General features: G+C 48.0%; 1 protein-coding gene across 1 annotated transcript; it reads left to right on the top strand.

Moving 5' to 3' along the window:
* The first annotated feature begins 39,402 nt into the window (after nt 1-39,402).
* On the top strand, nt 39,403-59,258 carry LOC138370922 (uncharacterized). Its single transcript, XM_069335585.1, has 3 exons — nt 39,403-39,537; nt 54,535-55,247; nt 58,817-59,258. Exons 1-3 carry the CDS (start codon nt 39,403-39,405, stop codon nt 59,256-59,258), a joined length of 1,290 nt encoding a protein of 429 aa, XP_069191686.1.
* The last annotated feature ends 12,831 nt before the right edge of the window (nt 59,259-72,089 follow it).

Here is a 72,089-nt window from a genome sequence, read left to right on the forward strand (position 1 = left end):
CACCAACCCGGACCACCACGAGACTATGGTCCGAGAAAGCAACCGGGACAGTGTGGAAAGCAAACACAGAACACCCCCCGCCAGTAACATACACGCGATCAATCCGCGAACGCGCCCCATGCGCAGCAAAAGTAAAGGACAACTCGCCCCCATAGAGCACAGCAGCATCCTTGAAACCGCAAGAACGCACCACCTCCAGCAGCGCACCCGAGACATTCTGCGGGCGGGCGCTACTACAGTCCCGCGCACTCGTCACACAGTTAAAATCACCACCAAAAACCATACTCCGCGTATCATGACGCAAGAAAGGGAGAAGCCCCACCCGAAAAAACTCCTCCCGTTCCCGACGGCGAGCCACCCCCGAGGGGGCGTACACCGTCAGGAACGGAAGAACGACCCCCAAAAACTCAACCCTCACAAACAAAACCCGCCCATCTTCATCCATCTCCGTGTGAAGCACGGAGAAGGAAGCCCTCCTAGAAAACAACATAAGCGTCCCCCCGAAGGACGTCCTCGGCGGGTTGAGCACAACATGAAAATGCGCACTTAAACACTGCAGCACAGACACCTCACGAACATTATGCTCCTGGATCAGAGCCACATCCACACGCTGCTCCTGCAGAACATCCAACAGGCCCAACTGGACCCCAAGATCATTCAAACCACGAACATTCAAAGACGCACAGACAACAGAGGGCGCCATCGGGAGAACCTCAGGACACCCCCAACCCAACGCGTCCCCCAGGGGACACAACCGCACCCGCAGCGGGAGCCACATCCACACCACCAGGCTCAACCCCCTGCCGCACCCTGGAAGACGACCGGCCAGGAACCGCCTTCAAAATCACAGGAGATACACCATGCGAAGAGGGCGCCCCAGGCGTCGAGGACACCATCCACAGTTTTTCCACTTCCTCCGCTGCCCCGAGCCCGACACCACGCTCAATGCCCCGCTCATCCCCAGATCCCGCTTCCGAAGGGGGAGGAGGAACCACTGGAGAAGCGGAGGGAGGAGCACCAGCCAAAGGCACACCACCCGAAGCCTCGATCCTCTTCCCAGGGGGGCCCCTGCTGCGCGACCGATCCCTCGGAGCGCGCTTTCGTCGAGGAACAGAAGAGCCCAATGCAACCACAGGAGGCACAGCACAAGCGACAGCATGCGGCTGCGCCACGGCACCAGCATCAGGAACACCGCTAGGCTGGCCGTCAGGAGACACAGTATCAACACCGCCCCTGGCCTCGGGAAGCACACTGGCCACTGCACACGGGTCGCCCTCCGGCACTACACCACACACGTCGGATTTCAAGGAGACACTCGGGTCGCGATGTACCTCCGCCGCCACCAGCATAGGCGCACCCGAAGCAGGAGCCGCGAGAGCAGCAGAGTCAACAGACAGAGTAGAGGACCCAGCAGCAGACGGAGAGGTAGGGACAGCTGGGGACGACGCCTCCAGAGGCACACCCACAGAGCCCGGGCCCACTGGGGGCGCCCCAGCCTCCGGCAGAAGTGGAAAATCATCCGCATGGAAAACCGATGGGTCCTCCGGGCGAGGGGCACGGCAAGCTGCAGCGAAATGGCCTACCTCACCACACCGGAAACAGGAGCGAGTCTGCCCCTGGTAGAACACACGCACATAAAACCCACACACAGCCACCCGAGAGGGAATAGCCCCAGAGAGCCGCATGCGCAAAGTACGGGCACCCATACGGAGCCCCTTCAGGCGCCCACTAAGCAGACAGGTATGACGCTGCCCCACCACCTCACCATACCGACGGAACGCGGCGGACAGCTCCTCCTCAGGAAACTGCACCGGTGCACCATGAACGCTCACATACGTCAGGGGGCCCCACGGATCGGAGACCTCCACCGTCACAGCAGAACCTGGAAGTACATGCGTCCGTGTACCCCATCGACGCACAAACAGCTGATACACCTGCGCCGAGGAGAATGTCACCGCCACCCGGGTAGGGGAAAGTTTCTCAACACCGTAGAGATCTTGGTACTCAACACGCATGACGTCCATAAGGGCAACCTCCACCAAGGGCCAGTCAATGGGGGCCGAGAAATCAAGCCGGGCGGTGTCGACCCGGCGAACACGGCCACCACTAGTCGACGCCATGACACCCGCCAGGCCCCGGCCAATGGCCGCACCACACCGTCAACAAGACGACCACCACGCAGCAGGTACAGGTCAACACTGACAGCCCGGGCCGAACGTCAGCGCCCTCCGGTAGCAGAGCGGCGAGTCACCTTGTATTTCAAAATGGTATCAAGATTACACAATAACGAATGTACAAGCCTTCTCCAGAGATCTCGTTGATACAATTACTGCATACAATGACACATGGGTGTGTTGGGGAACAAGCCATAAGCCTAGCAGAAGTGGACAACACCTACCACCACCCAAGTGGGTCCTTGACCCCGTATTTGTTAAAGAATATGAACGAGTAAAGCAGCTTGGAGATACATACAAAAGAACCAAAGCACAAGGTGACTTGCATGCATTTTTTGTCTAGTTGCAAATAGAGAGGTGAGAAACATGAGCAACGTTATACGTAATAAACATTGGGAAGAGTTCCTACAAAGTATAAATGAGCAAACAACACTTGTTGAAGTTTGGGAAAAGATGCGAAAAATCTCTAGAAGCAGCCCAACCAAACCACTGCACCATAGCTCACTAGAACAAGCAAACATTCTCCCTGATCAATGGGCACTAACATCAAGCTACAACTCACTCCCAATTAACATACAGCACAAAACTTAATGACACGCCCCAACAGACAACGAACCATCAATCTTGCCTGTACAGCTATTGCCGTGTCGGACCTTAATGATGTAACTGAATGGGAATTAAATCATGCACTAAAGATGGGCAAATCAACTGCTCCTGGAGAGGACGGTATTACTTACAGTCTACTGAGATTAGTCTCACAAGTACCAGGTAATCCACTTTTAGTGTTGTACAGCATGAGTTTAAGTGAAGGAGTATTACCTGATGCTTGGACAAAGAGTGTCATTGTTCCTATCCCCAAACCACACTCAGATAATTATAGACTAATATCTCTAACATCGTGTGTCTGTAAAGTGCTTGAACGCATTATTCTTAACCGACTCATGTATCGTATACAGGGGCACCTGTCACCCCAACTGTTTAGATTTATGCCTGGGCTCAGTACACAACACTGTTTTGCTGAATACTTCGCTTAAATTGAAACTTCCCCTCAAGCAGTCTTCATCGACCTAGCTGCAGCTTTTGATACATCAAACAGGGAAATCATACTAGAACTGCTTGCTGAGCTAGGAATACAAGGAAAATTATTGAAATGGATAAAGGGATATTTTTCTAATCGAACAGCATATGTTTTGTTTAATGGTGTTAAAAGCACAGAGAGCAAACACTTTGAACCGGGAACTCCACAAGGAGGGGTCCTCAGTCCCTTGTTGTTCAACGTTCTGATGCATAAACTTATTAAAGATCTCCCAACTAATAATGAAGACACTGTCATTTGTTATGGTGATGATATATGTTTACAGGCTGCCTCTGAACCTAGAATGCAAGTTCTGCTCGATGCTTTTGCTACTAGAGCTGAGGAATGTGGCCTCCTTATCTCTGTACAGAAAACTCGTGCCCCCATTCCGTGTGGTATTCCACCAGCCAATTATCATATAGATGGACAAGTACTTGAGAACTGTGAGTCTTACAGATACCTTGGTGTCCCCATTAACGACCCTGGGTACCTTTCTTCTCTCAAGAGGAGTGTGACGGTAACGCGTTGGTGTTCGGCTGTTCAAAGCTAGGGGTATGGCCTCGTCACATAGTATAAAAAAAAATAGAAAATCTGGAACTTCGTCTGTGGTAAGGTAAGGAGAAGACACACAAAACACAAGTAAACTTTAACAATGGAATTTTAATTACGTTAAATAAACAAAACATGAATAAAATGGACAAACAAATTCGTATAATAAAATCAATCAAAATAATAAGAATAATTAAATGACACAATGAAAAGTTACGTTAAGACAAGTGAGCAAAATAACAAGAAGTGCAATAGACAAGTAAATGAAAGGTGCTGGAATATTGGCTTTAAGCTATCACCTCTCTTAGTACATGTACGCCAAAGCTTACGTCTAGCAGGGAGAAGTGTTAACTGTGAAAGCACGGAATATTCTGAGGACTGAGGTCGTGGCGGCCCCAGACATCAAGTAGTATGGGGGGGGTGGAGTGCAGTTGCAGCCCGACCGGCGACCAATCAGAGGAGCCGGCAGTAAGACGGGTAGTTTGGCGGTTTGAGTCTGAGCAGGTGTCCCTGGCTGCATACGTTTTGCGCTCTGGCAAACCTTGCTGGTGTTGTTGTCGTTGTTGGACATTTCTTCCATAGTAGTTTTATATAGTTGTATCGACGTAATTGTGGAGGGAAGAGCAGGCTCAATCTCTTGAAGGAGATTATCGTCACAACTCTCCCCCGAAGCCTGCGGTTCTGGAAGAAGTACGTCGTTATGTGATGGAGTAATGGATGGAGTCGCTTCTACTTCATAAACTCTGGAGAGAGCATCGGCTATGGTGTTGTCAGACTCTTGGTATAGCGTGTCTCCAGGTTGAATTTCTGCAGTTAGCAAGCCCATAGTAGAAGACGTTGAGATGAGAAGTGGGCGTGCTGCAGGAGGTGTAGGGTGGTGTGGTCCGTGTTGATGGTGGACCGAGCACTTTGCAGGTGTGGAGTGAAGTGCTGGAGCTTCAGGATGATGAAGAGTAGCTCCTTGCCAATTGTTCCGTAGTTCCTTGTAGCAGTAGTCGCTGACAGGTGTGTTCTCCTCGCCTCGTTGCTGCATCACGACACCACCAACGTCGGTACCACTGGCGTCGACATGGAGGATGAAGGGCTTATCTGACGAGGTGAGAGTGGAATTAGAATAGGGCAAAGGAGCACGATTATTATCCTGAAAGCATTTGGGAAATTCATTAAGGATTTCGGAATTAGAAAGCGCTGACTCCTTGTCAGTGCTTTCGGGAGGAGAAGCTGGGAAGGTCTCACTGTGGATGTAGGGTTCTGTGAAGGTAGAACAGTTAATCAGGACAGTGGGAGGAGTACCATTATATTGCTTCAGGAGGTTGACGTGGCACAGCTGGGTCTTCCGCCGCCTATCTGGAGTCTCTATTACGTAGTTGTTATTATTCCTGCACTCTTTGACGCAGTAGGGTCCTGAAAACCTGTTTTGTAAAGGTGAACCTGGGATAGGGAAGTATGCAAGGACGAAGTCTCCCGGCTTAAATTTTCGTACTTTGCTGGTCTGGTCATAATGAGTCTTCATTCTCTCCTGGGCTTTCAATCGATTATCATGGGCAAAACGGTGGACTCTCTCTAGAATGTGTTGAAGGTTTTGAAGAAACTGGGGCACATTCTGATGCTCACTGAAGGTGGCATCTCGGAGAGTCTTTGAAAGCCTTAAGGGGAGTACGGCACTTACGGCCGTAGAGCATCTCATAAGGAGATACTCCTAGGGACTTATTGGGGAGACTTCTGTAAATACACATTATAAGGTCAATCTGCTTATCCCAATCCTTAGAGGTCTCACTACAAAACTTTTTCAAGAGTGCTTTGATTGTCTGATGACTACGTTCAAGAGAACCCTGTGAAGCAGGATGATAGGGGCTGGACAATACCTGTTTGATGTTGAACTCCTCCAGTGTCCTTTTGAAGAGATCACTGGTGAAGTTGGTACCACAGTCGCTCTGAATCTCCCTGGGAAATCCGTATTGAGTGAAGATCTTCAATAGATGTTTTACAACCGTAGCAGCCGTGATGTTCTTCACTGGAACTGCTATGGGAAATCTGGTGGTAGGACACAGGATGGTTAGGATGTAGGCGTTACCTGAACTGGTCCGAGGTAAAGGACCGACACAGTCTATTATGAGTCTGTGGAAAGGTTCCGCAGGCACCTGTAGGGGAATCAGTGGCGCTCTGGGAATGGAGATGTTCGGTTTGCCTGCCATCTGACATGTATGACACTGTTTTACGTACTGTTTGACGTTATTTACCATACCTGGCCAGTAGTAGTCTTGACGAATTCCATGGTAAGTCTTGTTGAAGCCGTAGTGGGAGAGTGCTCCGTGGACCAGGTGTAGAATAGTGGGCCGCAGGCTGGTGGGAATCACAAGTTGTTCGATGTTGGCCCAATCGTCCTCCTCCTTCAGTTTACTGGGTCTATATCTGCGGTAGAGCAAGTCGTTCTCTAGGAAGAACCCAGGAATACTGTCCGGTTGAGTCTCAGCCTGGAAAAACAATGGTGTTAAAGTAAGATCTTCCCTCTGCAACTTACGGAACTCCAACTTGGTCAGATGCGGGGGTAGTTTCTGAGGGTCTTGAGGGACAGCGGTAGCAGTAGAGTCAGCTGGCTGTGGACGTGCGGCTTGTGCACGGGTGGTCACGAGAACCGGAGGAGAAACTTCATCACTCTCTTGAACCTCTGCTGGAACATACTCTAGAATAGGGTTACTTGGCACAGAGTTACACACCTGGGGTTTGTCCATGACGATCAGGTTGGTCGGTTGCAGGTCTTCTGCCAAGTCGTTGCCTAGGAGAAGTTGCACTCCAGGCATGGGAAAAGGCTTTTCCCTGACGGCGACTTGGACTTCTCCGTTCACGTAGGGACAATCCAGGGGGACTCTGGCGAGAGGGTATGGAGTGGTAGCAGTGAGGTCAGTGATGAAGACAGTTTCTCCGGTATAGACGATGTTGGGCACAGCCGACTTCAAGATGATCGATTGAAGAGCCGCTGTGTCCCTCAAGATCTTCAATTTGAAACGTCCCTCCGGATTTGAACCGTTGGCAGAGACAGTTCCAGTATACAGGTGGTTACTGAAAAGAGAAAGATCATTAACATTAACACGAACATTCATCACAGGCTTACCGGACTTAGGAGGAGTTGGTTTGGGTTTTTGTTGGTCAGTGGTTCCCTTGTATTGAGACTTACCACACTTGTCTATGGTATGTCCATAGAGTCTACAATACTTGCAGTACAGTTGTGAACCAGCTTGATCGGGGCTCACTTTCTCGTAACTGTACCACGACTTCTTACTGGAGGATGGTTCGGGTGTCAGCCGGTGGATGAGGCTGTAAGTGTCAGCCGACTTAGCACACTTCAGGTAGTCGGTTTCTTCTTTATCTGCTAAGTAGAGGCGGACAGGAGGCGGCACACGTCTCAAGAATTCTTCAACAAGCATCAGGTTGACGAATTCTGTAAAAGTAAAGACATGTGCTGCTTCCAGCCATTTCATGAAATACCTTCGTTTCGTGTTAGCAAACTCTAGGAAGGTAGTGGTACTTGCCTTCAGGTGGTCACGGAATTTCCTTCTATAACTTTCAGTAGAGAGGAGGTAGGCGTCCAACACTGCTTGTTTCAGAGTGTGGTAGTCATTCTCAGACGCCAAAGTACTGAGTGTGACTGCAGCTTTACCTGTAAGATGGACTCTGAGAAGTGTGGCCCATTGGTCGACAGGCCAACTGAGTTGATTAGCAAGGGTTTCAAAGGTGGTAAAGAACACATCAACTTCTGCTTCTACAAAGGATGGCATTAACTTACTTGCATGTGATATATTAAAACTGACGGGAAGATTGGCAGTAGCTTGCTGGCGTTGAGTGAAGTGTGAAGTTTCCAAGGCGATTTCTCGTTGACGACACTCTAGAGCCAGAGTCGCTTGTTGCTTGTCATGTTCGCGTTGCATCTCCAACTCGCGTTGTTTGGTTTCAAGCTGTACGCGTTCCCGCTCCTGGAGTGTTTCAAGCTGTACTCGTTCACGTTCACGGAGTAATGCGACCTCACGTTCGTGTTCTTCTCTCCTCAAGGCAGCTTCGCGTTCTTGTTCGTCTCTCCTCAAGGCAGCTTCGCGTTCTTGTTCGTCCCTTCTTATGGCAGCTGCTTCCCTTTGCTGCTCACGCTCAATCTTGGCCAGTTCCAATTTGAGTTTCATCGTTGCCAAATCAGTTTTTTCTGCAATATAGTAAGTTTCATGAGTTTCAGAGTCTATCTTACCTTGCTCTAAATAGTAATCCAGCAACAGGTTGTGTAGGTCATTTTTGTTGGCTTGGTAGGGAACTTCTAGTTGATACTCATGTGCAAGAGTTTGTAATTCAGTCTTCTTGGCACGACTTAAAGTCCCTATTTCACCTGCTGGATTTGCACGGAAAGCTTGGAGACGAAACATGGTGAAATTAGCAAATAAAGGTACACGAACATTCAATAGTGAATGTCAGAAACAGGACAACGTGGCAACTGATACCTATCCTGTGAGATCTTTAACAATTAAAGTTAAGTAAAAGATGTTAAATGATTAAATTAAATCAAGGGCGCAGGAAATCTTGTACCCGGTACTCATGTAAGAGGATAAGGGCAAGAAAATCCAACTAACAAATGAAACAGAGTTTCGAAAACAAATGAAACAGTATATTGCCTCAAAAGTAAAATTGGTAGTCCAAGGATGTAGGCATACCTTGCCAAGTCTCTATAGGACATAAAGCAAGTTTTTCCTACTGAATTTAATATGATACTTACAGAATTAGCGAACTTTTGTGCTCTGAAAAGTAAGCTAATTCCCTACCGTTGTATGTATCATCATCTCTGACTGACGTGTAGGGGTGCTAGGTGTCAACTGGTGACGAGAACTGCTGCTGAGGTCCCAATTCAGCAACTAAAGTTCGAGCTAGAGGAACTATGGCCCTCTTTGTCCTCCTACAGTCAGATTGCAGAAGATTGGGTACTCTTGACCCGGGGCAGACCACAGTACCAGGGTACCAATATGATGATCTGTCAAAATGAGAAATATCCAAGGGACAAAGATGGTAAACACGAGTAATAACACGGAGGGAGAGATGACCAATTAAGAGTATGACTGCGGCCTACAGTCACCACGTAATCCAAAGTTGTCTCACCTTCACCATATATTACTCTCGTAATGCACAATACACCGCACCTTATAAAAAATTAAATTGAATATGAAAAATAGTAAAAGCTACGTTAACAAAGTTAAATACGCTTACCATAAATTACCACTTGGCACCAGTACCTGAGTGAAGCTCGTAGGACAGGCCCCCCATATAATATGTGACGGTAACGCGTTGGTGTTCGGCTGTTCAAAGCTAGGGGTATGGCCTCGTCACATAGTATAAAAAAAAATAGAAAATCTGGAACTTCGTCTGTGGTAAGGTAAGGAGAAGACACACAAAACACAAGTAAACTTTAACAATGGAATTTTAATTACGTTAAATAAACAAAACATGAATAAAATGGACAAACAAATTCGTATAATAAAATCAATCAAAATAATAAGAATGATTAAATGACACAATGAAAAGTTACGTTAAGACAAGTGAGCAAAATAACAAGAAGTGCAATAGACAAGTAAATGAAAGGTGCTGGAATATTGGCTTTAAGCTATCACCTCTCTTAGTACACGTACGCCAAAGCTTACGTCTAGCAGGGAGAAGTGTTAACTGTGAAAGCACGGAATATTCTGAGGACTGAGGTCGTGGCGGCCCCAGACATCAAGTAGTATGGGGGGGTGGAGTGCAGTTGCAGCCCGACCGGTGACCAATCAGAGGAGCCGGCAGTAAGACGGGTAGTTTGGCGGTTTGAGTCTGAGCAGGTGTCCCTGGCTGCATACGTTTTGCGCTCTGGCAAACCTTGCTGGTGTTGTTGTCGTTGTTGGACATTTCTTCCATAGTAGTTTTATATAGTTGTATCGACGTAATTGTGGAGGGAAGAGCAGGCTCAATCTCTTGAAGGAGATTATCGTCACAGGAGACTGTGGGAGAGATTAAAGCCCATGTGGGTCCTTGTTGGTGTCAATCATGGAATCAACGTGAGACTTGCTAGAATGTTTTATGTATCATTTATACGCTCTGTGATTGATTACAATGCTCTACATCTCAGGCTGTATACTGACAAAGAGCTGAAATCTTTTGAAACCTTGCAAAATGAAGCTATGCATCTCATCCTTGGGGCTTCAAAGCCCACGAGAATAGTTAATATGAGAGCAGAGTTAAAATTACCTACCATAAGTGAAAGAATTTTGTCCATTAGCACAGTTTTCGGCGTGAAAGCGTTGAGTAGATCTCGGCAATACAAGAAGTTTCAAGCAAAACTTTCTAATATGCTACACTCACCTGAGGTCCATAAAAGAAGAGCGAAATCTGATTATGCATTTTGGTTCTACAAGGTAGCCAATTCCATCAAAATCTTAAATATTTACCCAACTCAATTAATGATTAATCAACCAATCACTCCATGGGATAACTATGATCTATCAGTTGATTTTGTAAATGCGCCCAAGAAAGATAGTGTACACTCTACATTATTAAAACAGTTAACACTGAAAAGCATCACTGAAAGTACTCGGAGTATGGGTAACGATGTGTATCAGTGCTATACCGACGGCTCTGTAGAAGAAGGTGGACGATGTACCGGATGTGCATGTAATATATTTGAACAATCTTCTCTCGTACATACAGCAATGAAGCGCGTCAATGACTGGGCAAGTACAACTCAAACCGAACTTGCAGGCATATACCTTGCCACTGAATATTTAAAAGACAAAGGCAGATGACTTATATATTGTGACTCGCAGAGTGCACTCCTGGCACTAAATGCACATAGTAGTGACACCCAGAAAATTGTCCGTGATATTCAGATGAATGTTTTAGCTGCTAAAGAAAACTGATTTGAAATTAAATTCCTATGGATACCATCACATGTTGGCCTCTCAAGGCATGACACTGTTGATATGCTTGCAAAGACAGCTTGTAGAAAACCAGTAGTAGAAATTGATATGGGTGTTTCACTAGCAGTGACAAAGAGAATACTTAAACAAATATCTAATGAAGATCTCACCGACCTAACAAATTCACAAAGACCTGAAAGTTGCAGTATTAAATATTATGATAGATATCGTGAGGAAACATTCACATATGGGACTAATAGAGCAAGAACTCGGCAATGTGATGTCATAGTTGCGAGAATACGCCTGGGATATAGACGTATCTGGCAGCTTTCTCAAAACCCAAATGTCGAGTACACAATGTGTCAACTTTGTGAAAGAGAAAACATGCACTCACTTGAACATTATATTGTAGAATGTCCCATATTGTCTGACTTTCGCCCTCCTGGGCTGAGGTACGCTGAACTCTGTAACTACTATATGAGTACTGGAACACCTGATGATATATTGGACTTGTATCCTAGATTAACCATGTAATGTAACTATATAACCTGAGCTTGTAAAAGAACCTTAATCACCTTCAGTGGTTAAGTTCTTAATTGCACACTAGTTTCTCTTGTCAGCTATCTCACCCTGTCAGAGTAAAAGAGACAAATATATGTGTACGTATGTGTATACATGTATGTATGTATATATGAGTGTGTGTATGTATGTAAGTGTATAAAGTATAAAGCTGATCAGAATTACATTTCACCATTATAAATTCACATTATTGCATTCATAAATCTGTGTATCTATGTATTTACGTATGTAGCTTAGACTAACATTTTAAAAGCACTACGATCACCTTCTGTGGATGTTCAATAAATCTCTGAACTGTATGTTTGACAAATCTTTCACCTTGTCCATGGAGGACAGAAGAAAATGTATATATGCTAGTTAGCATTGTAAATGTGTGGCCACGTCTGTGTTAGAAAATAATAATAATAAAAAAAGTTTGTTGCTGAAACCCCTGCCAGTATGTTGCTGGAGATCTCTGCCAGTGTGTTGCTAGAGACCTCTGCCAGTGTGTTGCTGGAGACTCCTGCCAGTGTGTTGCTGGAGACTCCTGCCAGTGTGTTGCTGGAGACCTCTGCCAGTGTGTTGCTGGAGACTCCTGCCAGTGTGTTGCTGGAGACTCCTGCCAGTGTGTTGCTGGAGACTCCTGCCAGTGTGTTGCTGGAGACCCCTGCTAGTGTGTTGCTGGAGACCCCTGCCAGTGTGTTGCTGGAGACCCCTGCCAGTGTGTTGCTGGAGACCTCTGCCAGTGTGTTGCTGGAGACCTCTGCCAGTGTGTTGCTGGAGACCCCTGCTAGTGTGTTGCTGGAGACCCCTGAGAGTGTGTTGCTGGAGACCTCTGCCAGTGTGTTGCTGGAGACCCCTGAGAGTGTGTTGCTGGAGACCTCTGCCAGTGTGTTGCTGGAGACCAATGAGAGTGTGTTGCTGGAGACCTCTGCCAGTGTGTTGCTGGAGACCCCTGCTATTGTGTTGCTGGAGACCCCTGCCAGTGTGTTGCTGGACACCCCTGCCAGTGTGTTGCTGGAGACCTCTGCCAGTGTGTTGCTGGTGACCTCTGCCAGTGTGTTGCTGGAGACCCCTGCTAGTGTGTTGCTGGAGACCCCTGAGAGTGTGTTGCTGGAGACCTCTGCCAGTGTGTTGCTGGAGACCCCTGAGAGTGTGTTGCTGGAGACCTCTGCCAGTGTGTTGCTGGAGACCTCTACCAGTGTGTTGCTGGAGACCCCTGCTAGTGTGTTGCTGGAGACCCCTGCCAGTGTGTTGCTGGAGACCCCTGCTAGTGTGTTGCTGGAGACCCCTGCCAGTGTGTTGCTGCAGACCCCTGCTAGTGTATTGCTGGAGACCCCTGAGAGTGTGTTGCTGGAGACCTCTGCCAGTGTGTTGCTGGAGACCCCTGCTAGTGTGTTGCTGGAGACCCCTGCCAGTGTGTTGCTGGAGACCTCTGCCAGTGTGTTGCTGGAGACCCCTGCCAGTGTGTTGCTGGAGACCTCTGCCAGTGTGTTGCTGGAGACCTCTGCCAGTGTGTTGCTGGAGACCTCTGCCAGTGTGTTGCTGGAGACCTCTGCCATTGTGTTGCTGGAGACCTCTGCCAGTGTGTTGCTGGAGACCCCTGCCAGTGTGTTGCTGGAGACCTCTGCCAGTGTGTTGCTGGAGACCTCTGCCATTGTGTTGCTGGAGACCCCTGCTAGTGTGTTGCTGGAGACCTCTGCCAGTGTGTTGCTGGAGACCCCTGCTAGTGTGTTGCTGGAGACCCCTGCCAGTGTGTTGCTGGAGACCCCTGAGAGTGTGTTGCTGGAGACCTCTGCCAGTGTGTTGCTGGAGACCTCTGCCAGTGTGTTGCTGGAGACCCCTGCTAGTGTGTTGCTGGAGACCCCTGCCAGTGTGTTGCTGGAGACCCCAGCTAGTGTGTTGCTGGAGACCCCTGCCAGTGTGTTGCAGCAGAACCCTGAGAGTGTGTTGCTGGAGACCTCTGCCAGTGTGTTGCTGGAGACCCCTGCTAGTGTGTTGCTGGAGACCCCTGCCAGTGTGTTGCTGGAGACCTCTGCCAGTGTGTTGCTGGAGACCTCTGCCAGTGTGTTGCTGGAGACCTCTGCCATTGTGTTGCTGGAGACCTCTGCCAGTGTGTTGCTGGAGACCCCTGCCAGTGTGTTGCTGGAGACCTCTGCCAGTGTGTTGCTGGAGACCTCTGCCATTGTGTTGCTGGAGACCCCTGCTAGTGTGTTGCTGGAGACCTCTGCCAGTGTGTTGCTGGAGACCCCTGCTAGTGTGTTGCTGGAGACCCCTGCCAGTGTGTTGCTGGAGACCTCTGAGAGTGTGTTGCTGGAGACCTCTGCCAGTGTGTTGCTGGAAACCTCTGCCAGTGTGTTGCTGGAGACCCCTGCTAGTGTGTTGCTGGAGACCCCTGCCAGTGTGTTGCTGGAGACCCCTGCTAGTGTGTTGCTGGAGACCCCTGCTAGTGTATTGCTGGAGACCCCTGAGAGTGTGTTGCTGGAGACCTCTGCCAGTGTGTTGCTGGAGACCCCAGCTAGTGTGTTGCTGGAGACCCCTGCCAGTGTGTTGCTGGAGACCTCTGCCAGTGTGTTGCTGGAGACCCCTGCTAGTGTGTTGCTGGAGACCCCTGCCAGTGTGTTGCTGGAGACCTCTGCCAGTGTGTTGCTGGAGACCTCTGCCATTGTGTTGCTGGAGACCCCTGCTAGTGTGTTGCTGGAGACCTCTGCCAGTGTGTTGCTGGAGACCCCTGCTAGTGTGTTGCTGGAGACCCCTGCCAGTGTGTTGCTGGAGACCTCTGCCAGTGTGTTGCTGGAGACCCCTGCCAGTGTGTTGCTGGAGACCTCTGCCAGTGTGTTGCTGGAGACCTCTGCCAGTGTGTTGCTGGAGACCTCTGCCATTGTGTTGCTGGAGACCTCTGCCAGTGTGTTGCTGGAGACCCCTGCCAGTGTGTTGCTGGAGACCTCTGCCAGTGTGTTGCTGGAGACCTCTGCCATTGTGTTGCTGGAGACCCCTGCTAGTGTGTTGCTGGAGACCTCTGCCAGTGTGTTGCTGGAGACCCCTGCTAGTGTGTTGCTGGAGACCCCTGCCAGTGTGTTGCTGGAGACCCCTGAGAGTGTGTTGCTGGAGACCTCTGCCAGTGTGTTGCTGGAGACCTCTGCCGGTGTGTTGCTGGAGACCTCTGCCATTGTGTTGCTGGAGACCCCTGCTAGTGTGTTGCTGGAGACCTCTGCCAGTGTGTTGCTGGAGCCCCCTGCTAGTGTGTTGCTGGAGACCCCTGCCAGTGTGTTGCTGGAGACCCCTGAGAGTGTGTTGCTGGAGACCTCTGCCAGTGTGTTGCTGGAGACCTCTGCCAGTGTGTTGCTGGAGACCCCTGCTAGTGTGTTGCTGGAGACCCCTGCCAGCGTGTTGCTGGAGACCCCTGCTAGTGTGTTGCTGGAGACCCCTGCCAGTGTGTTGCTGCAGACCCCTGCTAGTGTGTTGCTGGAGACCCCTGAGAGTGTGTTGCTGGAGACCTCTGCCAGTGTGTTGCTGGAGACCCCTGCTAGTGTGTTGCTGGAGACCCCTGCCAGTGTGTTGCTGGAGACCTCTGCCAGTGTGTTGCTGGAGACCCCTGCTAGTGTGTTGCTGGAGACCCCTCCTAGTGTGTTGCTGGAGACCCCTGAGAGTGTGTTGCTGGAGACCTCTGCCAGTGTGTTGCTGGAGACCCCTGCTAGTGTGTTGCTGGAGACCCCTGCCAGTGTGTTGCTGGAGACCTCTGCCAGTGTGTTGCTGGAGACCCCTGCCAGTGTGTTGCTGGAGACCTCTGCCAGTGTGTTGCTGGAGACCTCTGCCAGTGTGTTGCTGGAGACCCCTGCCAGTGTGTTGCTGGAGACCTCTGCCAGTGTGTTGCGGGAGACCTCTGCCATTGTGTTGCTGGAGACCTCTGCCATTGTGTTGCTGGAGACCTCTGCCATTGTGTTGCTGGAGACCCCTGCCATTGTGTTGCTGGAGACCCCTGCCATTGTGTTGCTGGAGACCCCTGCCAGTGTGTTGCTGGAGACCCCTGCTAGTGTGTTGCAGGGGGTCTTCCAGTAGCACACTAGTATTGCTGAGGTCCAATTGCAGAGTGTTGCATACTGACAGCACTCATAACACCAACGCCTCACCCTGGCAGCACTCATAACACAAGCGCCTCACACTGACAGCACTCATAACACCAGCGCCTCACACTGGCAGCACTCATAACACCATCGCCTCACACTGGCAGCACTCATAACACCAGCGCCTCACACTGGCAGCACTCATAACACCAGCGCCTCACACTGACAGCACTCATAACACCAGCGCCTCACACTGGCAGCACCCATAACACCAACGCCTCACACTGGCAGCACCCATAATACCAGCGCCTCACACTGGCAGCACTCATAACACCAACGCCTCACACTGACAGCACTCATAACACCAGCGCCTCACACTGACAGCACTCATAACACCAGCGCCTCACACTGGCAGCACTCATAACACCATCGCCTCACACTGGCAGCACTCATAACACCATCGCCTCACACTGACAGCACTCATAACACCATCGCCTCACACTGGCAGCACTCATAACACCATCGCCTCACAGTGACAGCACTCATAACACCAGCGCCTCACCCTGGTAGCACTCATAACACTAGTGTGAGAAAATTTGGCTCCAGGATGTCTATATAAATAAAAATGTAAATGTTCGTTTGTTCATAATCGCTAATCTCTGAAAGTTCTTCACCGAAATTTTCACACAACGTTCCATTCGCATCCTAACAGGTTTTTATATACATACTATATAGATGTCACGTACGTGACGGTAAAAAAAAACATGCTTTTTCTGAGAAACTGCATTTTTCATGTGAGGGAAATCTTCGAAACCTCTTTACCGATTGCTTCGAAATTTTGACACAACGTTGCATTCGAATAGGTGCGTCTTTTTTTATATACCTACTATATAGATGCCACCCCCGTGATAGGTAAATACATGCGTTTTTGGAAAACAGCTCCATCTGTTGCACATTATAGCAACGTTCACGCTATAATAAATATGTCTCGAATTCCATTTCAATGTTTCCGATTGCATTGATAAATTTTATTTTCATAGATTTAAATTTATTTTATTTTTTATTGAATTATTTTGTGTGACTGTATTGGAATTGAGCTGTGTTGTGTACCATACCGTTCATTTCGTACGTATAAGTATAGATGCCACACCTGTGGCAGGTAAAACTATGCTTTTCTTGAAAAACGGTGCCATCAGTTGCATGTAAGAGCAACACACATGCTATACTATATATGTTACAATTCCATTTCAATGTTTCTGATTGCATTGATAAATTTAATTTTCATATATTTTGATTTATTTTCATTTTGATATAATTATTTAGTGTGAATTGCATTGGAATTGAACTGTGTTTTTTATCATACCGTTCATTTCGTGAGTATAATTTATTTTTTTCATATTTTCATTTCATTTTTTAATTGTTTTTCTAATATTTCAGTGATGGGAACATTAGATCATTTGATGTTCTCAATTTTCTGATGGGGACATCAGACTATTTGGGAAGGCATCAGACGAGGGAGTGGGGAATGGTGGGGATGACGAGGGGACGGGGGAGTTTGGGATGGTGGGGACAAGGGAATGGGAGAATTGAGAATGGTGGGAAGGAGAAAGGTTTCAGGGAAGTGGGGCATGGTGGGAAGGAAGAGGGGATGGTGGAGTGGGGGAAGGTTGGGGAGAACGAGGGGACGTTGGAGTGGGGAATGGTTGGGAGGCCGAGGAAGCGGGTGAATGATCTGGATGACTGGGGGACAGGGAAGGTTGCTGGGGCTCAGCAATGCTGTGGCCGGGTACTGCTAGTTGATAATAAATCTCATAAATTATTCGAAGGACCATCCTTAAAAAAAGGAAATAATCATTGGAGAACCAGTGCGTATGGATCTCTCATATAAGTATCATTGAAAATCTGTTAATATAAAATAGTGAACTGTAATTTATAGTAAATATAGAGCCAAATTCCTCCAAACACTTTGGGGGTTGATTAGTACAGAGAAATTAATGTATTTCAAGTACGAAATAATAAGATGCTAATGCACATCAAATATAAATCCCATTGATAAATAATTATGGATATATGTTATTAATTCAAATATTTATATATATAATAATAATTGATTCTTAATTAAAAAAATAACTTTCTACAATTAAGACTGGAATTGTCTCAGCTGTTTCAGAGGATCGTAGATCGCGTCCAGCCTCTACAACACTGAGACCATCCCTGAGACAGTAATCCTTGGAACACGTGATCCTGGTAACAGTAACCCGTCTCCCTCAGTTGGAATACCACACTGATATGTAAAACTTCTATGATTTCCACTCCAACTTAGTAATCACGCATTTAAACCCATGGTCTTAAATAATTGGAGGGGGGAAAAAGGCTACACTCACGTGGGTGTTTTAATGTTGCCTGCAGCGTCTCGACAGGGTACCTACATCAAAGTATAAAATTGAGCTCAACAATATACAAATGAGGATTACCACCCTGCCGAAAGTGGTGTCCGAAAGTTGGGTAAGCTGCACCCTCGATCTGAAGTACCGGGAAGTACGGATGCTTGCAGAATCGTAAGACATTTTTCGGGCCGCTTCGGAACAACTTGCTGGTAGATGGTAAATATGACTAGAGTCTCTCCTCCTTCCTCTCGGGTGGTGCATGTGCAATAGCTCCCAAGGCTGGGATCCCGAGTATCCCCTCCTTGGGAGAACAACGGCATGACCTCACTACCAGCAGCACCATCAACGGTATGACCTCACTACCAGCAGCACCATCAACGGTATGACCTCACTACCAGCAGCACCATCAATGATATGACCTCACTACCACCAGCACCAACAACGGTATGACCTCACTACCAGCAGCACCAACAACGGTATGACCTCACTACCAGCAGCACCAACAACAACATGACCTCACTACTAACAGCACCATGACCTCACTACTAACAACACCAACACCAACATGACCTCACTACCAGCAGCACCAACAACAACATGACCTCACTACTAACAACACCAACATGTTTTTAGATCAAATTACTTCTATCCTCAAAAACTCTCCTTTTTGTATTAAATCTCGAAATATTTACATCCGTATTATATTCTTACGCAGATAACCAATTTGTTTGGCTCAGTTTAAAATGATTGGGTAAATTTTACACGGAGTTTAAGATTATGAGCAGTAAATAAGGAAATAGATAAATGACTGGTTTGGAGATGTGGATATTTTGCTAGAGGTGTGAGGCTCGCTTCTGGAGGGCTTTGACCTCACTTGAGGCCAGACATCGCAGGGGGAAAGCCGCACTCCATTTGAGCTCCCGTCAGAAAGGAACCCCTAGTGATATATCTCCAAGAGAAGAGAAGTATGCAGATGTGCCAGTTGTAGAATCGAGCTGGGAACGTTATGGTCTCAAGTCCTGGTCGACGAGGAGAGTATTAAGCCACCCAGAGACATTTTCGTTGGCTGTGGAATCGCCCTGACCAGGCTCCGTCAGAGGGAGGAGCGCCCTCGACCAGATAATCCGTGGTAAGCACGATATATGCCAGTTCATAGTGATTGCTTGTAGTTGGTCGTGTGCCCAGCGACAATAGCGATGTTTATTTATATGATAGACATGTTTTGATAAGGCAGAAAGCCTAAAATAAGAGAATGGAGAGGGAGGAACATGGAGCGACGTTCGTCCCTTCTGTGCGCTGGCAGGTGACTGAGAGCTCCCGACGGCGGATGCCCCTCCCGGAGTGAGTGAGGCCCGCCTGGCGAGGTGGAGCATGGACCCGCCCAACGGGGGAGTCCACTCTCACAGTATGTAGAGGAGAGACAGAGGTTGGAGGCAAACATATTGTGTGATTATTTTTGTTTATGTGTTTAAGGGGAAACATTTTTATTGGATTGTCGGTGGGTTGCAGGTTTGTCTTTGGGGAAGAAGAAGTTGCTGAGAACTTCGAAGCGAGCACAGAGGGAGTAGTTGGTGAGACTCCAAGGTAGTGGAGCAGAGGACCTCGAGCTGTCAGGAGAAGCAGTGAGGAGTGTCACGTGCTTCTGTAGAGGTGGTGAAGCACCATAGTTGCTCGAGGACACTTCATAGTGTAGCAGCCAGGAGAGCTGTGGAGGACCCTAGCAGAAGGGTGAAGCACCATAGTTGTTCAAGGAAACTTCATGATAGCAACCTGGAGGAGCTGCAGAGGATCCTGGTAGCTAAGCCCGGAAGAAGCTGAAGATATCAGGGTAGTGAACTTCCAGAGGTGGAAGGGAAGTTCTGGTGGATTACTTGTAGGGAGTTGATAGTGTTTGGTTGTCATTAGCGTGCAAGACGCAGTGAGAGGTGAGTGATTGTTTGCATTCTTATGTCAAGGAGTGTTTTATACTGAAGTTTAGAGTTACAGTCGTAGGCTGGATTACCTACAGATGTATGTGTTCTAGGATTGATAGAGTGATCGATTGATCATTGTTGTGTATCAAGGAACATTTATACTGATATATGTTATTGCATTCACATGCTGATTTTCTTTGTACACATTTATAGATACATATACATATTCTCTTGCTGATAGTGCAACGGTGTATGTAGACTTGATCAACTTGAGGAGGTTGATAGTATCAGGTGGTGAACCAGAAGATAGGATACCACTTGATAAGCTGATGATAGAGTTTTGATGGTGTTGGAGTGCAACCTGATTGTAATAGAATAGAGTATAGGATTCATTATTATTATATGTGTGTATGTATTGTGTATGTGCTTTGTCCAGTAAATGTATTCCAATTTGCTGGTGTTTGCCCTTGTCCTAGTGAGGTTTCCCAGGAAATAGTAAAGGAAAAGAGAGAGAGAGAAAGAACCAAGAACCACCGCTGTGGACAGGGTAGGACGAAAACTAGTAAGTTACAGGGGATTAAGGAGGTCATATCACATAAGGAGAGAGTGGGGAGTCACAGCGGCTCGAGTGGGTGTGTGCACGTGACAACGAGGCTAAGTGTTGGAGCCACATCCCCTAAATGTGTGACGTTGAGCCCCTCTCCAAGAGCCAGAAGCGCCTAGTGCGATCTCCTAGTGAAGTATAAGCACTCTACCGAGTTGTGGGTTGGGTTGTCTGCAAAGGAGGAACAACACGACAACACCACCAACCCACACAACTATAATAGCATGTAGTGTGCCAGTAACTCACGCACCTGTGTATGTAGTAAGCCTGTAACTCACGCACCTGTGTCTGTAGTAGGCCTGTAACTCACGCACCTGTGTCTGTAGTAGGCCTGTAACTCACGCACCTGTGTCTGTAGTAAGCCTGTAACTCACGCACCTGTGTCTGTAGTAAGCCTGTAACTCACGCACCTGTGTCTGTAGTAAGCCTGTAACTCACGCACCTGTGTCTGTAGTAAGTCTGTAACTCACGCACCTGTGTCTGTAGTAAGCCTGTAACTCACGCACCTGTGTCACTAGTAAGCCTGTAACTCACGCACCTGTGTCTGTAGTAAGCCTGTAACTCACGCACCTGTGCCTGTAGGGGCGCCTGTAACTCACGCACCTGTGTATGTAGTAAGCCTGTTACTCACGCACCTGTGTCTGTAGTAGGCCTGTAACTCACGCACCTGTGCCTGTAGTAAGCCTGTAACTCACGCACCTGTGTCACTAGTAAGTCTGTAACTCACGCACCTGTGCCTGTAGGGGCGCCTGTAACTCACGCACCTGTGTCTGTAGTAAGTCTGTAACTCACGCACCTGTGTCTGTAGTAAGCCTGTAACTCACGCACCTGTGTCACTAGTAAGCCTGTAACTCACGCACCTGTGTCTGTAGTAAGCCTGTAACTCACGCACCTGTGCCTGTAACTCACGCACCTGTGCCTGTAACTCACGCACCTGTGTCACTAGTAAGCCTGTAACTCACGCACCTGTGTCTGTAGTAAGCCTGTAACTCACGCACCTGTGCCTGTAACTCACGCACCTGTGTCACTAGTAAGCCTGTAACTCACGCACCTGTGCCTGTAACTCACGCACCTGTGCCTGTAGTAAGCCTGTAACTCACGCACCTGTGCCTGTAACTCACGCACCTGTTCACGTTCATAATTTTCACCAGTTTCTCCATTTTTCAGTGATCTTTGTCATATTCTCATAACGTTCTCTGTACATTCTAATCATATCAATGTTCTTTATCATATTTTCATGTTCTCTGCAAGTTCATATGTCCCAAGGTTCACTGCATTTATCTCATGTTCTCTGTACAACTTTTATACTCAATATTCTCGTTCTCAATGTTCTCAGCATGTTCTTCACAAGTTCGTGTTCTATGTGTTCTTTCCATATTTTCATGTTCATCACATGTTCACTGTGTTCTTCGCATTCTCTTCCATGTTGAGTGTGTTCTTTGCCATATTCTCCATGTTCACTATGTTTATTCTCTTACATGTTTTCTGTGATCTTTGTCATGTTCTCAATGTTCTCAGCATATTCTTCGCAAGTTCTTATTCCCTGCATAATCACTGTGTTCATCTCACTCACGTTCATGTTCTCTACAAATTCCCCTCATGTTCTTAGCATATTCTTCACAAGTTCATTGTTCATTCTTTGTATTCCCTATATTCCTTGTCATGTTTTCATGTTCACAGTGTTCATCAGCTTTTTTTTTCTATGTTCTTTATCATGTCCCCCATATGTTCACTGTGTTCATTCTCTTACATGTTCTTTAAAATCAAATGTACTAAGACATTCTTTTCTTAACGTTCCTTAACTAAAATCATTCGCCAATCAACTAAAACATATTCACTTTCGTCATTTCTTAACTAAACTTATTATCCAATCAACAAAAAAATAGTCAGAATTAACCTCGTTCAACACTGTTCTTAAATAAAATGACCTTTCTCTTAGCTAAAAAAAATTGTCAAAGGAAACTTCTTTCAGCACTCTCTCAACAGCAATTATGTTTTGTCAAGTAAGAAAAAATAGTCAAAGATATGTATCATCGCTGTTCTTAACTTTGTAGAGCACAAAAAATAGTCACTGTCATCATATTTTCATGTCTTTCCTCAACTAAAAATAATCAAATGAAACTTCTTTCAGCACTTTAGTAACTAGCAGTATATTTCATGTAATAAGGAAAATAGTCAAAGACACTCTTCGAGGTATCAAAGACACTCTTAAACACTCCAAAAATACTACTCGCGTCCTCAAAAGTTATTCTCAGAGTCATCAAAAGTTAATCTCAGTCATCAAATGTTATTCTCTAAGTAACCTTCCGTTCATCATAGAAGCTTTCTAAGACATCTTCGTTCATCAAAGTTATTCTCAGAGACATCTAAAGTTATTATCTAAGACATAAAAGTTATACTCAGAGTCATCAAAGGTATTCGCAGAGTCATCAAAGTTATTCTCAGTCATCAAAGTTATTCCCTAAGTCATAAAAGTTGTTATCTAAGTCTAAGTCATGAAAAGTTATTCTCTAAGACATCATAGTTATTCTCAGAGTCATCAAAAGTTACTCTCATGTCCTCAAAAGTTAATAACTAAGACATCAATGCTATTCTCTGAAACATCAATGTTGTTTTCATAGGTGTTGAGAATCTGCTTGCTGTTATGGGGGGTATAGAGTATTAAAGAAAAGGGCCAACAGCTAGAATCAGGATGTATCAAAATTAGTGGAGATCAGATAGGCCCGGCCCCCAATAAAAACATAAAACAGTATTAAATTATTGGCTTTAAAGTAAATATGTCTGTCTAGCGGCTCATCACTGTTCCACTACCCAGGAAGAATGGATACTCCTTTAAAAACTAACTTATTTATTAAATCCTCTTAACAACAACCATATACATTACCATCATAACAATAACTACTTTACCACATTATCTTACGTTAACTACCTTAGTCCACATTGACAGGATACAAGGCTTACACTTGAGACAAGCTAGGGTAAAGTCTACTTGAAAAGAACTCGAAGGCTTGAAGCAGCCTGGGGTAGTTAAGCCCCATGTGGTACCCTAGTCACAACACACAGAGAGGTATGAGCTACGAGGAGAGACTACGGGAATTAAACCTCACTTCGTTGGAAGACAGAAGAGTTAGGGGGGACATGATCACCACATTCAAGATTCTCAAGGGAATCGACAGGGTTGATAAAGACAGGCTGTTTAACACAAAGGGCACTCACACTACTTGACACAGGTGGAAACTGAGTGCCCAAATGAGCCACAGAGATATTAGAAAGAACTTTTTTAGTGTCAGAGTGGTTGACAAATGGAATGCATTAGGAAGCGATGTGGTGGAGGCTGACTCCATACAAAGTTTCAAGTGTAGATATGATAGAGCCCAATAGGCTCAGGAACCTGTACACCTGTTGATTGACGGTTGAGAGGCTTGACCAAAGAGCCAGAGCTCAACCCCAGCAAGCACAACTAGGTGAGAACACACACTTAGGGATGCCCAAAACACTGGCTTAAACTACTCAATACCTATACATAACACACAAGCCTAACGCGTAGCATGGTTACACAGGGTTATACGAAGGTGAAAAGTGTATTGAAATTGTTCAGGATCTCTTAAAAAATGAATTGCGTGTCTCTCTAAACAAATCAGACATTATTGCTGCCTACAGAGTAGGCAAAACGAACCCAACAGGACAAAACCAGCGGAAAATTCGCCTAAAATTGACCTCCCAGTCCACGAAATCTCATCTTGTCCAAACAGCTGCATCCCAACGAAAGGGAATTTACATAAACGAGTGCTAGACTAGAAAAAGACAGCAACTCCTCTACCGCCTGCGTCAAATCCGTCAACAAAACCCAGACGCGATTCATCAGTGCTTCGTTAGAGATGGCTTAATTAAAGTTAGGAAAACATCAACAGGTAAAATGTTTACTATTGCTAATGAGGATAACTTTAACACTTTCCTCTCCCAATGTGGTTTGTCTCACCTTATTATCACTCCCAATGAGTCAACATAATTAACCCCCTTGTCACCTAGTGCGGGCTAGGTATCCTAATTTCTCTTTGTTTCACTTTTTAATTACCTTTAAATTTAACTTTTACTAGTCTTTTTCTGGACATAAATAACCGAGTGCTTTAATATTTCTTCAGGTCTTTTTAAGTATACGGTCATAACTAAACTACTTTTGGTTAATTATCTTTAGCTTAAATTTGCCTATGTTTATTATTCAACTTTTTTCTTTGAATTCATTTATTACCAAGGTTGCCTAGCCTCGCCATACTCCCTTACTCCATTGTACCCCTGGCTTTGCCTGTGTCTCAATTATGCAAATTATTACTTACAGTGTACCTGAGAGTACCTGTAAGCCCCTTGTAAGCTAACTCATTTTTTTCTTTTCTTGTTCATTTTGTTTGTGTTTTACATACACTTGCTTATATATTTTATCCCCTTTTATATCATAATTCTATTTTGTATTCTGCCATTCTTGCCTTGTTTTCCTGCAACCAGCCTTTTTATGCAGGCAAGTTTAGACCCTGAACTAAACCTCTTATCTACTATCTATGACAATCATCACTTTAATGATCTGAACTGCAGATATTTTACAGCACATGATGTAAACAATGTATTAACACATAATCACAATATCTCTGTAATCAACTTAAATGTTAGATCCCTAGGTAAACACTTCGATTATGTTAGTGCCTTGATTGAAACTATCGACAACAAATTCACTTTTATTATACTTACTGAAACGTGGTTGAAAGAGGATACTACTCAACTCTTTAACATGCCTAACTACTCGGCAATTCACAACTGTCGTCAAAATCAGAGAGGTGGTGGCACTGCTCTTTACTACCACCAAGTACTAACATGCTTTCAAGTAATTAGAACTAGAGACTGCTGTGGGGAGTATATCTTCGCCAGTTTCAGAGTCAAGGGTGCCGAGTCTGTCCTGTCTGTGGGTGCAGTCTATAGATTCCTAACACTGATGTGTCCGAATTCAACTCAAACATTAGAAATCGAATACTAGATAACAGACTGAACAAAAAACATCTAATTATCGCAGGGGACTTCAATATTGACCTCTGCGAGCCTGAACACCATACTGCTGTTAGGTTCCTCAACTGTATGAATTCCTGCTTCCTCATACCCTTAATCACTAGACCTACTAGAATCACTGATAGTACTGCCACGACTCTAGATCACATCTGGACCAACATAACCTCTCCGCTTACTTCAGGTATAATCACCGATAGCACTACAGACCATTACCCCACATTTATCTTAACAAACGTTAACAAACCGCCTCTAGAGACATGGGAGTTAAGCTTTAGGCTGCACAATGAAACTGCTATAGACAATTTTATAACTGCTGCTGATAATGTCAACTGGGAGTCCGAGTTAGGTAACATAGGGGACATCAACCTAGCAGTGCAATATTTTCTTCAAAAAACTCTCAACCTTTATAACACCCACTGTCCTATACTTACGAAACAAGTCACACCCAAAAGGCTTAACAATCCTTGGCTTACAAAGGGAATACTTAAATCCATTAATAAAAAACATGACCTTGAGAAGAAGTATAGGTTAGGAACCGTCTCCAGAGAATTCTCAAAGAATTACTTGTTATTGCTATCTAAAATAATTAGACGAGCTAAAACTAAGTACTACGAAGATAAATTTACCCAAATAAAGAGCAACATTAAAAAACTTGGAGCACAATTTCACAAATACTTAGATCTAAGAAGATTTGAAATAACAAACCAACACTCCTGTCCAATAACGATGGTCAGCTTTCAGCCTCTGATTCTGCTATTGAGTTCAATAGGTTCTTCTCTTCCATTGGGACATCCCTTGCAAATGATATTCCATCTTCCAGTACTGATATTAAGGACTATCTTACAAGTAACTATTCACAGTCTCTGTACCTAAAGCCTACTCATTCCACTGATGTTAATGAGATAATCCTTTCCCTTAAAACCAAGTTTAGTGCCCTTGAGGAGATACCAACCTTAATTAACAAAAAAGCCTCCAGATCTTTAGCCCCTGCTATTGCATTGCTCTTCAACAACACACTTGAACTCCAAACCTTTCCAGATATGCTAAAAAAAAGCGAGAGTAACCCCTGTCCACAAATGTGGTGATCTCACAGATGTTAACAACTACAGACCTACATCAATCCTGCCTAGCTTGTCAAAAATATTTGAAAAACTAATCTACAAGCAGCTTTACTCTAATCTAGCCGAAAACAATATACTTAGCTCTTGTCAATATGGCTTCAGACCCCCCAAAAAAGCCCTAACGATACACTTATTAGTATAATTAACTTGATTCATGCAGCTCTTGATAAAAATGAGTTCCCTGTTGGGTTATTTGTGGACCTGCGGAAGGCTTTTGACACTGTCAACCACCAAAATCTTCTTCTTAAATTACATCATTATGGAGTCAGGACACTCCCTGCAATACCTCAAATCTTACCTTACTAACAGGCTCCAGTATGTTTCTGTGAATAATTCAATTTCTCCTACCCTACCCATCAACATTGGTGTTCCTCAGGGCAGCATACTTGGCCTTCTCTTTCTTATATACATTAATGACCTTCCAAATGTATCCCAACACCTCAAACCAATTCAATTTGCTGACGACACAACCTTCATTTACTTCAGTCCTGACCCCCCTTGCTCTAAATGCAACAGTAAATATTGAGCTAAATAAAGTCTATCTTTGGCTAACTGCCAACAAACTCACCCTTAACATTGACAAAACTGTCTATATTCTGTTTGGCAATAAATCCTCTAATCAAATAAATCTCAGAATTAACAATACCCAAATTTGTAACAAATTAGATGGAAAATTCCTTGGCGTTCTCATTGACCAGAAGCTGAATTTCCAGGGACACATTCTAAATATATCAAAAAAAGTTTCAAAAACTGTTGGCATTTTTTCTAAGATCAGATATTATGTACCCCGCCATCCCCTGGTGACGCTCTATTACTCCCTCATCTATCCATATCTCAACTATGGTATTTGTGCTTGGGGTTCTACTACCCAAAATCATTTACGTCCTCTAATTACTCAACACAAAGCTGCCATTAGGACAATATCCAACTCTGGCCCCAGACATCACTCGGTACCCCTACTCAAATCTCTGAATATGTTAGATATTAAGTCACTGCACATTCTCATATATACATACATATAGAAAATATATATATATATATATATATATATATTGTGACGGTAACGCGTTGGTGTTCGGCTGTTCAAAATCTAGGGGTATGGCCTCGTCACATATAGAAACAAAGAATAGAAAATCTGGAACTTCGTCTGTGGTAAGGTAATGGGAAGACACAAAACACAAGTAAATTTAACAATGAGATTTTAATTATGTTAGAAAAGCAAAACATGAATAAAATGGACATACAAATTGGAACATAAAATCAATCAATCAAAATAATAAGAATAATCAAATGGCAAAATGAAAAGTTACGTTAAGACAAGTGAGTAATAACAAGTGTATAACAAACAATGTAAATATGGGTGCAGGAATATTGTCTTTAAGCTGCCACCTCTCTTAGTACACGTAAGCCACAGCTTAGTCTACCAACGAGACGTGTTAACTTGTTGAAAGCACTGGATATTCTGAGGTCTGGCGGTCGTGTGGCCCCAGACATCAGGTAGTGTGGTGGGTGGAGGGCAGGTGCAACTGGACCCGCAGCCAATCAGCGATGGGCAGGCGACAGACAGGTAGTTTGGCGGTTCGAGGTGGAGCAGGTGTTCCTGGCTGCATACGTTTTGCGCTCTGGCAAACCTTGGAGATGTTGTCTTTGTTGGATATTTCTTCCATATTAGTTGTATATAGATTTATAACGACGAATTTTGGAGGGAAGAGCAGGCTCAATCTCTTGAAGGAGATTATCGTCACAACTCTCCCCCGAAGCCTGCGGTTCTGGAAGAAGTACGTCGTTCTGTGGTGGAGTAATAGATGGAGTCGCTTCTACTTCATAAACTTTGGAGGGATCATCGGCTAAGATGTTGTCAGAATCTTGGTATAGCGTGTCTCCAGGTTGAATTTCTGCAGTTATCAAGCCCATAGTAGAAGACGTTGAGATGAGAAGTGGGCGTGCTGCAGGAGGTGTAGGGTGGTGTGGTCCGTATTGATGGTAGACCGAGAACTTTTCAGGTGTTGAGTGAAGTGCTGGAGCTTCAGGATGATGAAGAGTAGCTCCTTGCCAATTGTTCCGTAGTTCCTTGTAGCAGTAGTCGCTGACAGGTGTATTCTCCTCGCCTCGTTGCTGCATCACGACACCACCAACGTCGGTACCACTGGCGTCGACATGGAGCATGAAGGGCTTATCTGACGAGGTGAGAGTGGAATTAGAATATGGTAAAGGAGCACTATTAGGGTCCTGAAAATGGTTGGGATTATCAATATGGATTTTTGAATGAGAAAGCGTGGACTCCTTGTCGGTGCTTTCGGGAGGAGAAGCTGGGAAGGTCTCACTGTGGATGTAGGGTTCTGTGAAGGTAGAATAATTGATTAGGACAGTGGGAGGAGTACCATTATATTGCTTCAGGAGGTTGACGTGGCACAGCTGGGTCTTCCGCCGCCTATCTGGAGTCTCGATAACGTAGTTGTTTCTGCACTCCTTGACGCGGTAGGGTCCTGAAAACCTGTTTTGTAAAGGTGAACCTGGGATAGGAAAGTATGCAAGTACGAAGTCTCCCGGCTTAAATTTTCTTACTTTGCTGGTCTGGTCGTAATGAGTCTTCATCCTCTCCTGGGCTTTCAATAGATTATCATGAGCAAAAACGGTGGCCTCTCTAGAATGTGTTGAAGGTTTTGAAGAAACTGGGGCACATTCTGATGCTCACTGAAGGTGGCATCTCGGAGAGTCTTTGAAAGCCTTAAGGGGAGTACGGCACTTACGGCCGTAGAGCATTTCATAAGGAGATACTCCTAGGGACTCATTGGGAAGACTTCTGTAAATACACATTATAAGGTCGATTTGCTTATCCCAATCCTTAGAGGTTTCACTACAAAACTTTTTCAAGAGTGCTTTGATAGTCTGATGACTACGTTCAAGAGAACCCTGTGAAGCAGGATGATAGGGGCTGGACAATACCTGTTTGATGTTGAACTCCTCCAGTGTCCTTTTGAAGAGATCACTGGTGAAGTTGGTACCACAGTCGCTCTGAATCTCCCTGGGAAATCCGTATTGAGTGAAGATCTTCAATAGATGTTTTACAACCGTAGCAGCCGTGATGTTCTTCACTGGAACTGCTATGGGAAATCTGGTGGTAGGACACAGGATGGTTAAGATATAGGCGTTACCTGAACTGGTCCGAGGTAAAGGACCAACACAGTCTATTATAAGTCTGTGGAAAGGTTCCGCAGGCACCTGTATGGGAATCAGTGGCGCTCTGGGAATGGAGATATTCGGTTTGCCTGCCATCTGACATGTATGACACTGTTTTACGTACTGTTTGACGCTATTTACCATACCTGGCCAGTAGTAGTCTTGACAAATTCCATGGTAAGTTTTGTTGAATCCGTAGTGGAAGAGTGCTCCGTGGGCCAGGTGTAGAATAGTGGGCCGCAGGCTGGTAGGAATCACAAGTTGTTCGATGTTGGCCCAATCGTCCTCCTCCTTCAGTTTACTGGGTCTATATCTGCGGTAGAGCAAGTCGTTCTCTAGGAAGAACCCAGGAATACTGTCGGGTTGAATCTCAGCCTGGAAAAAACAATGGTGTTAAAGTAAGATCTTCCCTCTGCAACTTACGGAACTCCAACTTGGTCAGATGCGGGGGTAGTTTCTGAGGGTCTTGAGGGACAGCGGTAGCAGTAGAGTCAGCTGGCTGTGGACGTGCGGCTTGTGCACGGGTGGTCACGAGAACCGGAGGAGAAACTTCATCACTCTCTTGAACCTCTGCTGGAACATACGCTAGTATAGGGTTAATTGGCACAGAGGTACACACCTGGGGTTTGTCCATGACGATCAGGTTGGTCGGTTGCAGGTCTTCTGCCAAGTCGTTGCCTAGGAGAAGTTGCACTCCAGGCATGGGAAAAGGCTTTTCCCTGACGGCGACTTGGACTTCTCCGTTCACGTAGGGACAATCCAGGTGGACTCTGGCGAGAGGGTATGGAGTGGTAGCAGTGAGGTCAGTGATGAAGACAGTTTCTCCGGTGTAGGCGATGTTGGGCACAGCCGACTTCAAGATGATCGATTGAAGAGCCGCTGTGTCCCTCAAGATCTTCAATTTGAAACGTCCCTCCGGATTTGAACCGTTGGCAGAGACAGTTCCAGTATACAGGTGGTTACTGAAAAGAGAAAGATCATTAACATTAACACCAACATTCATCACAGGCTTACCGGACTTAGGAGGAGTTGGTTTGGGTTTCTGTGGGTCAGTGGTTCCCTTGTATTGAGACTTACCACACTTGTCTATGGTATGTCCATAGAGTCTACAATACTTGCAGTACAATTGCGAGCCAGCTTGATCGGTGCTCACTTTCTCGTAACTGTACCACGATTTCTTACTGGAGGATGGTTCGGGTGTCAGCCGGTGGATGAGGCTGTAAGTGTCAGCCGACTTAGCACACTTCAGGTAGTCGGTTTCTTCTTTATCTGCTAAGTATAGACGGACAGGAGGCGGCACACGCCTCAAGAATTCTTCAACTAGCATCAGGTTGACGAGTTCTGTAAAAGTAGAGACATGTGCTGCTTCCAGCCATTTCATAAAATATCTCCGTTTTGTGTTAGCAAACTCTAGGAAGGTAGTGGTACTTGCCTTCAGGTGGTCACGGAATTTCCTTCGATAACTTTCTGTGGAGAGGAGGTAGGCGTCCAACACTGCTTGTTTCAGAGTGTGGTAGTCATTCTCAGACGCCAAAGTACTGAGTGTGACTGCAGCTCTACCTGTAAGATGGACTCTGAGAAGTGTGGCCCATTGGTCGACAGGCCAACTGAGTTGATTAGCAAGGGTTTCAAAGGTGGTGAAAAACACATCAACTTCTGCTTCTACAAAGGATGGCCTTAACTTACTTGCATGTGATATATTAAAACTGACGGGAAGATTGGCAGTAGCTTGCTGGCGTTGAGCGAAGTGTGAAGTTTCCAACGCGATTTCGCGTTGACGACACTCTAGAGCCAGAGTCGCTTGTTGCTTGTCATGTTCGCGTTGCATCTCCAACTCGCGTCGTTTGGTTTCAAGCTGTACTCGTTCCCGCTCCTGGAGTAGTGCAACCTCACGTTCCTGGAGGGCGATTCCACGTTCGTGTTCTTCTCTCTTCAAGGCAGCTTCACGTTCTTGTTCTTCTCTCCGTATGGCAGCTGCTTCTCTTTGCTGCTCACGTTCAATCTTGGCCAGCTCCAGTTTGAATTTCATCGATGCCAAATCAGTTTTATCTGCAATATAGTAAGTTTCATGAGTTTCAGAGTCTATCTTACCTTGCTCTAAATAGTGATCCAGCAACAGGTTGTGTATGTCATTTTTGTTGGCTTGGTAGGGAACGTCTAGTTGATACTCATGGGCAAGAGTTTGTAATTCAGTCCTCTTGGCACGACTTAAAGTCCCTATTTCACCTGCTGGATTTGCACGGAAAGCTTGGAGATGAAACATGGTGAAATTAGCAAATAAATGTACAACGAATATACCGTTATAGTGAATGTCAGAAACAGGACAACGTGGCAACTGGTACCTATCCTGTGGAATCTTTAACAATTAAAGTTAAGTAAAAGATGTTAAATGATTAATTTAAATCAAGGGCGCAGGAAATCTTGTACCCGGTACTCATGTAAGAGGATAAGGGCAAGAAAATCCTACTAAACAAATGAAACAGTTTCGAAAACAAATGAAACAGTTAATTGCCTCAAAAGTAAAATTGGTAGTCCAAGGATGTAGGCATACCTTGCCGAGTCTCTATAGGACATAAGCAAGTTTTCCCTACTGAAATTAATATGATACTTACAGAATTAGCGAACTTTTGTGCTCTGAAAAGTAAGCTAATTCCCTACCGTTGTATGTATCATCATCTCTGACTGACGTGTAAGGGTGCGAGGTGTAAACTGGTGACGAGAACTGCTGCTGAGGTCCCAATTCAGCAACGAAAGTTCGAGCTAGAGGAACTATGGCCCTCTTTGTCCTCCTACAGTCAGATTGCAGAAGATTGGGTGCACTTGATCCGGGGCAGACCACAGTACCAGGGTACCAATATGATGATCTGTCAAAAATGAGAAATATCCAAGGGACAAAAGATGGTAAACACGAGTAATAACACGGAGGGAGAGATGACCAATTAAGAGTATGACTGAGGCCTACAGTCACCACGTAATCCAAAGTTGTCTCACCTTCACCATATGCTACTCTCGTAATGCACAATACACCGCACCATATAAAAATGAAATTGAATATGAAAAATAGTAAAAGCTACGTTAACAAAGTTAAATATGCTTACCATAAATTACTACTTGGCACCAGTACCTGAGTGAAGCTCCTAGGACAGGCCCCCACTTAATATGTGACTGTAAAGCGTTGGTGTTCGGCTGTTCAAAAGCTAGGGGTATGGCCTCGTCACATATAGAAACAAAGAATAGAAAATCTGGAACTTCGTCTGTGGTAAGGTAATGGGAAGACACAAAACACAAGTAAATTTAACAATGAGATTTTAATTACGTTAGAAAAGCAAAACATGAATAAAATGGACATACAAATTGGAACATAAAATCAATCAATCAAAATAATAAGAATAATCAAATGGCAAAATGAAAAGTTACGTTAAGACAAGTGAGTAATAACAAGTGTATAACAAACAATGTAAATATGGGTGCAGGAATATTGGCTTTAAGCTGCCACCTCTCTTAGTACACGTGAGCCACAGCTTAGTCTACCAACGAGACGTGTTAACTTGTTGAAAGCACTGGATATTCTGAGGTCTGGCGGTCGTGTGGCCCCAGACATCAGGTAGTGTGGTGGGTGGAGGGCAGGTGCAACTGGACCCGCAGCCAATCAGCGATGGGCAGGTGACAGACAGGTAGTTTGGCGGTTCGAGGTGGAGCAGGTGTTCCTGGCTGCATACGTTTTGCGCTCTGGCAAACCTTGGAGATGTTGTCTTTGTTGGATATTTCTTCCATATTAGTTGTATATAGATTTATAACGACGAATTTTGGAGGGAAGAGCAGGCTCAATCTCTTGAAGGAGATTATCATCACAATATATATATATATATATATATATATATATATATATATATATAAATATATGTCGTACCTAATAGCCAGAACGCACTTCTCAGCCTACTATTCAAGGCCCGATTTGCCTAATAAGCCAAGTTTTCATGAATTAATGTTTTTTCGTCTACCTAACCTACCTAACCTAACCTAACCTATCTTTTTTTGGCTACCTAACCTAACCTTACCTATAAATATAGGTTAGGTTAGGTTAGGTAGGGTTGGTTAGGTTCGGTCATATATCTACGTTAATTTTAACTCCAATAAAAAAAAATTGACCTCATACATAGAGAAAAGGGTTGCTTTATCATTTCATAAGAAAAAAATTATAGTAAATATATTAATTCAGGAAAACTTGGCTTATTAGGCAAATCGGGCCTTGAATAGTAGGCTGAGAAGTGAGTTCTGGCTACTAGGTACGACATATATATATATATATATATATGTCGTACCTAGTAGCCAGAACGCACTTCTCAGCCTACTATGCAAGGCCCAATTTGCCTAGTAAGCCAAGTTTTCATGAATTAATTGCTTTTCGACTACCTAACCTACCTAACCTAACCTAACCTAACTTTTTTGGCTACCTAACCTAACCTAACCTATAAAGATAGGTTTGGTTAGGTTAGGTAGGGTTGGTTAGGTTCGGTCATATATCTACGTTAATTTTAACTCCAATAAAAAAAATTGACTTCATACATAATGAAATGGGTAGCTTTATTATTTCATAAGAAAAAAATTAGAGAAAATATATTATTTCAGGAAAACTTGGCTTATTAGGCAAATCGGGCCTTGCATAGTAGGCTGAGAAGTGCGTTCTGGCTACTAGGTACGACATATATATATATATATATGTCGTACCTAGTAGCCAGAACTCACTTCTGAGCCTACTATGCAAGGCCCGATTTGCCTAATAAGCCAAGTTTTCATGAATTAATTGCTTTTTGACTACCTAACCTACCTAACCTAACCTAACCTAACTTTTTCGGCTACCTAACCTAACCTAACCTATAGAGATAGGTTAGGTTAGGTTAGGTAGGGTTGGTTAGGTTCGGTCATATATCTACGTTAATTTTAACTCCAATAAAAAAAAAATTACCTCTTACATAATGAAATGGGTTGCTTTATCATTTCATAAGAAAAAAAATAGAGAAAATATATTATTTCATGAAAACTTGGCTTATTAGGCAAATCGGGCCTTGCATTGTAGGCTGAAAAGTGAGTTCTGGCTACTAGGTACGACATATATATATATATATATATATATATCCATATGTAACTCCTTTTTTGTAACAAAGTTCAAATAAAGTAAATATATATGTGTACATACAAAAGAATGGGGGTGGTAGGAGAAGATAATATTAGTGTTCAGTGAGAAACCACAAGGTCTCCTCTGAATACTTTTTATTTTCTTCTCCGAGGCTATATGTTTGTGAGGGTACCACCAGAGGTGGTATACCACCAAAGGCTCAGTTTTCAGCCTTTGTTCCTCTACCCTAGCATTTTGTTCTGCCACTCTTGCCTCTTGTTCGGCTAGTTTTAATCGGGCCAGATGTAATTCCAATTCTATCCTGCTAGATTCACTTTCAGGTGGACTTGCCTGGCATAAAATAGTATCACTTGCCAATAGGCCTTAGTCTATGCAATTCTGTAAAATTTCATTGGTTATGACACCCTTTTTATTAGTTTCATTTAAGTCGAGGCCCAATTCCTTGCCTAACAACACTAAATTAGCTTTGGTAAGCTTCTTGATCTCTACTACTGAAGGTGCCTTTGCCAGTTCCTACAATTTAGCCTCCATCACTAATTATTTTAGCTCCTACCAAAAGAAAAAAAAATTGGAAAAAAACAAAAATTTGCATGGCCCCTGTTACAAGGCCACACTCACCTCAATCGTGAAGGGATCCAGCTGGGCGTCCAGTCAGTGCAAGATGTTTCCTTAGTTGATCTGGACCTTAGGCTACCACACAACTGTTCTGTGGAATTCAAGAATTTTAGTTTTGGCACTCAAAAATCAAATTTTTTTACAATTAAAATGTTCCTCCCGGTCAGGCCAACTACTTGTTATGAATCTGCTTGCTGTTATGGGGGGTATAGAGTATTAAAGAAAAGGGCCAACAGCTAGAATCAGGATGTATCAAAATTAGTGGAGATCAGATAAGCCCGGCCCCCAATAAAAACATAAAACAGTATTAAATTATTGGCTTTAAAGTAAATATGTCCGTCTAGCGGCTGATCACTGTTCCACTACCCAGGAAGAATGGATACTCCTTTATAAAACTAACTTATTTATTAAACCCTCTTAACAACCCCCCCCCCTATCATAAAAATAACTACTTTATCACACTATCATATGTTAACTACCTTGGTCCACATAGACAGGATACAAAGTTTACACTTGGGAAAAGCTAGGGTAAAGTCTACTTGAAAAGAACTCGTAGGCTTGAAGCAGCCTGGGATAGTTAAGCCCCACGTGGTAAACTAGTCACAACAAACACACTTAGGGATGCCCAAAACACTGGCTTATACTACTCAATACCTATACATAACACTCAAGCCTAGATAGTAGCACGGTTACACAGGGTTATACTTAACTTAGCACTTCACGGTAGCTTAAGGTAAGGGAAAGGGAGAAGGAGGAGGAGAATGGAGACAGAGCCACACAGGGAAGATGTTGCCACACCACAGCCCGACCAGAGAAGAAAGCCCCAGTTTCCGCACTTCCTTACTCTGAATCGCTGCCGGCTGGATACTCAGCTAATCGTACAGCAGCCATCAAGCCAAGTTCACTCAGACTTACTTTACTAATTACTTTCTAATCATTCCTAAACATAGCTGATAACTAGTTCAATAATTAATAATCAACAAGATCAGAGTCTGAATGCTCTGTGAGGAAACAATATTCATCTTACGTTTCGCAAGGGCGACGGGAATAACGCGTACTCCCGTTTTTAAGGAGCCATGATATAAATATTACTATAATTAAATATCCTTCTCACATGATCCAATCGTATTAATTAATGTATAGTAATTACGTAGAGCTCAAATTGACCTCTGGTTTCCATCTAAGGAACCCGGGGTCGTAACAGTAGGCATCTTCGTTCATCAAAGATTTTCTCAGAGTCATCAAAGGTAATCTCTAAGTCATCAAAGTCATTCTCAAAGTCATCAAAAGTTATTCTCAGTCATCAAAGATAATTTCTAAGTCACTATCGTTCATCAAAGTTAATCTCTAAGTCATAAAAGTTATTCCCAGAGTCTTCAAAGGTAATCTCAGAGTCATCAAAGATATTCTCAAAGTCATCAAAAGTTTTTCTCAGTCATCAAAGGTAATTTCTAAGTCCTTTTCGTTCATCAAAGTTATTCTCTAATTCATAAAAGTTATTCCCAGATTCCTCAAAGGCAATCTCAGAGTCATCAAAGATATTCTCAGAGTCCTCAAAGTTAATCTCAGTCATCAAAGGTAATTTCTAAGTCACTTTCCTTCATCAAAGTTATTCTCTAAGTCATAAAAGTTATTCCCAGAGTCCTCAAAGGTATTCTCAGCGTCATCAATGGTAATCTCTAACTCACTTTCGTTCATTAAAGTTATTCTCTAAGTCATCAAAAGTTAATCTCTATGTCATCAAAAGGTATTCTCACGTCCTCAAAGGTATTCACAGAGTCATCAAAGGTAATCTCAGAGTCATCAAAGTTAATCTCTAACTCATCAAAGTTAATCTCAGAGCTATCAAAGTTGTTCTCCAAGACATCAATGTTGTTCTCTAAGACTTCTTCAAGCATAACATTTCTCTCCAAAATGTAACTAATTCAGCTTTTCATATCAAACTTGCACTTCTGTTAAAATATATATCTAACCTAACCTAATCTATTCTGTCCTATTCCTCCCCTAACTGATGTAACTTACCTAACCTAAGCTAACTTACCTAACCCAAATTTGGGGCATAAACTAGACTTTGGCTAATTTTCGGTCTTTACTGGACTCTGATGATATTCGAGCTCTAAACTGGTCTCTGACTAATTTCCGGTCTTTACTGGACTCTGAAGAAAATCGGTCATCAAATGGTCTCTGAATAATTTTCGGTCTACAACTTGACTCTGATGAGTTTTCGGTCTTTATGGGACTCTGTTAATTTTTCAGGCTTAAACTGGACTCTGACGAATTTCTGTCTACAACTGGACCGTGATGAATTTTCGGCATGAACTGGTCTCTGACTAATTTTCTGTTGTTAATTGGACTCAGATTGATTTTGAGTTTAAACTGGACTCTGGCTAATTTTTGGTCTTTACAGGTGAAACACCCGTAAATGCATATAAAAACAAAAACTTACTGTTAAGATGTCTGTTTTCCTTATTCTCAGTAATACGAAAGCCAACTTTACCCTGACTTTTATAACAAACTTCTATGAAACTATTTTCTGATGAGAACTCTTAACAAACTTTTATGAATACTTTATCTAAAAATGGTCTTCGAAAAAATCTGCGGTTTTAAAAGCATACAAGAATTGTCCATACTTGGAACCCCTGCAGCGTATCGGTGACTAGCCCTTGAATTTTTCTATAAGATTTTCTTACTTATTTTCTCCAATAAGAACTTTTAACAAACTTCTAAGATCTCAGAAATTATTTTTCTTATAAGAATTCTTTAATTCCACATCAGTGACAGGTCCAATTTACCTGGAACCCCCGACAATTCAGCGTCCTCTTTTCCCGAAAAAAAGGGATGCTGGACTGTCATCCCTACTACTGCCTGTACCTTGACAATCACAAGACGAAGGTAGAAAAAGTTCAGAGGTATGCCTCTAGACTAGTCCCAGACCTAAGAGGAATGAGTTACGAGGAAAGGCTGTGAGAAATGTACCTTACGACACTGGAAGACAGAAGAGTAAGGGGAGACATGATCACAACCTACAAAATCCTCAGGGGAATCGACCGGGTAGACAAGGATAAACTATTCAACACTGGTGGTACACGAACAAGGGGACACAGGTGGAAACTGAGTACCCACATGAGCCACAGGGACGTTAGAAAGAACTTTTTCAGTGTCAGAGTAGTTAACAGTTGGAATGCTTTAGGCAGAGATGTGGTGGAGGCTGACTCCATACACAGTTTTAAATGTAGATATGATAGAGCCTAGTAGGCTCAGGAATCTGTACAACAGTTGATTGACAGTTGAGAGGCGGGACCAAAGAGCCAAAGCTCAACCCCAGCAAGCACAAATAGGTGAGAACAAATAGGTAAGTACACACACACACACACACACACACACACAAGCAACCAAGTAGCCTTGTAGGAATTTGACATCACCAGTGATAAGGTCAAAAGGTATCTGTTGGAGCTGAATGTGACGAATCTGTTGGGCCTGACAGAATCTCACCATGGATACTAAAGGAAGGTGCAGAAGCACTGAGTATGCCACTTTATATGATGTATAATAGGTCACTGGAAACACGAGTCCTACCAGAAAGTTGGAAGACAGCTAACGTAGTCCCAATATACGAGAAGGGTGACGGGCAAGAGGCACTGAACTACTGGCCAGTTTCCCTAGCTTGAATACCATGCAGAGTGATTGGAGAAGATCGTGAGGAAATGGCCGTAGAGCAACTGGAAGGAAATAGCTTTGTAACACACCACCAACATGGGTTTAGAAATGGTAAATCGTGCCTCACAGGTTTAATAGAATTCCATGACCAGGTAACAAAAATTTGGCAGGAAAGAGAAAGGTGGGCAGACTGCATTTTCCTGGACTGCCAGAAAGCCTTTGACACAATACCCCATAAAAGGCTGTTAAAAAAGTTGGAGCAACAGGCAGGAGTAAAAGGGAAGGTGCTCTAGTGGATAAGGGAGTACTTAAGCAAGTACTCAGAGCTCAGTGCTTAGGCCCATCCCGTTTCTAATATATGTAAATGATCTTCCAGAGGGTATAGACTCATTCCTCTCAATGTTTGCTGACGATGCAAAAATTATGAGAAGAATCAAGACGGATGAAGATGGACAGAGACTACAGGATGACCTTAACAAGCTGGAGGAACGGTCTAGAAAATTGCTGCTAAAGTTCAACTCAGGAAAGTATAAAGTAATGTAATTAGGCGAAGGGAGCAGAAGGCTGAACACAAGGTACCATCTGGGAGGTGAAATCCAACAAGAGTCAAATAGAGAGAAAGATCAAGGGGTTGATTTCACACCGAACCTGTCCCCAGAGAACCAAATCCACACAATATCAGCAGCGGTATATGCTAGGTTGGCCAACATAAGAACTGCCTTTAGAAACTTGTGTAAGGAATCATTCAGGAACCCTGTATACCACTTATGTCAGATAAATCCTGGAATATGTAGCTCCAGCCTGGAGTCCGTACCTAGTTAAACACAAGACAAAGTTAGAGAAGTTTCAGCGGTATGCCACCAGGCTCGTCCCGGAACTGACAGGGATGAGCTACGAGGATAGGCTAAAGGAGCTGAACCTCACGTCCCTAGAAAACAGAAGAGAAAGGAGAGACATGATAACCACCTTCAAAATTCTCAGTGGAATTGACAGGGTGGACAAAGACAAACTATTCAGCACGGGTGGAACAAGAACAAGGGAACTCAGGTTGAAATTTAGTACCCAGATGAGCCACAGAGACGTTAGAAAGAATTTTTTCAGTGTCAGAGTAGTTAATAAATGGAATGCACGAGGAAGTGATGTGGTGGAGGCTGACTCCATACATAGTTTCAAATGTAGATATGATAGAGCCCATGTTAAACACATATGGCAAAATTTTACTGAAGCGACCATACGAGTCATTAATACTCATACTCCGCCCAAGTAAAACAGAACAAGCAGCACTTAGTGGGCCAGCCAGAGGCTTAGGGCCCGCGCAGGACTATTCCTGGAAAAAAAATAGAGTTCAGTAGGCTCGGGAATCTGTACACCAGTTGATTGATGGTTGAGAGGCGGGACCAAAGAGACAAAGCTCAACCTCCGCAAGCACAACTAGGTGAGTACAACTAGGTGGGTACACACACACCCACACACACACACACACACACACACACACACACACACACACACACACACACACACACACACACACACACACACACACACAACCTGTACACCTGTTGATTGACAGTTGAGAGGCGGGACCAAACACATATAATAGGAGGCTACAAGATGACCTGGACAGATTGAATGAATGGTCCAACAAATGGCTGCTCAAGTTCAACCCAAGTAAATGCAAAGTAATGAAACTAAGCGGCGGAAACAGATGGCCAGACACAGGATACAGAACGGGAGATGAAGTACTTCATGAAACTGACAGAGAGAAAGATCTAGGGGTTGATATCACACCAAACCTGTCTCCTGAAGCCCACATAAAATGAATTACGTCTGCGGCCTATGCGAGACTGGCTAACATCAGAACAACATACAAGAACCTGTGTAAGGAATCATTCAGAACCTTGTACATAGCATATGTAAGACCAATTCTGGAGTATGCGGCCCCAGCTTGGAACCCGTACCTTGTCAAGCACAAGACGAAGGTGGAAAAAATTCAGAGGTATGCCACTAGACTAGTCCCGCAGCTAAGAGGCATAAGTTACGAGGAAAGGCTGCGAGAGATGCACCTTACGACACTCGAAGACAGAAGAGTAAGGGGAGACATGATCACTACCTACAAAATCCTCAGGGGTATTGACAGTGTAGACAAGGACAAACTATTCAACACATTCAACACTGGTGGTACGCAAATAAGGGGACACAGGTGGAAACTGAGTACCCAAATGAGTCACAGGGATGTTAGAAAGAACGTTTTCAGTGTCAGAGTCGTTAACAGATGGAATGATGCATTAGGCAGTGATATGGTGGAAGCTGACTCCATACACAGTTTTAAATGTAGATATGATAGAGCCCAGTAGGCTCAGGAATCAGTACACCAGTTGATTAACGGTTGAGAGGCGCGACCAAAGAGCCAAAGCTCAACCCCCGCAAGCACAATTAGGTGAGTACAATTAGGTGAGTATACACACACAAACACAGAAGATTGTGTGATTGTTAGAATCACACAATCCAGATAAAGTGAGTCATCCAAACCAGTCAATTTGGTTTGGTTTGGCAATCCAAACTAGATAGATTACCAGAAAGCCTTTGACACAGTTCCACACCACAGACTGGTGCGAAAGCTAGAGATGCAGGCAGGAGTGAAAGAGAAGGTACTACGTTGAATAAGGGAGTACCTAAGTAACAGAAGACAGCGAGTCACTGTGAGGGGCCAGGTCTTAGATTGGCGAGACATCACCAGTGGACTCCCGCAGGGTTCAGCCCTTGGACCCATACTGTTTCTTATATATGTAAATGATCCTCCAGATGGTATATAATCATTCCTCTCATTGTTTGCTGATGATGCAAAAATTATGAGGAGGATTAAGACGGAGGAAGATAGTATGAGGCTACAAGATGACCTAGACAGAATGAATGAATGGTCCAACAAATAGCTATTAAGGTTCAACCCGAGTAAATGTAAGGTAATGAAACTAAGCAGTGGAAACAGGAGGCCAGACACAGGAATACGAATGGGGGAGGAAGTCCTTCATTTAACGGACAGAGAGAAAGATCTGGGAGTTGATATCACACCAAACCTGTCTCTTGAAGCCCACATCAAAAGAATAACATCTACGGCGTATACGAGGCTGGCTAACATCAGAACAACCTTCAGGAACCTGTGTATGGAATCATTTAGAACCTTATATACCACATATGCAAGACCAATCCTGGAGTTTGCGGCCCCAGCATGGAGCCCGTACCTTGTCAAGCACAATGCGAAACTTGAAAAAGTTCAGAGGTATGCCACTGGGCTAGTCCCAGAACTAAGAGGCATGAGTTCCGAGGAAAGTTCGAGGGAAATTCACCTTACGCCACTGGAAGACAGAAGAGTAAGGGGAGACATGATCACTACCTACAAATGCAGGCGATGAGTCACAATTACGTGGCTAAAGTATGTTGACCAGACCACACACTAGAAGGTGAAGGGACGACGACTTTTCGGTCTGTCCTGGACCATTCTGAAGTCGATAGATTGACTATCGACTCAAGACTCAAGAACGACTTGAGAATGGTCCAGGACTGACCGAAACGTCGTCGTCCCTTCACTTTCTAGTGTGTGGTCTGGTCAACTACCTACAAAATTCTCAAAGGAATTGACAGGGTAGATAAACCTAAACTGTTTAACACGGGTGGTACGCGAACAAGGGGACACAGTTGGAAACTGAGTACCCAAATGAGCCACAGGAAAGTTAGAAAAAACTTTTCCAGTGTCAGAGTAGTTAACAGATGGAATTTATTAGGCAGTGATGTAGTGGAGGCTGATTCCATACACAGTTTCAAATATAGATATGATAGAGCCCAGAAGGCTCAGGAATCTGTACACCAGTTGATTGACAGTTCAGAGGTAGGACCAAAGAACCAGAGCTTAACCCCCGAAAGCACAAATAGGTGAGTACACACACACACACACACACACAACAGGTGATGAAACTTACAGTGGGCAAGGACAGGTACACAGAGAATGACAAAGTGGTGTGTGAAGAACTCAACAAAAGGTTCCAGGAGGTCTTTACAATAGAACAGGGAGAAGTCACGGCGCTATGAGAGGTGGCAGCAAACCAGGTAACCTTGGAAAGGTTCGAAATTACAAGAAATGAGGTCAAGAAGCATCTATTGGAGCTGGATGTGAGAAAAACTGTTGGGCCGGATGGAATCTCACCATGGGTATTGAAAGAGTGTGCAGGAGCACCTTGCTTGCCACTCTCCATAGTGTATAGTAGGTCACTGGAAACGGGAGACCTACCAGAAATATGGAAGACTGCTAATGTAGTACCAATATTTGAAAAGGGTGACAGACAAGAGGCACTGAACTACAGGCCAGTGTCCTTAACTTGTATACCATGCAAGGTGATAGAGAAGATTGTGAGAAAAAACCTATTAACACATCTGGAGAGAAGAGACTTCGTGACAACCCATCAACATGGGTTCAGGGAGAAAAAATCTTGCCTTACAGGCTTGATAGAATTCTACGATCAGGTGACAAAGATTAAGCAAGAAAGAGAAGGATGGGCGGACTGCATTTTTTTGGACTGTCGGATAGCCTTTGACACAGTACCCCATAAAAGGTTGATGCATAAGCTGGAGAAACAGGCAGCAGTAACTGGTAGGACGATCCAGTGGATAAGGGAGTACCTAAGCAATAGGAAGCAGAGAGTTATAGTGAGGGGTAAGACCTCAGAATGGCGTGAAGTCACCAGTGGAGTCCCATAGGGCTCTGTGCTTGGACCTATCCTGTTTCTGATATACGTAAATGATCTCCCAGAGGGTATAGACTCATTCCTCTCAATGTTTGCTGACGACGCCAAAATTATGAGAAGGATTAAGACAGAGGAGGACAGCTTGAGGCTTCAAGAAGACCTGGACAAGCTGCAGGAATGGTCGAACAAATGGCTGTTAGAGTTTAACACAAGCAAATGTAATATAATGACGATAGGGGTGGAAGCAGGAGACCAGATACAAGGTATCACTTGGGAGATGAAATAATTCAAGAGTCAGAGAGAGAGAAAGACCTGGGGGTTGATATCACGCCAGACCTGTCCCCTTAAGCTCATATCAAGAGGATAACATCAGCAGCATATGCCAGGTTGGCTAACAAAAGAACGGCCTTTAGAAACTTGTGTAAGGAATCTTTCAGAACATTATATACCACATATGTCAGACCAATCCTGGAGTATGCGGCTCCAGCATGGAGTCCATATCTAGTCAAGCATAAGACTAAACTGGAAAAGGTTCAAAGGTTTGCCACCAGACTAGTACCCGAGCTGAGAGGTATGAGCTACGAGGAGAGACTACGGGAATTAAACCTCACTTCGCTGGAAGACAGAAGAGTTAGGGGGGACATGATCACCACATTCAAGATTCTCAAGGGAATTGATAGGGTAGATAAAGACAGTCTATTTAACACAAGGGGAACACGCACAAGGGGACACAGGTGGAAACTGAGTGCCCAAATGAGCCACAGAGATATTAGAAAGAACTTTTTTTAGTGTCAGAGTGGTTGACAAATGGAATGCATTAGGCAGTGATGTGGTGGAGGCTGACTCCATACACAGTTTCAATTGTAGATATGATAGAGCCCGATAGGCTCAGGAATCTGTACACCTGTTGATTGACGGTTGAGAGGCGGGACCAAAGAGCCAGAGCTCAACCCCAGCAAACACAACTAGGTGAGTACAACTAGGTGAGTACACACACACACACACACACACACACACACACACACACACACACACACACACACACACACACACACACTACCAGAGATTTATACCAACAGTAAAGGAAAAAAGTAAGAGGGAATATAATAATCCATGGTTTAATAGACAGTGTCAGGAAGCAAAAATGAGCAGCAGGAGGGAGTGGAGGAAATACAGAAGACAAAGGATAGAGGACAACAGGATCAGATGCAACAGACCTAGGATCGATTACATTAACATAAGAAGATCATCGGAAATAAATTTTGAGAACGATATTGCGATCAAAGCGAAAAAGCAACCTAAATTACTATACAGCCATATAAGAAGAAAAATGTCGGTGAACGATCAAGTGACAAGACTAAGGAAAATAGAGAGGGCATATACAGAAAGTGACAAGGAAATCTGCGAGGCATTGAATGCCAGTCTACACGGGGTGTTCACAACCGAGCCTGAGCAGCTCCCATTGTTAGAAGAGATTACCCTAGATGAAAGACTGTCAGATATACACGTGACAGCAGAGGAGGTAATGAAGCAGTTGATAACACTGAATGTAACTAAAGCGGTTGGACAGACAAAGTTTCAACGTGGATACTAAAAGAGGCAGCGCAGGCCCTCCGCGGGCCTCGGGCAAGGATCTTTAATGAATCACTTGTCGGGAGAATTGCCCAATTGCTGGAAGAGGGGCAAATGTTGTACCGATTTTCATGAAAGGTGATAGGGAGAAGGCACTTAACTATAGACCAGTATCACTGACAAGCATCCCCCTGTAAAATACTTGAAGAATAATTAGGCAAAGACTGATTGCACACCTAGAGAACGTTAAGTTTGTAAACAAACATCAACATGGGTTCTGGAAAGGGAAATCTTGCCTAACAAACTTTTGGAATTCTATGATAAAATATCGAGGATAAGACAGGACAGAAAAGGTTGGGCAGACTGCATATTTCTGGACTGCCAAAAAGCCTTTGATACAGTACCGCACATGACACTGTTATTTAAACTCGAGAGGCAGGCACGGGTGGGACGAATGACCATAGCATGGATAAAGAACTACCTAACAGGAAGGAGCCAGAGAGTTACGGTAAGGAGAGAGAAGTTGGATTGGCGAGCAGTAACGAGTGGAGTACCACAAGGATCAGTGCTGGGACCAATTCTATTTCTAATATATGTTTACAACATGTTTACAGGAGTAGAGTCCTACATGTCGATGTTCGCGGATGACGCAAAGTTGATGAGAAGAGTTGTGATAGGTGAGGATTGCATGATCCTCCAAAAGGACCTGAACAGGTTGCAGAGATGGCCAGAGAAATGGCTAATGGAGTTCAACACGAGCAAATGTAAAGTTATGGAAATGGGACTAGGTGATAAGAGACCAAAGGGACAGTACACAATGAAGGGTAACTTCCTACCTGTGACGACCCGAGAAAGAGACCTGGGAGTGAACGTAGCACCTAATCTATCTCCTGAGGCACATATAAATAGGATAATGACAGCAGCGTACTCTACACTGGCAAAAGTTAGAACATCATTCAGAAACCTAAGTAAGGAGGCATTTAGGGCACTTTACACTGCCTACATGAGGCCAGCCTTAGAGTATGCTGCGTCATCATGGAGTCCCCATCTGAAGAAGCATATAAGGAAACTGGTAGAGTTCAGAAGTTTGCAACGAGACTCGTCCCAGCGTTACGAGGGATGGGGTATGAAGAGCGCCTGAAGGAAATGAGCCTTACGACACTAGAAAAGAGAAGGGAGAGGGGGGGATATGATAGGAACGTATAAAATACTCTGGGGAATTGACAGAGTGGACATGGACGAAATGTTCACTCGGAATACTAACAAAACGAGGGGATATGGGTGGAAGCTGGAAACTCCGATGAATCACAGAGATATTAGAAAGTTTTCTTTTAGCGTGAGAGTAGTGGAAAAATGGAATGCACTTAAGGAGCAGGTTGTGGAAGCAAATTCTATTCATAATTTTAAAACTAGTATGATAGGGAAATATTACCCGAGTCATTGCTGTAAACAACCGATGGCTCGAAAGACGGGATCCCAGAGTTAATGTTTGATCCTGCAGGCACAAATAGGTGACTACAAATAGGTGAGTACACACACACAAAACACTGCTCCACCACGCCAACAATCTCCAGTTCCTTCCAGCTCACTTCTTTACCTCCCAGCCCCGACTTCTCATACAAATGTGGTAATTTACGGTATAGTGAGGGTGTGGCGGGCCTCGGCTCGACAGTGACTGAGTCTTAGTGTGCGTGATGGGCCTCATCCCAGCAGGAGGCAGGAGATGCCAGAGCCAAGCTTCCAGCATCCAGGGCCATCACTTCTCCTGGGGATGCTACCTTCGTCTTCAACTATCACACAAACATTTTCGGATTTTGTGTTTCACCTTCTTTATGACTACACGTTTTTGCTTTCGCATATAATGCAATTTGTTTACACAATAATTTAAAAAACAACGGAAGAAACAATTTGAATAAGTATATTTTAGCTAATTGATAGTACTTATATATGTCTAGTTTTAAGGACTTACTCTGTTTACAAAACAGTAATATTTTTTACGAAGAAATATTGTAAAACTTTAATTCTATATACATGTATTATTTCCTAGGAATTAGTAGGAAAATAATTTTCGTTGGAAAAAATGAAACGAAAACTCCAAACGTTTTCGTGTTTCACAACATTATAAAGTAATACAGACAAGAGAGGATTGATTGATGAAGGGTTAAGCCACCCACGAAGTGGCACGGGCATGAATAGTCCGTAAGTGGTTGACTTTTGTGAGTGAATATGATCTTTGGTCGTGAAAAGATATATGTGCTGTACTTGCGTTTAAATCGCCAGTCCTTACTATGTGGTTGCTATCGTGTGGAAGGATACTGCTTGACAGTCACCTATTTTGACCAGATGAGTGGCAGTGTTGATGGCTTCAGGGTGGTTAGTGCAAGATTCAGGGACTCTTAAAGCTCTTCTAAGGTCGTTGGTTGCTTCACATTCCAGGAGATAGTGAAGTAGTGACTTTTCTGGGATTGTTTGGCAGAAGATGCATTTTTTCTGTCAGGGTTCACCAATCTACCAGTTGCATCTGTAACCTAGACGTAGTCTATATAACCGAACTGCTACTTCCCTGTAGATTCCTTTTGGGATATTTAACCTTTTTACTTGGTAGCCTGAAGATACCATATTGCAGAGGGCGAACCTTCTGCTACTCTCTGGTGTAGATGGGCTTTGTTGAGGTGTGCTAATTTTTTGGTGATTGTGTTTTTTATGTATTCTAGTCTGAGTTGGAGTGTCATATATCACTGATTTGTGAGTTGCTAGTTTAGCAATTTCATTGGCTTTCTCATTTAATGGGATTCCTGTACCCCAGCATACTGCAAAGGGAGGCCGCAAGTTTTTTTGAAAGATTTACAGTAAAAGTAGCATTTTTTATAGTAATAACCTCAAAATTAAGTACGAGCTTAGGCAGGCCGGAGTACGATGCCCGCCCACAATAAATGCTTTTGGAAGAGGCCAGTCTACATGTGATGCGGGACCCCAGCTTGAGCTTTGATGAAACATATAGAAAAGGTTAAGGTACTGCCATAGGCGCCTCAAGCAGTGTCGACTGCTGTACAAATGTTTATACATTCAGCTTTTGAAACAGAGAGACACAGAAGACAGCAAGGATTGTTAGCGTATTTCAGCTATATTAAAGATATATTTGGCATAATTGTTGGAGGTAGACAGAACTTACACAATTTCTTTACATGGACAAATATGACACACAACAATCATAAATTTACCTCCTAGAAGAAAATGAGCATTCATTACCTTTTCTAGACACAACTATATATGCAACCCATCCTCCCGTTTTGATAGTACCTATTGTGACAATTGTCAAAAGTCAAAATTCGTACGTTCTTAGTTTTACTAGTACACTGACTAGTAAGGAATTCTTTTAAAATAAAAGAAGCTAAAACTCCAAATTAAATAATCCTAAGTCTAGTATAACACACATATATGTACTATATTAGGCCTCATATATCGTGGATTAGGCCTAGGGAGGTTAAGATAGGTTAGTTTAGTTTGTTAAAGCAACACAAGAAAAAAATAGTTTTCCGGTTTGTCTAACTCAATGTTACGAACCCGGATCCAGCGTCCGAGCCTGGAGCAGTGACAACCACGCCATCTGTGAGTCAGCTCCCGAAACCCCCGCCAAACGGACGACGACACCTGGTGAGGACAGCGTGTACTGGCCTCGAGGACCAGTTTCCAGTCTGGTTCCGCGCTCAACACCGCCGCTCCTGACCTCTGGTGAAGTGGTGCTCCGACGACAGCGCCATCTATGGGCTGGATACGTCAGGTGTTTGTGCCCGAGCCCGTAAGTGAGGTGTATTAGTGTCCCGGTTATTGATGACGTGTCTGCTTACAGAGCCGACCTGGGACCACTGTGATGGAAGTGGAGTCAGTCTACCCGAGGCAGCCAGTCTCCATACCTTGAACCTTGCTGCAGCTGTTGTGACGTCGCCCCCCCCGGAAGAACACTGTGGTGTGTTAGCCTGCCAGTGGAGTGGCAGTAAAAGGATTTACCCGGGACCGACTGTTGGAGACGATCATCCACTGGGGTACTGAAGACAGGAGAGTGACTTGTGGTGTCAGACGAAGCTCCTGTCTAGGGCGTTCCCCTTTTATCGTTCGTGGAGTGGCCGTACCAGCCTTGTGGGCTCAGAACCTGCCAGCAGACCAGCTGGACGTGTGGTTGACGGCCTCCACGGCGGTGCCCCCAGTGGACCCGTGTTTGGCTGACCTGTGGCCAGGGTAGGCTCCACTTCTTTGGAGAATTAATTGTGAGGCCACGAAGAGAGCACCAAGGATTCGGCACAGAGAGTTATGGCACCAGCGTCTTCAGCAGAAGACATCGATTGTGGATTAATCCCCTTGTAAAGTGGTAATACCCCTCCCCCTTGTGCACTCTTTTATTATATATATTTAATCGGTGATGGTGAAAATTATAATATTAAGTTCTTAGCTTTCTTTCCCTACTCCCTTTAAGTTACTTGCGTCACGGATCGCATCCCTTGAAAGCCTCTACTGGCTTGGGGTCGGATACAACTTCCTCTAACAACATCAGAGTAAGAACCCCGTTGCGTCCCGAGAGGGCCGTAACTCTCAGTAGTTCAGATTTCTACGTTCTAATTTCGTTGTACATATATATATATATTAGGTATATATATTAGGATCCTCATTGTTACTATATCCTCATATATATATATATTAGGTATATATATTAGGATCCTCATTGTTACTATAAGTACTACCAAAACAGGAGGATGGGAACTGATCGTCGATGGAGCGAGGTGAACGGACGGTGCAGCAGCAGTCTTTAGAGGGTGACAGTAGGTAAGGTGCATTGTAATAGGAGGTCAGCCCCACTTTCTGCCTGAACATACTAGGGAGAAGAAGGAGGGCCTCTTCATGCTATGAGTCTTGCTGGGTAGAGCGCTGAGTGACTTACTCCACGTCAATTCTGAAATCCATTGCGACTCGTAGAGGGGGTGGTACTGGCACACAGGGACGCTACCATGCACCCCAAATGCCATAAAATCAAGGTCAGGGTCTTCTTCCTGACTGCCCGATAAAACACCGCGACCGAACTTCTACAGACACAACGTAGACCTTCTCCTACACAACGCCAGCCGACATCCGTCATGTAGGCGAAGACCTGGTGCTCTATTATATGGATGAAAATGGCGTGAATTCGCTACATAATGCCACGAGATTGCTCAACAAAGAGTACATCTCCCTCCGCTACCTAAAACGATATCAGGTCGAACGATCAGTATTTGTCAGCGACACCAGCCGCTGGATCACAGACTGCGAATATGACTTGTGTTTCCAGACTCACAACCCTGCCAACGGGCAAGGATGGAGGAATTAATAACAGGGTAAAAGTTGGAATAAGGAACACCTTTATGGGAGATGGGACAAGTGCAGACAGCTTCCTTAGCGGCAGCATCCGCACGCTCATTTAAAGAGACACTAATATGGCTGGGAAACCAGCAAAACTCTAGTCTTAAATCTACTGGAAATAGGAAACAGCCAATGTTGAATCTCAACTACCACTGGATGGACTGAATTAGAGGACTCCAGGGCCATGAGGGCACTGCGAGAGTCAACTACAACCACAAAGGAAGATTGACAAGGAGAAAGCAGGAGACGAAGAGCATAGAGCATAGCATAAAGTTCTGCCGTGAAGATGCTAGTCTCCGGAGGCAGGTGACACATATAGGTGTGGTCAGAAAAAGAACAGAGTAGCCTACACCGTCTGCAGACTTATACCCATCGGCGAAGATGGAAACGAAGCGGGAATGTGAAGAAAAGTGTTCAAGGAAAAGACGTTTCAGAACTGTAGGAGGGGTAAAAGCTTTAGTGATGTGGATCAGGGATTTGCAATATTGAGGAAGGGGGACCCTCTACGGGGACAAGGACGGAACAACACGAGGAAAAATATTAGTAATACTAACCGAAAGAGAATGTTTCAGGCGATACAACCGGACAGAAAGAGAGAGATGGCGAAGGGGAACAGAAACTACAGTAGGGGGGGGGGGAAGTCAAAGCACGACACAGGCGAGAGTGAGGGTATTGTAAGGACCACGCAAGGTAGTGAAGACAGTAGCGATCTCGGCAATCCTAGAGAGACAGGAAGCCAGTGTCAACGTACAAGCTGAAGGCAGGATTCGAACGAAAGGCACCAGAGCTGAGGCACAACCCAGTATGGTGCAAAGCATCAAGGCGGCGAAAAGTAGAAGGAGACGCAGACGAGTAAGCAGGGCAACCATAATCGAGTTTAGACAGTACGAGAGAGGAGTGCAAAGAGAGGAACGTGCGCCTATCCGCTCCCCAAGAAGTATGGAGCAAGACTTTAAGTAGGTTAAGGGCCTTAGAGCATTCAACTCTTACAAACGAAAGCATATTACAAACCAACAAATCTCCATTTGGCTTGACCTACTCTTTAGGTCAAGCCTCCTGGATACCTGTTTGATGGGGTTCTGGAAGTTTTTCTTCGCCCCAAGCCCGGCCCGAGGCTAGGGGCGAAGAAGAGATTTGTGAGAGCTGGGTCCACCAGGCTGTTGCTAGGAGCGCCCCGCAGGCCATATTAACACCACAGCCCGGCTGGTCCTGCATTTCTTGTAGAAAACTTATCTAGTTTTCTCTTGAAGATGTCCACGGTTGTTCCGGCAATATTTCTTATACTTGGCTGGGAGGATATTGAACAACCGTGGACCTCGCTACCGAATGCTTACATTACCAGTGCGGATAGCGTCCTTAGCGGCAGCGTCCGCACGCTCAAATCTTCTGCTTCACCTAGTTGACTATCTTTTAAGAGGTTTTGGAACATGTATTAATTAACTGTACACTTGAGAAGATTTATTAACTGTACACTTGGGAAGATGTATTAACTGTACACTTGGGAAGATGTATTAACTGTACACTTGGGAAGAGGTATTAACTGTACACTTGGGAAGATGTATTAACTGTACACTTGAGAAGATTTATTAACTGTACACTTGGGAAGAGGTATTAACTGTACACTTGGGAAGAGGTATTAACTGTACACTTGGGAAGATGTATTAACTGTACACTTGAGAAGATTTATTAACTGTACACTTGGGAAGAGGTATTAACTGTACACTTGGGAAGATGTATTAACTGTACACTTGGGAAGATGTATTAACTGTACACTTGAGAAGATTTATTAACTATACACTTGGGAAGATGAATTAACTGTACACTTTAGAAGATGTATTAACTGTACACTTGGGAAGAGGTATTAACTGTACACTTGGGAAGAGGTATTAACTGTACACTTGAGAAGATGTATTAACTGTACACTTGAGAAGAGGTATTAACTGTACACTTGAGAAGATGTATTAACTGTACACTTGAGAAGATGTATTAACTGTACACTTGAGAAGATGTATTAACTGTACACTTGGAATGAGGTATTAACTGTACACTTGATAAGAGGTTTTAATTGCAATTAGTGGAGTAAGAAGAATTGACAGGCCCATCTCATTATCTGCACATAAGCTAATGAGAAGAGAGAAGAATAAGAATATATAATGAGAGTGAGACAGAGAAGACAAGGTTTGAGATGATATACCCCCTCTACACCTGAGTTGATTAACATCTATAAATAAAATACCGAAAAATGGAAGTGACAGGACTGAATGGGGACAGTTTATGCCTTAATTCTTGGAATGTACTTCACATCAGTTATTCTTTACATAATTCATATTTATCACAAATCTTGGCAATTATCAAGTAACTGACTAAGCTCGATATTAGGATGTAGTTCTTGAGCTTTGGCTCTCGTTCCAAGACATAGTTAATCAATGACGTTTTGTTAATATTGGGAGAAGTTATTAATGTAAAATCATACAAATTCTTGTGACTCATATCCATTATCTTTAAGCATATTTTACCTGCAAACAACGTATTTGTGAAGCATTATGACTGCAAGCATTATGACTGCAAGCAATGTGTGAACAATGTTCAACAACAGACACAGTGAAATTATGTGTGTGAGTGAGCATGTTCAACTCACACGTCCACCTGGAGTCTCCTCCTCACACGTCCACCTGGAGTCTCCTCCTCACACGTCCACCTGGAGTGCCCTTCTCACACGTCCACCGGGAATCTCCTCACACGTCCACCTGGAGTCTTCTCTTGTTACGGCCCTATTGGGTCGCAACTGGGTTCTTTCTCTGATGTTATTAGAGTTTGGGTATCCGGCCCCAAGTTAGTAGTGGCTTTCAAGGGGTGTGTTCCGTAACGCAAGTAAATTATAGGGGAAGGGATACAATTGCACTGATTTCAATATATTATTACACCACCACCATAAATAAATATATAAAACAGTCACACGCGGGGTTGTTATTACTACACTTATTACTTACAATAACTTGTCTTCCTCTGAAGACACGGGATGCTCCACGGTGCTCACGATGAGTAGCCCTGGTCCTCTTCTCGTGGCCTCACGATGGATCCTCAGATTCTCTAGACGAGTCTACCCTGGCCACAGTCCAGCCAAATCACAGTCCCACTGGGTGCACCGTCGTGGAGGCCTTCAACCACAAATCCAGCCTGTAGCTGGCAGGTTCCAATCAGCTACGCTGTGTAGGCCACTCCACGACCGATACTAGGGTTGCGAGCCCTAGGCAGGAGCCTCGTGTGATTCCACAGATCACTCTCCTCACCACAACACCCCATTGGCTAGTTTTCTCCACCAGTCAGCCCCGGGTACGACAATCCCTGGTTCTGCCACCTCACAGGCAGGCTAACACAACAGTGTTCATCCGGGGGGTGACTCACAGCTTCTGCAGCAAATGCGTGGAGATACTACGGCTGCCTTGGGTAGACTGATCCACCATTCATTACAGCATTCCCAGGTCGACTCTGTAATCAGACACGTCATCAGTACTAGGGACACCCTAGGGCACCTCACTTACAGGCTTAGACACAAACGCCCACCTATCCACTCCATAGATGGCGTTGTTGTCTAAGCGTCACCTCACCAAAGGTCAGCAGCGGCTACGTTACTAGCTGATCAAGGTGGGAAACCAGCCCCTGTGGCCGGTATATCTCGTCCTCACTAGATGGCGTCGTCCATTTGGAGGGGGTTTCGGGAGCTGACCCACAGATGGCGTGGTCGTCACTGCTCCGTGCTCGGACGCTGGACTCGGGTCCGTAACACCTCCTTACACATCCACCTGGAGTGCCCTCCTCACACATCCACTTGCAGTGCCCTCCTCACACGTCCACCTGGCGCCTCCTTCTCACACGTCCACCTGGAGTGCCCTCCTCACACGTCCACCTGGAGTGCCCTCCACACACGTCCACCTGGAGTGCCCTCCTCACACGTCCACCTGCAGTGCCCTCCTCACACGTCCACCTGGCGCCTCCTCCTCATACGTCCACCTGGCGCCTCCTCTTCACACGTCCATCTGGCGCCTCCTCCTCACACATCCACCTGGAGTGCCCTCCTCACACGTCCACTTGGAGTCTCCTCCTCACATGTCCACCTGGAATTTCCTCCTCACACGTCTACCTGGCGTCCCCTCCTCACACGTCCACCTTTAGTGCCCTCCTCACACGTCCACCTGGAGTGCCCCCTCACACGTCCACCTGGCGCCTCCTCCTCACACGTCCACCTGGAGTCTCCCCCTCACACGTCCACCAGGAGTGCCCTCCTCGCACGTCCACCTGGAGTGCCCTCCTCACACGTCCACCTGGAGTGCCCTCCTCACACGTCCACCAGAAGTCTCCTCCTCACACGTCCACCTGGCGCCTTCTCCTCACAAGTCCACCTGCAGTGCCCCCTTCACACGTCCACCTGGAGTGCCCTCCTCACATGTCCACCTGGTCTGCCCTCCTCACACGTCCACCTGGCGCCTACTCCTCACACGTCCACCTGGCGCCTCCTCCTCACACGTCCACCCTGGAGTCTCCTCACACGTCCACCTGGCGTCCCCTCCTAACACGTCTACCTGGCGTCCCCTCCTCACACGTCCACCTGGAGTCTCCTCCTCACACGTCCACCTTTAGTGCCCTCCTCACACGTCCACCTGGAGTGCCCTCCTCACACGTCCACCTGGCGCCTCCTCCTCACACGTCCACCTGGAGTCTCCCCCTCACACGTCCACCTGGAGTGCCCCCCTCACACGTCCACCTGGAGTCTCCTCCTCTCACGTCCACCTGGAGTGCCCCCCTCACACGTCCACCTGGAGTGCCCTCCTCACACGTCCACCTGGAGTCTCCTCCTCTCACGTCCACCTGGAGTGCCCCCCCCTCACATGTCCACCTGGAGTGCCCCCCCTCACACGTCCACCTGGAGTGTCCCCCCTCACACGTCCACCTGGAGTGCCCTCCTCACACGTGCACCTGGAGTCTCCTCCTCTCACGTCCACCTGGAGTCTCCCCCTCACACGTCCACCTGGAGAGCCCCCCTCACACGTCCACCTGGAGTCTCCTCCTCTCACGTCCACCTGGAGTGCCCCCCTCACACGTCCACTTGGAGTGCCCTCCTCACACGTCCACCTGGAGTCTCCTCCTCTCACGTCCACCTGGAGTGCCCCCCCCTCACATGTCCACCTGGAGTGCCCCCCCTCACACGTCCACCTGGAGTGTCCCCCCTCACACGTCCTCCTGGAGTGCCCCCCTCACACGTCCACCTGGAGTGCCCCCTCACACGTCCACTTGGAATCTCCTCCTCACACGTCCACCTGGAGTCTCCTCCTCACACGTCCACCTGGAGTGCCCCCTTTACACGTCCACCTGGAGTGCCCTCCTCACACGTCCTCCTGGAGAGCCCCCCTCACACGTCCACCTGGAGTGCCCCCTCACACGTCCACCTGGAGTGCCCTAATCACACGTCCTCCTGGAGTGCCCTCGTCACAAGTCCTCCTGGAGTGCCCTCCTCACACGTCCACCTGGAGTGCCCTCCTCACACGTCCACCTGGAGTCTCCTCCTCTCACGTCCACCTGGAGTGCCCCCCTCACACGTCCACTTGGAGTGCCCTCCTCACACGTCCACCTGGAGTCTCCTCCTCTCACGTCCACCTGGAGTGCCCCCCCCTCACATGTCCACCTGGAGTGCCCCCCCTCACACGTCCACCTGGAGTGTCCCCCCTCACACGTCCTCCTGGAGTGCCCCCCTCACACGTCCACCTGGAGTGCCCCCTCACACGTCCACTTGGAATCTCCTCCTCACACGTCCACCTGGAGTCTCCTCCTCACACGTCCACCTGGAGTGCCCCCTTTACACGTCCACCTGGAGTGCCCTCCTCACACGTCCTCCTGGAGAGCCCCCCTCACACGTCCACCTGGAGTGCCCCCTCACACGTCCACCTGGAGTGCCCTAATCACACGTCCTCCTGGAGTGCCCTCGTCACAAGTCCTCCTGGAGTGCCCTCCTCACACGTCCACCTGGAGTGCCCTCCTCACACGTCCACCTGGAGTCTCCTCCTCACACGTCCACCTGGAGTGCCCTCCTCACACGTCCACCTGGAGTGCCCCCTCACACGTCCACCTGGAGTCTCCTCCTCACACGTCCACCAGGAGTGCCCTCCTCACACGTCCACCTGGAGTGCCCCCTTTACACGTCCACCTGGAGTGCCCTCCTCACACGTCCACCTGGAGTGCCCCCTTTACACGTCCACCTGGAGTGCCCCCCTCACACGTCCACCTGGAGTCTCCTCCTCACACGTCCACCAGGAGTGCCCTCCTCACACGTCCACCTGGAGTGCCCCCTTTACACGTCCACATGGAGTGCCTCCTTTACACGTCCACCTGGAGTGCCCGCTTTACACGTCCACCTGGATTGCCCTCCTCACACGTCCACCTGGAAAGCCCCCCTCACACGTCCACCTGGAGTGCCCTCCTCACACGTCCTCCTGGAGTGCTCTCCTCACACGTCCACCTGGAGTCTCCTCCTCACACGTCCACCTGGAGTGCCCCCTTTACACGTCCACCTGGAGTGCCCCCTCACACGTCCACCTGGAGTGCCCTCCTCACACGTCCACCAGGAGTGCCCTCCTCACACGTCCACCTGGAGTGCCCCCTTTACACGTCCACCTGGAGTGCCCTCCTCACACGTCCACCTGGAGTGCCCCCCTCACACGTTCACCTGGAGTGCCCCCTCACACGTCCACCTGGAGTGCCCTCCTCACACGTCCACCTGGAGTGCCCTCAGCACACGTCCAACTGGAGTGCCCTCCTCACACGTCCACCTGGAGTGCCCTCCTCACACGTCCACCTGGAGTGCCCTCCTCACACGTCCACCTGGAGTGCCCCCTTTACACGTCCACCTGGAGTGCCCTCCTCACACGTCCACCTGGAGTGCCCCTCACACGTCCACCTGGAGTGCCCCCTCACACGTCCACCTGGAGTGCCCTCCTCACACGTCCACCTGGAGTCTCATCCTCACACGTCCACCTGGAGTGCCCCCTTTACACGTCCACCTGGAGTGCCCTCCTCACACGTCCACCTGGAGTCTCCTCCTCACACGTCCACCTGGAGTGCCCCCTCACACGTCCACCTGGAGTGCCCCCTTTACACGTCCACCTGGAGTGCCCCCCTCACACGTCCACCTGGAGTCTCCTCCTCACACGTCCACCAGGAGTGCCCCCCTTACACGTCCACCTGGAGTGCCCCCTTTACACGTCCACCTGGAGTGCCCCCCTCACACGTCCACCTGGAGTCTCCTCCTCACACGTCCACCTGGAGTGCCCCCTTTACACGTCCACCTGGAGTGCCCTCCTCACACGTCCACCTGGAGTCTCCTCGTCACACGTCCACCTGGAGTGCCCCCCTCACACGTCCACCTGGAGTGCCCCCTTTACACGTCCACCTGGAGTGCCCCCCTCACACGTCCACCTGGAGTCTCCTCCTCACACGTCCACCAGGAGTGCCCCCCTCACACGTCCACCTGGAGTGCCCTCCTCACACGTCCACCTGGAGTGCCCTCCTCACACGTCCACCTGGAGTGCCCTCCTCACACGTCCACCTGGAGTCTCCTCCTCACACGTCCACCAGGAGTGCCCTCCTCACACGTCCACCTGGAGTGCCCTCCTCACACGTCCACCTGGAGTCTCCTCCTCACACGTCCACCTGGACTGCCCCCTTTACACGTCCACCTGGAGTGCCCCCTCACACGTCCACCTGGAGTCTCCTCCTCACACGTCCACCTGGAGTGCCCCCCTCACACGTCCACCTGGAGTGCCCTCCTCTTACGTCCACCTGAAGTGCCCCCTTTACACGTCCACCTGGAGTCTCCTCCTCACACGTCCACCTGGAGTGCCCTCCTCACACGTCCACCTGGAGTGCCCTCCTAACACGTCCACCTGGAGTCTCCTACTCACACGTCCACCAGGAGTGCCCTCCTCACACGTCCACCTGGAGTGCCACCTCACACGTCCACCTGGAGTCTCCTCCTCACACGTCCACCTGGGGTGCCCTCCTCACACGTCCACCTGGAGTGCCCCCTCACACGTCCACCTGGAGTCTCCTCCTCACACGTCCACCAGGAGTGCCCTCCTCGCACGTCCACCTGGAGTGCCCTCCTCACACGTCCACCTGGAGTGCCCTCCTCACACGTCCACCAGGAGTCTCCTCATCACACGTCCACCTGTCGCCTTCTCCTCACACGTCCACCTGCAGTGCCCCCTTCACACGTCCACCTGGAGTGCCCCTTCACACGTCCACCTGGAGTGCCCCCTCACACCTCCACCTGGCGCCTCCTCCTCACACGTCCACCTGGAGTCTCCCCCTCACACGTCCACCGGGAGTGACCCCCTCACACGTCCACCAGGAGTCTTCTCCTCTGACGTCCACCTGGAGTGCCCTCCTCACACGTCCACCTGGAGTCTCCTCCTCTCACGTCCACCTGGAGTGCCCTCCTCACACGTCCTCCTGGAGTGCCCTCCTCACACGTCCACCTGGCGCCTCCTCCTCACACGTCCACCTTGAGTGCCCTCCTCATACGTCCACCTGGAGTGCCCCCTTTACACGTCCACCTGGAGTGCCCCCTCACACGTCCACCTGGAGTCTCCCCCTCACACGTCCACCTGGCGCCTCCTCCTCACACGTCCACCTGGAGTGCCCTCCTCACACGTCCACCTGGAGTGCCCTCCTCAAACGTCCACCTGGAGTGCCCTCCTCACACGTCCACCTGGAGTGCCCCCTCACACGTCCACCTGGAGTCTCCTCCTCACACGTCCACCAGGAATGCCCTCCTCACACGTCCACCTGGCGTACCCTCCTCACACGTCCACCTGGAGTCTCCTCCTCACACGTCCACCTGGAGTGCCCCCTCACACGTCCACCTGGCGCCTCCTCCTCACACGTCCACCTGGAGTCTCCCCCTCACACGTCCACCTGGAGTGCCCTCCTCACACGTCCACCTGGAGTGCCCTCCTCACACGTCCACCTGGAGTTCCCCCTCACACGTCCACCTGGAGTCTCCTCCTCACACGTCCACCAGGAGTGCCCTCCTCACACGTCCACCTGGCGTCCCCTCCTCACACGTCCACCTGGAGTCTCCTCCTCACACGTCCACCTGGAGTGCCCTCCTCACACGTCCACCTGGAGTGCCCTCCTCACACGTCCACCTGGAGTCTCCTCCTCACACGTCCACCAGGAGTGCCCTCCTCACACGTCCACCTGGAGTGCCCCCTCACACGTCCACCTGGAGTCTCCTCCTCACACGTCCACCAGGAGCGCCCTCCTCGCACGTCCACCTGGAGTGCCCACCACACACGTCCACCTGGAGTGCCCTCCTCACACGTCCACCAGGAGTCTCCTCCTCACACGTCCACCTGTCGCCTTCTCCTCACACGTCCACCTGCAGTGCCCCCTTCACACGTCCACCTGGAGTGCCCCCTCACACGTCCACCTGGCGCCTCCTCCTCACACGTCCACCTGGCGTCCCCTCCTCACACGTCCACCTGGAGTCTCCTCTTCACACGTCCACCTGGAGTGCCCCCTCACACGTCCACCTGGCGCCTCCTCCTCACACGTCCACCTGGAGTCTCCCCCTCACACGTCCACCTGGAGTGCCCCCCTCACACGTCCACCTGGAGTCTCCTCCTCTGACGTCCACCTGGAGTGCCCTCCTCACACGTCCACCTGGAGTCTCCTCCTCTCACGTCCACCTGGAGTGCCCTCCTCACACGTCCTCCTGGAGTGCCCTCCTCACACGTCCACCTGGCGCCTCCTCCTCACACGTCCACCTTGAGTGCCCTCCTCATACGTCCACCTAGAGTGCCCCCTTTACACGTCCACCTGGAGTGCCCCCTCACACGTCCACCTGGAGTCTCCCCCTCACACGTCCACCTGGCGCCTCCTCCTCACACGTCCACCTGGAGTGCCCTCCTCACACGTCCACCTGGAGTGCCCCCCTCACACGTCCACCTGGAGTCTCCTCCTCACACGTCCACCTGGAGTGCCCTCCTCACACGCCCACCTGGAGTGCCCCCTTTACACGTCCACCTGGAGTGCCCTCCTCACACGTCCACCTGGAGTTTCCTCCTCACACGTCCACCAGTAGTGCCCTCCTGACACGTCCACCTGGAGTGCCCCCTTTACATGTCCACCTGGAGTGCCCTCCTCACACGTCCACCTGGAGTGTCCTCCTCACACGCACGCCTGTCGTGACGCTGAACCCCGGTTCATTCCGAACACAGCGAATACACAACACATAACACCTTGCCTCAGCAACCGGTACTACCACCTATACTCCTACACACACCAGACCCTTGAGGCGTACCACTCGGTTTGTACTGGAACACAATGAATGAACATACGGAAGGTATTTAAAGGCCGTCGGGTTTTGTCATTTAATTACAAAGAATAGACTCTGACAAATAATACTATATTAATTAACATACTCTATTAGGTCAATACACTTCCAATACCCATAGACCACTTGACCTCCGCGGTCACCACCCACACTCGTAACTTCCGCCTAAGTCCCTAATACGGAATGATTACTACAACGCTCCACACCCGGTTAGTCTTACATTCAATACTCACATACTGCAGACTTAACTTGGTCACTAAGATCACAACAAGCTCTCGCATAGCTGTCTGCTACACTTCGCTGCTGCCACAAACGGGGATCCAAAGGACTTGCTAGTTCAACTTCCACAATCAGACTGACTCCAGCCAACCATGGCCTCAATCATTTCACCACTCCTCTCAAGGAAGGTATAATCCGATTAACCTTATCCCTAGAGCGGTAACCTTGTTCCTAGAAGCCTGACGAAGAATAATTCCTCTTTCCAGGTATTATTAATTTGGCTAAACAGCTTCGGTCTTAATCCATTGACCTTTCTTAGATATGTGATCCATAGTCTGTCTACTTACATGTACTTTCAATCATCATTCATTAAGTGTTGTAGTAATGATCCTCTAGCTAATAATTCCTACTAACTTGTGGATTACAACACCACTCCCCTCCTTAAACACGCATATGTCCCCATGTGCATCATTGCAATGGTTCCATTAGTGCAAGGACCTGGAGGATGCACCCACCATATGTGTACAACTACAAAATCATCCAAAAAGTTCATCATACACACGATGAAATAAATTAAAATTTTCCCCGACATGACTCACAACACTTCTCCAACATATACATTATATTCACATCATAGCACAGGTAAAATAGTCTGTAATAATTTTTCCCATCTCCAACAATGCACATATACCTAAACTGCTGACATATAATTACATACAAACATAACCATAAAATTACATGGACCAGAATGCTGGCACTTAAACAGAAATGACACTAGACATTAATATATACACAACACATATATATCTAAGGTTCTTCATCCTTAGTAATTATAATTTAACATCTTGCCCTGTACTGTTGACATAAGGGCTTACAATGATCACACAATGTTTCACTGGCCTCCTCCACAATTGGCAGCATCACTTCTCTTGTCTTCGTGTCCCATGGTTGCTAGGTCATAGATCCTCCATGACCCAGACAAAACCCAGGCTGTCCAGCCTGGTGAATGTTGTCAATGTCCCATCGTTGCTCTGAGGTAACGTGATCCTGGCCTCTAGAGCAACGGAGATTCCTACCCCAGGGTCATGTTCCCTTGGGTCTGTGCTGACGTCTCGTTCCAGGGCACCAATCCCAGAACGCTGTAGATCCCTCACAGCTCTCTGGTCTAGGCCCATCCGCCCAGAGTGTGTCCACCTGTATTCACACCTTCCCGACCGCTGTTCCTGCAAAATATTCCCTCGGAGCCCCCTGGCTCGATCCCATTATTACATAACCCCCTCGGCTCCTTACTCTCTCCCCGTATATAGCCTGAGCGCAGCTGCAAAACCATTGCAGCTGGCCCTTATCCCTGCTTTGATGTCAGGGGGCGAATTTCGCCTATAACGTCACGTTGGCTTCACTTCCTCCCCCTTTTTTCTAAAATTACTGAGTGTAGCCTCATAGCTTCCCTTCTACTCTACCTGAAGCTCTGTGACATGATCCCGGGGGACCTTCTCAAGCCTAACACTCAGTAATGGTGCCGATGAGGTAATATACAGTATATACATACACATACATTATCACAATAAATACCTCATTAAAATCATTTCACAACTAATGTCACTAAAGCATCATACTGCCACTGGCTCGCCTCTAGCGAGATTCCTGTAACAACTTAATTAATGAGAGATTAGTATATCTACTTGGCTCGTCCACTGCAACCACCAACACCTGAAATTTGAAATTCTACCTTATAATCTTATCCATAAGACTTACCCACTCCGACTTAATTAATGAAAATTTTAATGAAAATAATTAATTTTTATTAGTCTTTTATGAGTCTTGCTAGAGATATCGACTTGACTCGCCTACTGCAGCCACCAACTCCTGCAATTATCCACATTTCATCTTATCCATAAGACTTACCCACTCCGACACACCATTACCACTGGTCATCCCAACCACTGATGACCTCAATATAACGCCACACATCCCTACAACCACTTCCTGCGTCCTAACGCACCGACCTTGCTACGCCAATACTCACCTTACCGACCACTACATGGCGCCCCTGCGCCACCATATACTCCACAACACCACACTCCATACCAGGCGTCCAAACGCCACTACACTACACCACCCAATGGCGTCCCCAACGCCCTCAACACAACACCCGGCGTCCCCAACGCCCTCAACACAACACCCGGCGTCCCCAACGCCCTCAACACAACACCCGGCGTCCCCAACGCCCTCATCACAACACACACGGCGTCCCCCAACGCCATTACCACCACAGGCATATGCCTTGCGCCAGAGCGCATCAAAACACCACGAGACGTCACCACCAATAACACCACCAATAAGTAACCAGACGCCACACACACTCCCTTTTCTCTCGTAATCCGTTAATTACCTGACCAACACTCGTCAGGCATAATTTCTTGTGTAGTGGCCACCCGCCACACTCTACCACCTGTGTTAACATACTTCAACGCTAATGTCTACAATACACCCGGTGTTACAACAACCAGTTATGCTACACATGCTACACCTTGGCGCTACAATGCCAACAATGTCATGCACTATACTACATCCATAATATCAACAATCAAAACATGCACATTTCACTACAGTAAATACTATGCATTACGCTGGCGTTTAATAAGCCACTACACGTGCATTACACTACACACCCCGGCGTACCAACACCAATACACAACCATGCACTACACTTTGCGCCACACACCCCCACCGACGGGACACGCTCCCCGTGTCCCAAGGTAACACTCTCCATAATGCTACCTGCACCCACTAAAAATCTCCATGGACCTCTCCAGGGTACACTAGACGGCGAACCCCAGACGTCAAATTATGCGTCGCTCGCTATGCCAAGGCGTCAATAACTCACTGCGCCTATTTTTTGTATCTTCGTCTGACAACACCAAAAATCGCTCAATATTTTATTATCTTTAAAATATTCGATTTACACTTTACATGAAATTGAATTAACTTCAAATTACGTAGTTTTCACGCTTGATTTCATCTTAGCAACGGTTTCTCACTATTTCCGCCTTACCAACGATATAAAACAAGCTCCAAGGTGCGGCTCGCTTGGCCCACCCATCGCTTGGCCCGCACATGGCCGCATATGGCCCACGCTGGCCCACATTCACCCGCGCTAGTTTACCTCGCCACACTGTATAATCCGCACTACGAACACTGTATAATCCGCACTACGAACACAGTATAATCCGCACTACGAACACTGTATAATCCGCACTACGAACACTGCACTTGTTTTGGATCCCGATGCTTCAGTGGTCCAGACTTGCCTCTTAGCCGTCTCTCGTTGCGGGAATCTGGAAAGAAAGAAATAAACCCCACATGTGCCCCACAATTACCTAGTCCCTTTAATTAACTAACTCCTCTGCCCTGGTCTCACCTGACCCTTCTTTCCTCCGTCTAGTAACCCCCATTCTCACCACAACCCGACGTCTACCATTTCCCGAACATTCCCTCACCAACTAAACCAGAACCACACTTTTCGTATTTATACGGCCCCAAACTGCCCGCGCAACGCCGCGGGACGCGCTGCGCAATTGTTTCTTTCTCCCCCGCCAGAAACATCCCCGCTTGCGACTCAAGCAGTGACCATTTCTTCATCTCGCACAGTGTTCCAAAACCTGTTTGCGCTGCCACCAAATATGTCGTGACGCTGAACCCCGGTTCATTCCGAACACAGCGAATACACAACACATAACACCTTGCCTCAGCAACCGTTACTACCACCTATACTCCTACACACACCAGACCCTTGAGGCGTACCACTCGGTTTGTACTGGAGCACAATGAATGAACATACGGAAGGTATTTAAAGGCCGTCGGGTTTTGTCATTTAATTACAAAGAATAGACTCTGACAAATAATACTATATTAATTAACATACTCTATTAGGTCAATACACTTCCAATACCCATAGACCACTTGACCTCCGCGGTCACCACCCACACTCGTAACTTCCGCCTAAGTCCCTAATACGGAATGATTACTACAACGCTCCACACCCGGTTAGTCTTACATTCAATACTCACATACTGCAGACTTAACTTGGTCACTAAGATCACAACAAGCTCTCGCATAGCTGTCTGCTACACTTCGCTGCTGCCACAAACGGGGATCCAAAGGACTTGCTAGTTCAACCTCCACAATCAGACTGACTCCAGCCAACCATGGCCTCAATCATTTCACCACTCCTCTCAAGGAAGGTATAATCCGATTAACCTTATCCCTAGAGCGGTAACCTTGTTCCTAGAAGCCTGACGAAGAATAATTCCTCTTTCCAGGTATTATTAATTTGGCTAAACAGCTTCGGTCTTAATCCATTGACCTTTCTTAGATATGTGATCCATAGTCTGTCTACTTACATGTACTTTCAATCATCATTCGTTAAGTGTTGTAGTAATGATCCTCTAGCTAATAATTCCTACTAACTTGTGGATTACAACAGAGTGCCTTCCTCACACGTCCACCTGGAGTCTCCTCCTCACACGTCCACCAGGAGTGTCCTCCTCACACGTCCACCTGGAGTGCCTTCCTCACACGTACACCTGGAGTCTCCTCCTCACACGTCCACCTGGAGTGCCCTCCTCACACGTCCACCTGGAGTGCCCCCTTTAGACGTCCACCTGGAGTGCCCTCCTCACACGTCCACCTGGAGTGCCCTCCTCAAACGTCCACCAGGAGTGCCCTCCTCACACGTCCACCTGGAGTGCCCCCTCACACGTCCACCTGGAGTCTTCTCCTCACACGTCCACCAGGAGTGCCCTCCTCACACGTCCACCTGGCGTACCCTCCTCACACGTCCACCTGGAGTCTCCTCCTCACACGTCCACCTGGAGTGCCCCCTCACACGTCCACCTGGCGCCTCCTCCTCACACGTCCACCTGGAGTCTCCCCCTCACACGTCCACCTGGAGTGCCCTCCTCACACGTCCACCTGGAGTGCCCTCCTCACACGTCCACCTGGAGTGCCCCCTCACACGTCCACCTGGAGTCTCCTCCTCACACGTCCACCAGGAGTGCCCTACTCACACGTCCACCTGGAGTGCCCTCCTCACACGTCCACCTGGAGTCTCCTCCTCACACGTCCACCTGGAGTGCCCCCTTTACACGTCCACCTGGAGTGCCCCCTCACACGTCCACCTGGAGTCTCCTCCTCACACGTCCACCTGGAGTGCCCCCCTCACACGTCCACCTGGAGTGCCCTCCTCTTACGTCCACCTGAAGTGCCCCCTTTACACGTCCACCTGGAGTCTCCTCCTCACACGTCCACCTGGAGTGCCCTCCTCACACGTCCACCTGGAGTGCCCTCCTAACACGTCCACCTGGAGTCTCCTCCTCATACGTCCACCAGGAGTGCCCTCCTCACACGTCCACCTTGAGTGCCCCCTCACACGTCCACCTGGAGTCTCCTCCTCACACGTCCACCTGGAGTGCCCTCCTCACACGTCCACCTGGAGTGCCCCCTCACACGTCCACCTGGAGTCTCCTCCTCACACGTCCACCAGGAGTGCCCTCCTCGCACGTCCACCTGGAGTGCCCTCCTCACACGTCCACCTGGAGTGCCCTCCTCACACGTTCACCAGGAGTCTCCTCCTCACACGTCCACCTGTCGCCTTCTCCTCACACGTCCACCTGCAGTGCCCCCTTCACACGTCCACCTGGAGTGCCCCCTCACACGTCCACCTGGCGCCTCCTCCTCACACGCCCACCTGGCGTCCCCTCCTCACACGTCCACCTGGAGTCTCCTCTTCACACGTCCACCTGGAGTGCCCCCTCACACGTCTACCTGGCGCCTACTCCTCACACGTCCACCTGGAGTCTCCCCCTCACACGTCCACCTGGAGTGCCCCCTCACACGTCCACCTGGAGTCTCCTCCTCTGACGTCCACCTGGAGTGCCCTCCTCACACGTCCACCTGGAGTCTCCTCCTCTCACGTCCACCTGGAGTGCCCTCCTCACACGTCCTCCTGGCGTGCCCTCCTCACAAGTCCACCTGGCGCCTCCTCCTCACACGTCCACCTTGAGTGCCCTCCTCATACGTCCACCTGGAGTGCCCCCTTTACACGTCCACCTGGAGTGCCCCCTCACACGTCCACCTGGAGTCTCCCCCTCACACGTCCACCTGGCGCCTCCTCCTCACACGTCCACCTGGAGTGCCCTCCTCACACGTCCACCTGGAGTGCCCCCCCTCACGCGTCCACCTGGAGTCTCCTCCTCACACGTCCACCTGGAGTGCCCTCCTCACACGTCCACCTGGAGTGCCCCCTCACACGTCCACCTGGAGTCTCCTTCTCACACGTCCACCTGGAGTGCCCCCTCACACGTTCACCTGGAGTCTCCTCCTCACACGTCCACCTGGAGTGCGCTCCTCACACGTCCACCTGGAGTGCCCTCCTCACACGTCCACCTGGAGTGCCCTCCTCACACGTCCACCTGGAGTCTCCTCCTCACACGTCCACCAGGAGTGCCCTGCTCACACGTCCACCTGGAGTGCCCCCTCACACGTCCACCTGGAGTCTCCTCGTCACACGTCCACCTGGAGTGCCCTCCTCACACGTCCACCTGGAGTGCCCTCCTCACACGTCCACCAGGAGTGCCCTCCTCACATGTCCACCTGGAGTGCCCCCTCACACGTCCACCTGGAGTCTCCTTCTCACACGTCCACCTGGAGTGCCCCCTCACACGTTCACCTGGAGTCTCCTCCTCACACGTCCACCTGGAGTGCCCTCCTCACACGTCCACCTGGAGTGCCCTCCTCACACGTCCACCTGGAGTGCCCTCCTCACACGTCCACCTGGAGTTTCCTCCTCACACGTCCACCAGTAGTGCCCTCCTCACACGTCCACCTGGAGTGCCCCCTTTACATGTCCACCTGGAGTGCCCTCCTCACACGTCCACCAGGAGTGTCCTCCTCACACGTCCACCTGGAGTGCCTTCCTCACACGTACACCTGGAGTCTCCTCCTCACACGTCCACCAGGAGTGCCCTCCTCACACGTCCACCTGGAGTGCCCCCTTTACACGTCCACCTGGAGTGCCCCCTCACACGTCCACCTGGAGTCTCCCCCTCACACGTCCACCTGGCGCCTCCTCCTCACACGTCCACCTGGAGTGCCCTCCTCACACGTCCACCTGGAGTGCCCCCCCTCACGCGTCCACCTGGAGTCTCCTCCTCACACGTCCACCTGGAGTGCCCTCCTCACACGTCCACCTGGAGTGCCCCCTCACACGTCCACCTGGAGTCTCCTTCTCACACGTCCACCTGGAGTGCCCCCTCACACGTTCACCTGGAGTCTCCTCCTCACACGTCCACCTGGAGTGCGCTCCTCACACGTCCACCTGGAGTGCCCTCCTCACACGTCTACCTGGAGTGCCCTCCTCACACGTCCACCTGGAGTCTCCTCCTCACACGTCCACCAGGAGTGCCCTCCTCACACGTCCACCTGGAGTGCCCCCTCACACGTCCACCTGGAGTCTCCTCGTCACACGTCCACCTGGAGTGCCCTCCTCACACGTCCACCTGGAGTGCCCTCCTCACACGTCCACCAGGAGTGCCCTCCTCAAATGTCCACCTGGAGTGCCCCCTCACACGTCCACCTGGAGTCTCCTTCTCACACGTCCACCTGGAGTGCCCCCTCACACGTTCACCTGGAGTCTCCTCCTCACACGTCCACCTGGAGTGCCCTCCTCACACGTCCACCTGGAGTGCCCTCCTCACACGTCCACCTGGAGTGCCCTCCTCACACGTCCACCTGGAGTGCCCTCCTCACACGTCCACCTGGAGTTTCCTCCTCACACGTCCACCAGTAGTGCCCTCCTCACACGTCCACCTGGAGTGCCCCCTTTACATGTCCACCTGGAGTGCCCTCCTCACACGTCCACCAGGAGTGTCCTCCTCACACGTCCACCTGGAGTGCCTTCCTCACACGTACACCTGCAGTCTCCTCCTCACACGTCCACCAGGAGTGCCCTCCTCACACGTCCACCTGGAGTGCCCCCTTTACACGTCCACCTGGAGTGCCCCCTCACACGTCCACCTGGAGTCTCCTCCTCACACGTCCACCAGGAGTGCCCTCCTCACACGTCCACCTGGAGTGCCCCCTTTACACATCCACTTGGAGTGCCCTCCTCACACGTCCACCTGGAGTGCCCTCCTCACACGTCCACCTGGAGTGCCCTCCTCACACGTCCACCTGGAGTGCCCCCTTTTACACGTCCACCTGGAGTGCCCTCCTCACACGTCCACCTGGAGTGCCCCCCTCACACGTCCACCTGGAGTGCCCTCCTCACACGTCCTCCTGGAGTGCCCTCCTCACACGTCCACCTGGAGTGCCCTCCTCACACGTCCACCTGGAGTGCCCTCCTCACACGTCCACCTGGAGTGCCCCCCCACACACGTCCACCTGGAGTGCCCCCTCACACGTCCACCTGGAGTGCCCTCCTCACACGTCCACCTGGAGTGCCCTCCTCACACGTCCACCTGGAGAGCCCCCTCACACGTCCACCTGGAGTGCCCTCCTCACACGTCCACCTGGAGTGCCCTCCTCACACGTCCACCTGGAGTGCCCCCTCACACGTCCACCTGGAGTGCCCCCCCTCACACGTCCACCTGGAGTGCCCTCCTCACACGTCCACCTGGAGTGCCCCCTCACACGTCCACCTGGAGTCTCCTTCTCACACGTCCACCTGGAGTGCCCCCTCACACGTTCACCTGGAGTCTCCTCCTCACACGTCCACCTGGAGTGCGCTCCTCACACGTCCACCTGGAGTGCCCTCCTCACACGTCCACCTGGAGTGCCCTCCTCACACGTCCACCTGGAGTCTCCTCCTCACACGTCCACCAGGAGTGCCCTCCTCACACGTCCACCTGGAGTGCCCCCTCACACGTCCACCTGGAGTCTCCTCGTCACACGTCCACCTGGAGTGCCCTCCTCACACGTCCACCTGGAGTGCCCTCCTCACACGTCCACCAGGAGTGCCCACCTCACATGTCCACCTGGAGTGCCCCCTCACACGTCCACCTGGAGTCTCCTTCTCACACGTCCACCTGGAGTGCCCCCTCACACGTTCACCTGGAGTCTCCTCCTCACACGTCCACCTGGAGTGCCCTCCTCACACGTCCACCTGGAGTGCCCTCCTCACACGTCCACCTGGAGTGCCCTCCTCACACGTCCACCTGGAGTCTCCTCCTCACACGTCCACCAGGAGTGCCCTCCTCACACGTCCACCTGGAGTGCCCCCTCACACGTCCACCTGGAGTCTCCTCGTCACACGTACACCTGGAGTGCCCTCCTCACACGTCCACCTGGAGTGCCCTCCTCACACGTCCACCAGGAGTGCCCTCCTCACATGTCCACCTGGAGTGCCCTCCTCACACGTCCACCTGGAGTGCCCTCCTCACACGTCCACCTGGAGTCTCCTCCTCACACGTCCACCAGGAGTGCCCCCTTTACACGTCCACCTGGAGTGCCCTCCTCACACGTCCACCTGGAGTCTCCTCCTCACACGTCCACCTGGAGTGCCCTCCTCACACGTCCACCTGGAGTCTCCTCCTCACACGTCCACCAGGAGTGCCCCCTTTACACGTCCATCTGGAGTGCCCTCCTCACACGTCCACCTGGAGTGCCCTCCTCACACGTCCACCTGGAGTCTCCTCCTCACACGTCCACCAGGAGTGCCCTACTCACACGTCCACCTGGAGTGCCCCCTCACACGTCCACCTGGAGTCTCCTCCTCACACGTCCACCTGGAGTGCCCTCCTCACACGTCCACCTGGAGTGCCCTCCTCACACGTCCACCATGAGTGCCCTCCTCATACGTCCACCTGGAGTGCCCTCCTCACACGTCCACCTGGAGTGCCCTCCTCACACGTCCACCTGGAGTCTCCTCCTAACACGTCCACCAGGAGTGCCCTCCTCATACGTCCACCTGGAGTGCCCTCCTCACACGTCCACCTGGAGTGCCCTCCTCACACGTCCACCTGGAGTCTCCCCCTCACACGTCCACCTGGAGTGACCTCCTCACACGTCCACCAGGAGTGCCCTCCTCATACGTCCACCAGGAGTGCCCTCCTCACACGTCCACCTGGAGTGCCCTCCTCACACGTCCACCTGGAGTCTCCTCCTCACACGTCCAACAGGAGTGCCCCCTTTACACGTCCACCTGGAGTGCCCCCCTCACACGTCCACCTGGAGTGCCCTCCTCACACGTCCACCTGGAGTGCCCTCCTCACACGTCCACCTGGAGTCTCCTCCTCACACGTCCACCAGGAGTGCCCCCTTTACACGTCCACCTGGAGTGCCCTCCTCACACGTCCACCTGGAGTCTCCTCCTCGCACGTCCAACTGGAGTGTCCTCCTCACACGTCCACCTGGAGTCTCCTCCTCATACGTCCACCAGGAGTGCCCTCCTCACACGTCCACCTGGAGTGCCCCCTCACACGTCCACCTGGAGTCTCCTCCTCACACGTCCACCTGGAGTGCCCTCCTCACACGTCCACCTGGAGTGCCCCCTCACACGTCCACCTGGAGTCTCCTCCTCACACGTCCACCAGGAGTGCCCTCCTCGCACGTCCACCTGGAGTGCCCTCCTCACACGTCCACCTGGAGTGCCCTCCTCACACGTTCACCAGGAGTCTCCTCCTCACACGTCCACCTGTCGCCTTCTCCTCACACGTCCACCTGCAGTGCCCCCTTGACACGTCCACCTGGAGTGCCCCCTCACACGTCCACCTGGCGCCTCC

Source organism: Procambarus clarkii, chromosome 34 (assembly GCF_040958095.1).
Source record: "Procambarus clarkii isolate CNS0578487 chromosome 34, FALCON_Pclarkii_2.0, whole genome shotgun sequence".
Taxonomy (NCBI): Eukaryota; Metazoa; Arthropoda; class Malacostraca; order Decapoda; family Cambaridae; genus Procambarus; species Procambarus clarkii.

Coding starts and splice junctions, on each gene's coding strand:
- LOC138370922 (XM_069335585.1), top strand. CDS start 39,403: ATGTTTGCTGACGATGCAAAAATTATGAGAAGAATCAAGACGGATGAA. Junction 39,538..54,534: donor TCAACTCAGGAAAGTATAAA/GTAATGTAATTA, acceptor ATCCACTTGCAG/TGCCCTCCTCACACGTCCAC. Junction 55,248..58,816: donor ACCCTGGAGTCTCCTCACAC/GTCCACCTGGCG, acceptor CACGTCCACCAG/GAGTGCCCTCCTCGCACGTC.